The 53,992-nt window shown below is 43.1% G+C and overlaps 5 protein-coding genes across 11 annotated transcripts; 3 read left to right on the forward strand and 2 right to left on the reverse strand.

The window, feature by feature from the left end:
- Positions 1 to 3,407: 3,407 nt before the first annotated feature.
- LOC133886966 (probable staphylococcal-like nuclease CAN2) lies at positions 3,408 to 8,954 on the forward strand. Its single transcript, XM_062326879.1, has 9 exons — positions 3,408 to 3,795; positions 6,078 to 6,133; positions 6,344 to 6,455; positions 6,802 to 6,918; positions 7,036 to 7,223; positions 7,663 to 7,719; positions 7,809 to 7,968; positions 8,064 to 8,132; positions 8,609 to 8,954. Exons 1-9 carry the CDS (start codon positions 3,553 to 3,555, stop codon positions 8,738 to 8,740), a joined length of 1,134 nt encoding a protein of 377 aa, XP_062182863.1. The 5' UTR covers positions 3,408 to 3,552; the 3' UTR covers positions 8,741 to 8,954.
- A 305-nt stretch (positions 8,955 to 9,259) lies between these two features.
- On the reverse strand, positions 9,260 to 11,600 carry LOC133887231 (putative pentatricopeptide repeat-containing protein At3g08820). Its single transcript, XM_062327179.1, has 3 exons — positions 11,360 to 11,600; positions 10,462 to 10,831; positions 9,260 to 10,013 (listed from the first exon to the last, which is right to left on the reverse strand). The coding sequence occupies exons 1-3, from the start codon at positions 11,598 to 11,600 to the stop codon at positions 9,260 to 9,262; spliced, it is 1,365 nt and encodes a 454-aa protein (XP_062183163.1).
- A 14,737-nt stretch (positions 11,601 to 26,337) lies between these two features.
- LOC133887174 (ras-related protein Rab-2-A-like) lies at positions 26,338 to 27,722 on the forward strand. Its single transcript, XM_062327119.1, has 5 exons — positions 26,338 to 26,458; positions 26,588 to 26,727; positions 26,877 to 26,959; positions 27,057 to 27,261; positions 27,350 to 27,722. The coding sequence occupies exons 1-5, from the start codon at positions 26,392 to 26,394 to the stop codon at positions 27,515 to 27,517; spliced, it is 663 nt and encodes a 220-aa protein (XP_062183103.1). The 5' UTR covers positions 26,338 to 26,391; the 3' UTR covers positions 27,518 to 27,722.
- Positions 27,723 to 28,545: 823 nt separating this feature from the next.
- Positions 28,546 to 31,822, forward strand: LOC133886832 (uncharacterized). 5 transcript variants are annotated; one of them, XM_062326702.1, is made up of 4 exons: positions 28,546 to 28,954; positions 29,061 to 29,832; positions 30,159 to 30,397; positions 31,032 to 31,822. In XM_062326702.1, the coding sequence occupies exons 2-4, from the start codon at positions 29,400 to 29,402 to the stop codon at positions 31,584 to 31,586; spliced, it is 1,227 nt and encodes a 408-aa protein (XP_062182686.1). In that variant the 5' UTR covers positions 28,546 to 28,954; positions 29,061 to 29,399; the 3' UTR covers positions 31,587 to 31,822. The 5 variants fall into 5 exon arrangements, with proteins under 5 accessions (XP_062182686.1, XP_062182687.1, XP_062182685.1 ...); XM_062326703.1 differs by having other exon boundaries at positions 29,103 to 29,832; XM_062326705.1 differs by having other exon boundaries at positions 28,547 to 28,695; positions 28,772 to 29,832.
- Positions 31,823 to 32,404: 582 nt separating this feature from the next.
- Positions 32,405 to 44,558, reverse strand: LOC133886124 (regulatory-associated protein of TOR 1-like). 3 transcript variants are annotated; one of them, XM_062325859.1, is made up of 24 exons: positions 43,954 to 44,558; positions 41,394 to 41,496; positions 40,683 to 40,765; positions 40,442 to 40,600; positions 40,230 to 40,346; positions 39,937 to 40,094; positions 39,671 to 39,825; positions 39,408 to 39,552; positions 39,253 to 39,331; positions 39,034 to 39,135; positions 38,730 to 38,813; positions 38,519 to 38,629; positions 38,078 to 38,431; positions 37,820 to 38,000; positions 37,096 to 37,704; positions 36,660 to 36,986; positions 36,428 to 36,551; positions 36,216 to 36,340; positions 36,001 to 36,140; positions 35,799 to 35,900; positions 34,482 to 34,516; positions 33,670 to 33,755; positions 33,451 to 33,535; positions 33,193 to 33,335 (listed from the first exon to the last, which is right to left on the reverse strand). In XM_062325859.1, the coding sequence occupies exons 1-23, from the start codon at positions 44,254 to 44,256 to the stop codon at positions 33,480 to 33,482; spliced, it is 3,738 nt and encodes a 1,245-aa protein (XP_062181843.1). In that variant the 5' UTR covers positions 44,257 to 44,558; the 3' UTR covers positions 33,193 to 33,335; positions 33,451 to 33,479. The 3 variants fall into 3 exon arrangements, with proteins under 3 accessions (XP_062181842.1, XP_062181841.1, XP_062181843.1); XM_062325858.1 differs by lacking the exon at positions 34,482 to 34,516 and having other exon boundaries at positions 32,405 to 33,335; positions 36,428 to 36,548; XM_062325857.1 differs by lacking the exon at positions 34,482 to 34,516 and having other exon boundaries at positions 32,405 to 33,335.
- Between the last annotated feature and the right edge of the window lie 9,434 nt (positions 44,559 to 53,992).

Here is a 53,992-nt window from a genome sequence, read left to right on the forward strand (position 1 = left end):
TTAGGTTGAGATTCAATGCCCTCAAGTTTTATCTTAAGCTCTTCATACTTCTTGTTTAGCAATTCAAATTTACTTACTAAATATTTATAATTAGAAATGAAGGTAGCATGAATGTCATTAAGAGCATTGCATTTTTTAAGATATTTAGCTTGAATTGGCATTTTTAAGATCTTTAGCTTGAATTGGCATATCCTTTTGAAAGGTGTGAGCCCCGGCTCTAATACCAACTGTAGGGATCAGTGATGTTCTAAGCCGGGAGGGGGAGAATTAGGACACCTTAAACTAATCGGCTCCAAAAACTTCACAAGATAAACCTTTATCAATTTCTATCTAAATATGATCTATGTTTATCTAGTATGTCTACTCTACTGTTCAAAAGATTTGTAACTTATAGCCAATCCTATCAAACTACTCTAAGAAGGTAAACATGCAAAGGTAGATTGCAAGGATGTAAATATGAAAACGTAAATATGGTAGAGAGAGCAAACTCGGTCCGATGGATTTTTATCTCGTGGTATCGATGTCATAAACATCACCCCTAGTCCACACTGGAGCAACCACCTAGACCATTGCTCTTGGACAGCACCCGGTCACGACCTTTGAGCCACCTAGGCCTCAAGTAGGTTGAACCACCAATCCACTAAGGTAAGGCTCACCACAACCCTCTCTTCTGGTCACTTGCCGCCGTTTTCACTTCGGAGCTTGAGCCACCAAGGCAAGGGTCTCCACGTCCACGTACAAGCATCTTGTTTCCACTCCATACTAAGTCGGAGGGTCAACAAGGGTAAGCCACCAAGGCTCACAGTGCCGACGAGTCACTAAGATTCTAAGATGTTGGCGTACCACTTGGTATAATGTAAGATCACTCTTTGATCCCCTCTCTAGGCAGCAACAACTCTCTCTAGGCCTAATAGCACTAATCATTCTCTTAATCTTGTGCTTAATTACCTTGGATGATCAATTTTAGCACTTTGGTGGCTTGGATATCTTCTTAAGTGTTTTTGAGCTTCCCTGGACTTCAGCACACTCAAACGACCGAGTCGGGGGGTATTTATAGCCTCAACCCCATGAACTAGTCATTACTCCAATGACTCAAAATGATTGTGAACACCGGGTGGTCTAGCGTTAATAGCAATACAAATATTGAACCATCCGGCATGTACAACAACAACAACAACTAGCCGTTGAAACTCCACTCAAATTTATTGTGAACACTGGATGATCTGGCGTTACCTTGAACTCTATCACTGGACTATCCTGTGTATATACTTTGATCAGTGGACCATCCAATGTGTACAACCACACCAGGCTAGCCGTTGCAACATCTCCTGAAAAATGCTCTGGCGTAGCAAATCTTTATCGCTAGACCATCCGACGTGTACAACCTTGAAACCAACTTCTGAGAATGGTCCAGTGTGTACAACCCTATGAGCACCGGACCATCCAGTGTATACAAAACAGCCGAGAAGAATGCTCCAGCGTATACAAATACCTCTATGTCGGACCATCCGATGTGTACAATTTTTCTGGGACTTGTCCAATTCAATCTAATCATTGTCCTACTTCGGTAGCTTCTTCATGTATTGTATAAATAAGACCTATTAAAATATATACTTGACAAATATATTAGTCATATTAACTATTCTATTATTAATCACTAAAATCACATATATACCTTAAAAGACTCATGTTTGCTACACCTCTTATGGGCAAAACTGAGAGAATGCTCACAACTACTTCTATACAATCTCATGCTGGCAGACTGGAATTGGTAAACTCTGTTCTATCTTCACTGCTCACCTACACTATGTTTCTCTCAAAATCCCAGTTATTGTGCTCAACAATATTGATAAAGCAAGAAGACACTGTGTTTGGAGAGACTTAGATGTTAATGTAAAATGTAAACCTCTTGTTGCCTGGAAGAAAGTTTGTAGACCAAAATATAAAGAAGGGCTGGGTGTGATCAACCTTAGAAACCAAAATGTGGCCCTCCTCCTCAAACAATTGGATAAATTTTACAATCAGAAGGATCTACCCTGAGTAAATTTGATCTGAAAGACGTATTATGCTAACGGTGAACTTCCCCATATTTTCCCTGATATGGGCTCATTTTGGTGGAAAGACTTACTCAAACTGTGTGATATGTTCATGGGTAAGTTCCACAACTCTTTTCTGGACTGACATATGGAACAGACATCTTATTCACGATCTGCATCCAAGTCTCTTTACCTTTGCAAAAAACAAGAATATTTCAGTGGTTGTCTTCCTCAGAAATAACAACATTCAGGAACAATTCTACACTCCTCTATCTGAACAAGCATTTTCAGAATATTCTAGACTTCAGGAACTGTTACAAGGAATTCAGATTCAAATGGAAGAAAAGGACAGATGGCATTACATATGAGGATCTAATATTTATTCCTCAGAAATTTTAGAACCTCCCTTTTCAAAGTATTAGACAGCCTCCCCTTTTATTTGGATCTGGAAATCTGAGTGCAACAATAAGCTCAAAGTATTCATCTGGTTAGCGTTAATGGATAGGCTCAATACTAGAAACTTACTTAGGAGGAAAAACTTCAACATTGATAACAGCAATTCTAATTGTGTCCTTTGTGATCAGAGAACTAAGGAAACAACCTTTCATCTTTTCTTTGGATGCCATTTCAGTAAAAGTTGCTGGCAAGATATCAATCTTCACTGGAACTTCAATCTCCCTTTTTTTAGCATTATGGTGAAGGCTAAGCAGGATTTTTCATTCTCGTTCTTCATGGAGGTCTTCATCATTGCCTCTTGACAGATTAGGGAAATAACGAAATGTCCTCATCTTCGAGAATAGAGGGCCAAACTTTACTTCTTGGAAGCAAGGATTTCTAGATGATGTTCATACTCAGTCCCATAGATTCAAAGATGTTTCTAGATCGCTTTTCATCAGTTGTCTTGAGGCCTTCTCTTAGGCTCTTCGCCCTGTTCGTTCTGTTTGGCCTTTTTTCTCTTTGTTTTGTCTCATAACTCTGTACATATCTGCTTTCTTTTTAATATATATTGAGCAGTAGATGCCTCTCTTACTGTATGTCCCTTAAAAAAACTTGAATAGCATTTAGTATGATTGTACCGAACTTATGCCCATTCGATAGATCATTTGTATGTGCATCTAATAAGATAGAAAATAGTCCAATTACATAAAAAGTTTACTTACACTTTATACCTCCTGGATATGTGTTCCCAGCAAACATTGCGAAAGAAAAGTAAAGTTGTAAAATGAAAACACATCGAGTGGTCAATGGCTCAATGCAAGTCAATCTTTTATATACTAGATAGACATTAGTCTATACAGGGTCTGCGACTTTTTCTTTTTTCCTCCACTTGTATTAGGCCGGGTCCCACCATGCCTGTCTCTTACTCTCTTTATTCTTTCCCATCACCTCCGGGCTGCTAGCTTTAGAACTTAGAGAAGTGGAGAAGCATAAAGCAGCAGAGCAGATAGACAATAACCAAATCAAGAAGCTAGAGGTTGAAGAAGGTATAATAGCTAGCTAGGGGAAGGGATCCTCCATGGGAAACATCCTCAGGCGCTTATTCAAGGGAGATGGAGAAGACCATCATGACCATGATGGTGGTAGTGATCACTACGTAGTGATCCATGCCGGCGAATCATGGGATGATCAGCCTGCAGCAGCCAGTACCACTCGGCGGCGCCATGATCAGCAGGCTCTAGGTCCCCATGGCGCCAGGCCGGCCACCGTCGGCGTCGCCGCCCTGGCGCACGACATCCTCAACTTTGAGGCCACATCCACGGTAGGAGTAACATGCACCATGCTTTTTCTGAACAAAACATGCACCATACTCGATCACAGTGTTTCTTCCTTAATTCCTTTCCTTTTCTGTTTGCTTATTATTTCTCCCTAGTCCCTATATTATAGAGTTTCTTTTTGAACCAAAGAAAAGGGTATAGAGTTTCACATACATAGAGAGAGTTTCACTTGGAAAGCTGCATTTGTAATGAATTTTATTTTTAGCTAGTGAAACTAGTTATTAAATATTACCAATGGGAGGGATGTCGATCGACATGCACGAGCATCCTATATATAGAAAACTGTGCAGAATATCATCTGGTTATAAGATTCTTCTACTAAGGGGAGAAGGGTTCCTGCTATGTGCGTGTGTATCAGCGTATATATATTTATATTTTTATAAAATACACGAGTTGTGACATATCTAATTGATTTACACTGTTTACCCGAGTTAATCAAATAATCACTATACAAGGTTAAATCCTGTTTCTCCTTCTAAAAATACATTTAATCTTACATTATTTGCCTTCTATATCTTGATGTTCAATATTTATATTCTATACATTCACCAACGGGTTTCTGCAGAAGATGTGTCGCCTCTCGCACTTCGTATACACTATCAAATTCCTTTGAATTACTATATCTAAAATTAATTTTACGTGTGTGAAGTACTGTACAGTTACTAGTATGTGTTCATTTGGCTTGGGAGTATGAGAAATCATAGTTGTTACATCACTTCTGCAACTTTTTTTTTTCGAAAAGGACGGCAAGAGGGATGCCGCAATTATATTAGAAGGAAAAGGAAAGGGTTACAAACACAAAAAGACGGCGCCCCAACAACACTTCTGCAACTTCACTCTCAACCTTTGACCTTTCTACGAACTCTTACTCCAAAAGATTCAGATCATGAACATAAAACAAATTAAAGCTCTACACTCAGAGCAATTGTTTTAATTTCTTCGAAACATCGATCGATCATGCATACCAGTCTCTGATGTTATTTTCCACTGGATGCTTTACATATACGTTCATGATTGAGTTTACTTAACTCTGCAAACCAACTTGAATCTGATTTCACTTTCATCTTTCTCATCCCGTTTCTTTCAACGTACGGATGGATGGATGTGCCAATCAATCAATAATATTTTAACTGCGGCAGGCAGCCACATTGCAACGAATATTATGATTGACGCAATGGAGAATATTAAGATTCTAATGACACGTCATGGCAACTTTAATCATTTCGTTTGATCCAAGCTTTATACACATCTCATACGCAAAGCGTGGCCCATCCGTCAATGACCACATCCTCTGACGTTAAGATTCCGATCCCATTTCATATATATATATATATATATATATATATATATATATATATATATATATATATATATATATATATATATATATATATATATATATATATATATATATGGAGCATGTGAGTATATAAGATTGTTCAAGTGGTATGTATAGTTTTTTTTTGTTTGCACTTTTTTTTAGTGTATTATATTTTATGTACAAATACAAAGATATTATCAAAATCTAATAAAATTGATGGACTTCTTTTCTATTTTTTTTTTCATGTAGTTCACATTGGAGTATCTTAGAATGATAATATAGGTTCTTTTTACTTATTTTTATATTTAAAATATAGTTAAAACATGATTATGAAATAGAAAATAGTTTTCGTTCTTCAAACCAACTTATTTTGCAGTCACCATCGTAGGCACTTTGGATCAACATCCAACTACTTATAGGTGACTCAATGGCCTATGGTGATTATTGAAAAATAAGTTGGTTTCAAGTACTTTAAAAAATAGTCAGGTCAAATAGAAATTTCTCAAACTTTTTAGAACTATTGCGAATCCACTCCAATCCAATACTGAATAATCAAATCCTTCAATTAGTTGTTTTCAAGATCTTTTAAAAAAAAGTGGACTGATCAGATGAGGAAAGAGAGAGCCCCCCATTCTACATGTCTGTACTAAAAATAATGAACGTACTAGTAAAAGAAAATCAGTAGCCTGACTTTGCCCGTCCCCTGAATGCATATATTCTTTAACAATTCCATAACACAGTCTATTCTCTCTCCCACAACTCTAGGTTGTATATTCATACACACTTCAACCCATCTAGTTTTCAAACCAAGCGGATTATCTGGAATTATGCATATATTGGACTAAGCTATAAAAGAAAAGGACTTCAGAAAACTAGTTGCACATTTTCTTAATTTCCCTATGATAAGGCATATATAGTAAAGGAAAATTTCTTTTGTCATAATAGATTCCTAAAGGGCTCATACGGCATGGAAGATCATCCAAGAACACACAGGCTAAATGGTAAGATGAACTTTTAAAAAGCTTATGCAATTGATTGTTGTTTTTCTTATAATTAGTACATTTGGTCTATTGATATCAAAGCTGATTTCATTGTTCTCTGAGTTCAATAGAATTGAGGCTAATGATAGAAAAAAATAGGATAGTACAACTTGATTTTCAATTAAACAAAACTAATGGAATAGTTTAATATTTTAATTTGCACAAGAACAGGTACCAGAGTATTTTGGAAGCATATAAGAATACATCACCACCGAAAACATCGGCAGAGGCTGCCCAGCTAGTTGCAACAGCCCTAAGCTGGATTCAGAGAGATGATTTGGAGGTAACCTGTCGTTCTTTAGAGTCGAATACTTCATAGGGAGAGTATAGGAATTGTGCATTGATCGCTGGGTGATTTCTATGTTTTAAATGTGGCACATGTAAGTGCAAGTTGGCAGGCTTTGTTATAAATTTCAGGTTTTCACACGAAGTCAGTTTTTGTAAGCCAGAACAAAAAAAAAAGCTAAACCCTTAGAAAACTCAGGCAATTCACTGATGTTTGAATTATAATTTTTTTTACTGTCACTGATTTTCCCCCTCCTCAAGGTACTCGCTTTGCAATATTGTCATTTTTACTATGGCCATATATGTTCAACTCATTCCATCCAGAAACAATGTTTTCTTCTCAGGGTATTCTTGCATTTTACAACCTCCCGATCCCATCACTCCCTGCAGCCTCAGCATCCTCAGGCCATCATCCATCCTCACTACCAGAGGGCGTCAAGTTTGTGATGAACACTTTGCCGGTCAGAATAGATACCAGTGCCCAAAAAAACACTTAACTCGCCAGCTCACATTTTCTGACCAATGTCTTGCATCAACATTTATGAATTATGATCCCAAACTATCGCTACTGTTATCAGGTCGACAACAGGTGCATTGGAGATGGTGATGGCTTTAATCCCTATGTTAACACAACAGACCCGAGGGAGTCTGCGAATGTGCCACTGAAAGTGCATGAGATGGTGATTGCAAGGACTAAAGCACGCGCTCATAAGGATTACCAGAGGGCTGATGCTCTTTTAAGTAGCATTGAAGAAGCTGGATACAAGTACACAAACCGAACCATTACAAACCTTCTATATCATAAATCCGTCTAATATGAATTTCTAATATATTGTTTATAGTTTGGATACATTCAGTTACTTCAATAATAAATTGGATCCCAGTTGAGAAGTTGGATAAAGTACAGCTTGAATTGCTATTGTAGATTATTTTAGAATTTTGTTAGTATAGAATACTGCACGAATATAGTTTAAATAGTCAGGGAAATACTAGCAGAAAATGAGCTTATTTACTAATAATTAACAAAAACATACAATTGTAGCATATGCAGGAAAGGAAAGCCAAACAAAAAAGGGACGAACATTAGAGCATCTGTATATTCTTAAATACGGGCCTTGGTTACATCAGTTTGGCTGTGCTCATATATATACTTGATTTATATGGAATCGCCAAAAGCACAACTTACTAAGAATTTTGATGAGCAGGATACTGACCATTTCAGGTGAAGAGATACTTGCAAGGAGATACCGAATCAGAATGAGGTATGTGTTGCTCTAAATTGCACTTGTACATTCAATAATAACCAGAAGTACTGTTGTCAAGTGAATGTTAATTCTTTCATGAGTTAAAGGGGCATTGATGCACCGGAGCTTAATATGCCATATGGGAAGGAATCGAAAAATGCGTTGGTGAAACTCATTGGCGGGAGAAGCGTCAAAATTTATGTGTATGAGCAGGACAAATATGAGCGCTATGTAGGCGACGTCTACTGTGATAATGTTTTCATACAGGTGAAACTGAAACTATATATTCAGTAGCTCACATGTTTTCTGATTTTACTGGTTCAGTGCTAATGAGTGTTATTGCCTGTCTCTGAGTCCTTCAGGAGCAAATGCTGAAGTGTGGTCATGCCCACCATTACGAGGCATTCGACAAACGCCCAGAGTTTGCAAAGGTAAGAATTCCCTTGAACCTAAATGCATATTTGAAGAACCTATGCTTATCTAATGTCATGGGCGCATGTGTGACAGTAGCACTGTAGTTTATGAGAACAATTTCGAGTAAGCCTTGTATTATACTCCTTCCGTCCATTTATGTAAGGCGTATTTTTATTTGAAAAAGTCAAACTTGGTAAGGTTTGACTAATAATTAATCAAATTATATGTGTTTAGTTTACAAAAATTGTATCAATAGATTCGGATTTCAAAGTGCTTTAACAAGATGTTAATTTTGTAGCAATTGACAATATATCGAAAGAGAAATTGAAAGATTAAATATACTTTTGAAGACTTTTTTACTCTAAAATAAGTCTTACATAGATGGAGGGAGGGAATACCATCCAGCAAACTCAGAACTACGTATAGAAATGGTGTCCTATAAGTTAGATGGTTATGCCGCGAGAAGTTTTTCACTGGCACTATGATTGTGCAGTGGCAGAGAGAAGCAGAAGATGCACGCCTTGGGCTTTGGGCGTCAGGTAACCCCGAGAAGCCGTGGGATTATAAAAGAAACCAGCGCCGCGCAGCGCAGGCTGCAGGGCACGTTGCCATTCAGGTCTACTAATGGAGCTGAACTTGGAGTTTCCAGGTCTCAAATGATCCTATAGCCACGCAGTTTGGTAGTGAGATTCTCGAACAGCTTGCTGCAAATGAATGTGTATGAGTGTCGGAAACCAAGAGCCAAAATGTATGGTCTATGTTTGTGGGAAATACCTTATCAGAAGTGCTTTCAGTAGTGTGAACCTGGTAATGTACAGATGAGCTGTTGTCAGTATCAAGTGTGAAATATTTGCAACAAAAATGAGCTCTAGTACTTCATGCTTAGAAGGCAAAATCTCTCAAATACCAGCATCTGAAAGCAACAGACGCTGGGGGTAAAAGCAATCTGAAAAAGGCAAAATGGTAAAAGCAGGCAAACAGAACATTATTAATTCCTTTCAGCAGAAACAATTGGATGGAAGAAAAATAAATAAAATATCGACCTGCCTTAGTCTGCCTCTTCCGTGCTCCAATCACAACTCTAGCTGACTACAGTTTACATCAAATGGCTGCTCAAAATTACAACAGGAAGTCGTTTGTAATACTACCAATAGTCATTGCAAGAGCAATGACTGTCTCTAAAGCAGTGAAATCGATTGTTATCTCTAACAATAATTTCATGATGGGTTATCCTCGATATGAGCTTGATGGCGGTGTGGCAGCCACTGCACACTCGGAGGTTTTTGGTGACCCTAATGGTCTCTCCTGGTCCAGTTGTGAGGAGGCTGAATGCAATGGCAATCTTCTCGCTGTGATCCACAAGCGTGTGCTCCTCCTCCTCATCTTCAGTGTCAAACAACACCACCTCTGTAGTTGGTTTATAACCCATGGCCTTCATTCCCATGCCCAATTCATCGAGCTTTGCATAAATTTGATCTGACAGGGGATGTGATTTGTCTCCAACATGAAACTCGTGAACCTTACCACTAAACTCAACCCAGCTAGATGCAGGGACTTTCTCAACCCCATTCGCCTTCATTTCCAACCTGAGCTTTGCCGCATCTTCCCATCTTCCACTGTTATAGTATATGTTAGAGAGCATGGCATAGTTTCCAGAATTCCAGGGCTCCAGCCAGATTAGCTGCTTCAACACATGTTCAGCAAGGTCAGCATCCCGATGGATCTTGCAACCACCAAGGAGTGCCCCCCATACAACAGCATTTGCCTGCATTGGCATGTCTTCAATCAGCTGATGAGCTTCCTCCAGCAACCCTGCACGACTTAGTAGGTCGACCATACAACCATCGTGCTCGATCCTCGGGCTTATATGGTATGACTGAGTCATGTTAAAAAAAGAGCTATTTTACGGTGGTCCATACTACCTAGAGGTAAGAGGTAGTATAAATCTAATCCGACGATCTATATAATTGGATATTTTGGTAATTGTGGCAATTTTGTTAAAATTAACTACCATGTTTTTGCTAATAGAAAAATTGACGCCGCAAACATCGGATCGCTAACCCTAGCCGATGGGTAGCAAATGAACTCTCATGCTGAAGACAGATTAAAATGTTAAAATAACAATAAAATATTACTCTATTTAGAGACACATAACTGCAGTTAATTAGTTTTATGCAACGTATTTTTCTTCCCAAAATAACCCTAATACTACTATACTACTCACATATACTACCTATACTACTAGTAGAAAATAAGTAGTATTCTGATTAATCTGGATCGTTGGACTCTAAAAATAGATGGCTCATATTAATTTTGGACCACCGTAAAATTTCTCTAAAAAAATACCGCCGCCCGTCTTGAACTAGGCCAGTATGTGTACAGCTGCAGAGCAATCCAATGAAGGTATTGTCGTTCAGTGTCATGCCTGACTTCTCCATCTGACCGACAAGCGCGAGCGCAGTCTTACCATGGCTAGTCATGCCAAGCCCCAGGATCATTGCATTCCAAACAATAATGTCTCTCTTCCTCATCTGCTGGAACACCGTCCATGCGTCACATGTGCTCCCACACTTGGCATACATATCGATCAGTGCAGTCCCCAGGACTGGGTTGTCAAGAAACTCATCCCAGTGCAGCACCTCGACTGCCCGCCGTCCCAAATCCAATGCACCCAACCTTGTGCATGCTGAGAGCGCCCCGACCACTGTGTAACAATCTGGCCCCGTACTATATATATCGGTCGACTGAAATACCAATTTGTTTCAGTAAACCGATATTGATAGCGCGATCCAGATGCGACATCCACCGCGTCTTCTTCTACCTCTCGCCAAGCCATGGAAGCCTCCCCAAAACCCTAAAGCCCCGCTGGGATTTGAGCGTCAACTGAGAGCTTCGCTCGTTTCAGTTGATTGAAGAGGAGTAAAAGCGTAAAAAAAATTCGTCTGGCTATTAACAAGATGTCATTAAAATTTCTATCAATTATTATTTTTGGCGACTCATGCTATTGTCAATTCTCCTCCTCTTTGACGTTGTCGGGTTAGGATTAGAGTTCACTGATTGGAGGTGTGTGAGGGTGCGTCGGGGGTGAATTAAAGGGTTTTAGCTGCTTTAGATAAAGAAGAACGCAGAGTGAGTTTTTTTTTTTTTTTTTTTTTTTGAAATACACGGGCCAGCTACCCGGATACTAAGGAGTGGGGGGCTCCGAACACGGCCAGCCAGGCCTCACATGTGCCCAACTAGTTACAGCACGAGAAATCCCAGAACGTGCACGTCAGGGACAGCGCCGCCACCGTCGGGTCGTCGGCGAGGTCGTCGAACAGCCCGCCGGCCCACTCCGGCTTTGTGACCACAACTCTGCAGCTGCCGCCACTGTTGTGATGCGACGCGTTCAAAGCCACGGTGCTCGCTTCGCCGTACACGTCCGCGGCCTCCTCGTCGCTGGACGCCGGAAGCACGATTTTTCTGCCGAGCGAGCCGTAGACCATGTAGAGGGCGGCGGCGACGGGGCACCAAGGCAAGGCCGAGCGCCATGCACAGGTTGACGGTCCAGTCGGGGCGCGTGTCGCTGCTCAAGAACCAGAAGAGCGCGCAGTAGGTGTGTACTGCGCGAACCACGTGGCGTGGAGCAGGAGCAAGACGATCGCCACGTGGAGGCGCTCGCGCTGCGGGCCGGCGGCGGCGCTCTTGCAGTAGACGCCGCGGAGGAGGAGCCTGAGGTGGTGGCAGAGCCGCGGGTGCTAGCTGGTACACGCACGACGGTGAAGAGCGCGTTGAATTCCTCATTGGACACCTCCTTCCGCCGCCGTGACGCGTCGGGCACGGCGGAGTTGAGCGCCCCCCCCCCCCCGGTCATGAGAAGGAAGACAACGGCGAGCCAGACGAGCAGCGCGGCGTTGGTGGGGTGCCAGGCCCAGGCGACGTACTTGGCGCGCCAGTCCACGGTGCAGTGTGACGCCCGTTTAAAAGTCTCGGCCCAGCCCAAACCTCCGCTTGACTTCGGCCCAACCCGCGCGCGCCGCTGACCAGAGGGACCCGCCTGTCAGCGCTATCTTCCCCGCTGCGCCGCGCCCGCGCCCGTATCCGAACCAACCCCGCAGCTGCCGCGCGCCGAATCCGAGTCCGTCGCGCCGCCCGCCCTACGCGCTGCTCCTACACAACCACCCGCGCCCGCCCTCGCCTATTTAGCCGCAGCGCCGTCGTTTCGATTTCATCTGCCCCATTGCCGAGAAGAACCCGTGCAGCACTAGCCGCCGTCGTCGCCGAGCCCAATTCGCCTCACCCGAGCCGTCCCCCTCGCGTCCGAGCTCGTCGCCAGCTTCGCCAAGCCGCGGGGAACTCGTTTTGCTGCTCGCCGAAGTGCCTCCGCCGTCGGAACCGAGTCCTCTCCGCTCGCCGGTAAGCTCCGCCGCCCTCCTCCGTTGCTAGCAGCGCCCGAAGGTTGCCGCGGCCAACTAACCTTTTCTCCGGCACCGCATGCTACCCAGGAAGCTCCTGCGCCCGCCGATTTCGCCTCTCCGCCGTCGCAGCCGGGTCCCCGTCGAGTTCCGAGCCTCGCCGCCGCCCCTCTTCGTCGCCGACTGCCGCCGAGACCTCCCCGCCCGTCGAGAATCCCCTGGTGAGACTCCCCGTGTGCCCCCCTTCGTTTTCCGCCGCTCGCCGTAGAGTTTAGCAGCCAGAAGCGCGGAATTTGCGTGTCTCCGGCAATCTTCCGGCGAAGTCCGAGGTGGCGCCGCCGTTTTCCGACCGCCGCCGGCCTGTTTCCCCCCCCCCCCCCCCCCCCCAAACCATCTCAGCCGTCGGATCTATTTTGAGCGCTCCCGATTAGATCGCAGAATACCCCTTCGCTAGCCGTCCAGATTGCGCCACGTGTCCCTCTTTAACCCAGTCAGCAGCCGAGACACGTCAGCGTGCCACGTGGGCGTTCCTGTCCTGCGTGGCAGAGCCAAGTCAGCCTTGGATGCCCAGTCAGCCTGTGACGTCAGCCTTGCGCATTAATTAGAATTTTCAGTATAAAAATAATTCCACATATTCTCTGAAATTAGGGAAATTTACAGGGAAACCCCTAGGCTTCACTATTTTTGCATAAAGGCCCTTAGATAGTTTTGGAAAATTGCAATTAGGCCCCTGGACTTTAGGATAATTTCAATTAGGCCCCTGGACTTTAGGATAATTGCAATTAAGCCCCTAGAACTTTCTATTTTTACAATTTAGTCCATGCAATCTTTCAGAAAAGCCCCTGTAGAGTAGAATTAGTGTAACTTTTCCATGCGAACTCTGATTTAGGTGATTTTCGCGCTCCCGAGATCGTAGCAGCGTGTACTTTCCGTTCATAGCCTTTTTAGAGTTAGTTTCTCCTGTTTAGTGTGGTGTATTTAGCTGTTTTATTATTTCTTTCCGGTGTGTGCTTCGGCTTTAGGAGGAGAGCAGAGTGCCAGCATTCAGGACCAAGTCTTTGAGGATTCCGAGCAGCCAACTTACGAAGGCAAGTGTCCTTGATCACCTTGATTTCACCATAGATCATTATAGTTTACTTTTCCTTAGTTGCATGCTTGTCTAATTTTGAAATCCCATGAATAGGGTTTACTAGAATTTGTGTGGCCAATCCTTGTAGCCTCTTTTGGGGTTTTTGGGTCTTGTAAAAGGGTAGTCATGCTAGTGCAGTCAGGGATTAGAATTATTATGAACTTTGATTAATAACTATGAAACAAGTACTTGGGGAGAATTGATAATCTTGTAGTAACTTGAATTTAGGGATCCCAATTGGATGGCTAGTATGTGGTGGAGCTACACAGCAGGGTTTGTGTACGTTCTTGTGTGGGATCTTAAGGACCGGTTCTTGGAGCCTGTAACCTGGCAAAACAGCACAACCATGAGGCCTATATGGGTACGGCCTGGCTAAGTAATTGGTGTTCTTCACATTCTGTACGCACCAATGGTTGGTTCAGTGGCACAAGAGGGGGCCTCTGCAGTGGATGGAATCCCTGTTAGCGGTGAAACCTCAGTGGGTGCTTATAGATGTGGAGATACTTTGTAACAGCCTTGTAGTCAGACCCCGGCCATACACCCCAGAAGTGTAAGGCAAAAAGGGAATCACAACTCGTGGGTAAAGTGTGCAAACTCTGCAGAGTAAAGAAACTGATCGATCAGCCGTGCTCACGGTCAAGAGCGGCTTGGACTTCTTCAGGATTAGATGGGAACTTTAAGGGTTGGTTTTGGGTAGTCGGGTGGTGGTAGTCCCGATGAGTCGGTAGCCGGATATGGGATATCTGGTGAGTCTGGTAGTCGGATGGAATCCGATGAGTTATGTTCTTAAATTGTTGGAATAAAAATCTAGTAAATAGGTTGCTAGGTTGTTTGAGTCTGGTTTAGCTGAGCATAGTCGCAGTAATCCCCAAGTTGACTTTTCCTTATCAATAGCCTGCATGTCTTATTTTTCCTCCACTTGCTGAGTACTTTATGTACTCACGCTTGCCTTTTCCCTACCCTCGGATGCTGCTCAGAAGGTGAAGTCTTCGAGGAAGTCCCGAGCAAGGACGCTGAATTCTAGAAGGAAGAAGGCGTTGATTGAAGACCATGTCCTAGGCTGGTGTTTCCCCCGGACAACGCCTGTGGATGGATGGGTGTTCCGCTGCCATTTGAAGATTTATTAGTATTTTCTTTCAGACCTTCGGGTCCTTTTGTAAGGAATATTTACATTATTTAAGACACAGTTTATGTTATCACTAATAATGTCGCTGCATGTATGTAAAACTTGATCCTGGCATGCATGTGGAATACATCTGGTTGTTTCCTTTAAAACTGGGTGTGATATGCAGGCAAAGGCCGGCGCGCGGAGGCTAATACATGGGTGACAGAGCGCGTCCGGAGGGTGGCGACGCGTCGGAGGAAGGCGTGGTGGGAGGTGAAGCCGAAGCGGTGCAGCCATAACTGCTACCAATGCTTGAAATGGTCAGAAGAATTCAGCAGATAACTGCTAAATCTGTACGTGTTGCAAGCACTAAGCCAAGACGGTCTCCATATTAATTAAGTCTATTAGCTGAAAAATTAACCAATAAGAACATTATGTTATTTGAAATATTTATTTGTGCTCACTTCTACTGAAACCATTTGAATTCAGAAATAAGCAAATAACTAATGTAGATTGAGTATTCATTATACTGATGGTTCTGTATACCTTCTGTATACCAACATCATACTTAATTTAACTCCCTACAACTGATTGAATGAATGGATAAGAGCACCCAATTGTCAATGAACTATATATTTCTGCCTTCAAAACTTTTTGCGATAGCATTTACAATCCATTCAAAATTATAGAGCTCAGATGATAGGTTCCATGCCGCTGCCACTCTTGGTTTTGGTATGGTCCTTGGATGCCGCCCCGTAAGTCTTCACATTCTAGCCAGATGTTATTGAAGCAATATGTACGTGATCGGCTGTCACAGGGGAAGAATATGGTTATTAGATATAACAATGTATTTAAAAATCCAAAATTAACAGGGGGTGGAATAGTAGCAAGTGTTTGAAAAATTAAACTTGTGTGTGTGTAGAGAGAGAGAGAGAGAGAGAGAGAGAGAGAGAGAGAGAGAGAGAGAGAGAGAGAGATTTTATTCCGGCTATATATGTATGCTTGGAAAAAATATATGAACTAAGAGATATACATAGCTGATGTTTTATTTATTATCGTCCTGAGAAAAGTAGAATGCGCCAAATGTTTTGTTTATCATCCTCTTGAGTAACAGCTGAAAATAGACTATGAGTTATTCATAATTATTATGCTGTATAAATATTTTTTAGCAAGCAAGCTTAAAAAAATGGGAGGCATGAGTCGATGGCAGAAAAATGGCATAGGCCTAAATATATTGATGAGTAGCTGGACATTCAAGTTAAATTTTTACTTAGTTTATTTCAGCTGGTAAATGAGTAAATTAGCCGAATAAAATATATTGATGAGTAGCTGGACATTCAAGTTAAATTTTTACTTAGTTTATTTCAGCTGGTAAATGGCATAGGCCTAAATATATTGATGAGTAGCTGGTACTGCAGGACAGTACCGCAGCAAGCAGCAGTGCAGTGCATGGCGGAGGTAGAGCCTGGCGGAGGGGAGTGGCGCGTGGCGGCGGCGTTCGGCGTTGGCGCGTGGCGGCGGCGAGTAGCACGTGACATGGCGTTTGGCGTTGGCGCGTGGCGGCAGTGACTGGAGTGGCGACGGCGGCAGTGGCAACGCGTGAGCCAGCAGCCAACTAGGGATCGGGATGAGGGGGATTAGGAGTATCAGGGCATTAGGGTTCTTGACCCGAATGGCCGAGTATCACTGTGTGGGCTTTGCACGAATCAGGCATCCTTGGTTTTGTGAGTTTTTTTATTTTTTTATTCAAAATTTAAATAAATAGATTTCTCGTAAGAGAATTTGCAAAACTAGACGCCTGCAGCCCTCTTAAGGGGCTGCAGCCATCTGAGAGGGCGGCAGGCCTAACCGCCCCCTCAGAGGGCGGCAAGGGGGCTAACCGCCCTCTCTGGGCCTAACCGTCCCCTGAGAGGGCGGTTAGCCTCCCTTGCCGCCCTCTGAGGAGGAGGTTAGGGGCTTTTTTTCCCTCTAAAAATGTAATTTTTTGTGTAATTCAAGAAATAAAAAGAAAGGGCTTTAAGGAAATTAAGAAATTAAATTTGGAGTAGGTTATGTAATAGTTGGAGAGTAAAAAATTAGTAATTAGCACTCGCAGCATTTTACGTGAGTATGGGGTGCGAACAAGGACAAATATAGTATTAAATATAGGGTGAAAACATTACAATACACTGTAACCGCGACGACACGATGAGGAAATAAAGGTGGCATGTACGGTTCGCACTAAGACCTACTTATTAGTGCGTCGATCCTAATCATAACATGCCTTAGGGAGGGAAAGTATGTCGGGTTACATTAGATACTCTCTACTAAGTGCATCTAGGATACTTTCCCTTTCAGAGTGCATCGGGACCTGCCGCCTTAGCACGACGGGCTCTCTCCCGCTTCCTTTCCCTCTCAGCCTCCCAAGCCTGAGCCACGGTACGGTCGTGCGCCGCCTTCCTCATGCGCTCTTCTTCCTCCCGCTTGAGACGAAGTTCCTCTTACTGTTGCTCGTACTCCCGACGTGCGTACGCTTCCCTTCTCCACCTCATGTTCATGTCGAACCATTGAATAAAATCACAGAGCGGTAGAGGGGACTGAACAAATGGAACAAGATGAGCGGTTAGTAAAAGAGGGTGCGAAATCGGAAGAGATGAGGCGGATATCTGTTATCGTATCGGTCGATAACCAGTTGTTGCATGTTGATGCTTGTCATACTCGTAGTTGGCACACATGAAGAAGCGCAGCCCATAGGTGTATGAGATGTCCTGCGACTTGCGGAGCTTACAAAGGTCACCATAGAAGCACATTGGTGGTTCGAGACCTTCAGGTATGGTAGTCCCCTAATGTTTCTTTGGTAGGCTTGATGGAGCTGAGGAAGACATTGCACTTGAGAGATATGAGAAATGAGTGATGCTTCAACGTAAGGAGGTTCGGCTATTTATAGTTGGGGGAGGCAGGAGCATTGAATTTGCTCTCAAAGAAAGGAGTGAGGGCAGGGGCGTAGCTGGTGGCAGGAGCATCGAATTCCATCTTGAAGAATGGGAAAGTTGTGTCATTGATCATGGTCAGAGATTCCATATTTATTGGTACCCGTGTTGTCATTTATTGTTTGGAAAAAGCTGGGTAGTGTTGTCACTTCTTGTTTAAAGCCTGCGCAAGGAGGCATGTGTTGTCAAGTCATGGTTAAAGTTCAGTAGTGTGGTCACTTCTTCATTAAACGTGTTTAAATACGAAATGCAGTTACGACATGCTAAGTCGACCATACAAAGTAAATGTGTCTGAATACATAGGAGTACATCACAAAGCGAATATGTATATCTAAGTTACATAAAATGTAAAATTCTACTGCTGCCTCCCTCGTTGCCGTTGTCGGTGCGCCCCATCGTGGTCCCGATGCCGCTGGTTAACCCTCACGTGACCTCTGGAGTAGGTGAGGGGGTCGGGTGGACCGACGTGTCTGGTAGGCCTAGTAGGGAGCACCGGTGTCAAGGCCTCGTCCTGCGTGGGCTGTGTCCGAAGTGGAGCATTGGGTATCTGGGACCACTGGAGGACGTCGTAGTCAAGTGTGCCCCTGAAGAAGTCACGGACGAGGTCGTATGCGGCGTCCGGGCCAGCCTCATCCTCCTGACTAGGGTAGGAGGACTGTGAAGGCTCCGCTGGCATCCATGTGTACTGGCTGGAGGGGCCTACGAACAAATAATTACGTTAGATACGAACAATGTGGTATCGGAAGTAGTAGTAAAAATTGTATAATTGTACCTGCGTGGTATGACGGTGTAGCAGAAGAAGGCCACGCTGTCGTGCCGTAGTATGGCTCGAACGTTGCGGGCGGGGTCGGGGGTGGGGTCGCCAAAGACGGACCGGCCTCGTCACCGAAGTAACCTGAGCACAATATTAACTTAATTTGCTGAAAGTATTAAAAACTAGGATGAAGGGTACCGCCAGTACCTGAGGGTGGACGCACAGGGCTCGATCTACGAGGCTACGTCGAGACTTGTGCAGGTGGACCTAATGAAAGTTTAATAATCAATGCAGTAGTAAGTAAAGGATATTGTTCAATATTATTCAAAAGTAAAATTCGTACCAAGTTGCTCCGAGCCTCCATGACGTGGTAAAAGGGGTCGTGTGGGTGCCGACACGGATGAACGACGGTGCACGTCTGACCGCCGAGACGACTCGGCGTGGACACCACTGGACCTGGGAGGCGCCCCTGCTACATCTATGGTAGATCAGCAGGAGGTTAGCTTTAAGGCGCGCGTTGTCTTGTCAAAAACCCACTTGATGAAGCTCGTAACATCCGACGCACTTAGGTGCTGCCCTTGCCGGAGGCGGTCTATGGCACCAGCTGCATCCCTATATACATCATAAATGATATCTGCCTGCGGATACGAACAGAAGTAAACAATTACAGTATACGGTTTTGTTCGTTGAGTATGGACTACTGACTTCAAAAAACAACTTACTGCTAATGCGGCGTCCTCGTCCCAATGCACCGGGTATGCCTCCGTTGTCGACGCGATGTGGGGCCGGAGACCCTCTGAGGTGTAGGTGACACGTGTGCGTGTACGTGGAACGTACCACCGTAGGTACTCGTTGAAGTTTCGCTCAGTGTGGGGGACGAGCCTCCTCCACGATATCCTGTAGCGCTTGGGCCCATGTTGCCATGTAAGGGGCCAAGCGCTCTGCCCAGTAAAACGAAGGTTACAAAAACTGTAATTTTGCATATGTACCTGTGGACTTGCACGGGGACGGTACGGTTGTGGACGAGAGGGAATGCCTGGTGGCGGCCAAACTGCTGCATGACGCGATGCGGTGAGTACTCTTCGACGTAGATGTCGAAGACAAGCGGCGCCTTCGTGAGCCAGTACTCCTCGTCGCAGGTACACAACGGTGACAAACCCAATCCTGCATGCCCTTGCACAGCCAAGATGTTGTATGGCTCCCATACCACATCGTCCAGACGTAGCCAGTCGAACTAGGTACGAAAATGCTCGTAAGCGCTGCGAGGCTTCTCGTGCGCCCAGTGTGGCTGCGTGACAAACATCGTTACAAATCATTAAAGCGAAAAATAACATGAAGCAAAGTGTTAATGTAAAATACGTACCCAACGACGGCACCACATCGAGGCTATAGTAGGCGCGTCCTCGTCCGGCTCACTGTACCATTCCTCTGGGTACGGGGAGCGGTCCACCACCGGTCTGCCTATGGCGAAATGCTCGTATGACCATAGCTGCAGAAGAAGTGGACACCCGGCGAAAGTGGCTAGTGGCTCTTTCTTCGTGCACGCGTCGCAGAGTGCCCGATACGTCGCAGCAAGGACAGCGAATGCCCAACTGAACTGCGGTACCTCCTCCCCATCAACATCCGCTATCAACCGGGCGTACGGCACAAGCGTCCTGGCAACCAAGTGGCCTTGGCCACTAGTGAACATAACCCACCCAAACAACCAAAGCAGAAAGACATCCAAATGCCTGGAGACCGCGTATGCGTTGGCATGGGGGTGTATATACGCCGGCTGCAAATATGACTTGTGTCAAAAATGAGCATTACTACATACTATAATAGTATTTGATATGTTGTATTGTACCGTACCTAAAATTGTAGGATCCACTTCTTCGTTGGCCCTCGTGCATCGGACAAGAACTCAGGCATGTAGGGGGGTGCGTCCGCCTTCCGCTCCACCGGGCCAAAGCGCTGATGTATGTCGTTGATCCAGTCAGCCTCCATATCGATGACCCCAACCGCAGCTCCCGCGCAAGGAAGGCCTAAGAGGTAGGCTACGTCCTACAAGGTCGGGGTCATCTGGCCGCACGGGAGATGGAACGTATGTGTATTCGACCTCCATCGGTCGACCAGTGCTGCTATCAGCGACCGATCAAAGTATAAACGACGGGCCGCTGCCTTGGGGTTCTCCGTCGATCGGGCCTCGACCAATCAACAAAGCGGTAGGAGTCTGGCCGCTGCCAACCTATAAGTGTTGCAGTATATCAATAATATGGAACTACATCAGTGATATGGCAATTTCGTACAAATTATCGAAGTACCTGTGCTTTCATCGCTCGTCTATCGTGAGCAGCTCTCCAGGGCCCCGTGGTCGAAACACTCCTAGCTCCGTCTGGTGCTCGGCAGATAAGAAGCTGTGATGCTTCTTGTCCACGGTAGGGTCTAGAAGCTCGGGGATCGCAGGGTCAGCCATATCTGCATTTGAAAGACATGTACATTAATGCATTGTTAGATAAAGACAGTAACAATATACTTTGAATGCAAATTAACTATATCACTATATGCAACATTAACGAAGATTAAAATGGTACAAAACGAGCACAACACACTATAAAACTCACCTAGACAATAGGTACATCACCTGGTGCATTTTTGGGACAATACTTGTACGTGTGACCTATTTCATTGCATTGACTGCATCACTTGACCCTAGGACCAGCCTCGGATTCATCCATATCGTTGCGAATCCGACGAGTTTGTCTTCGGCCAGGTGCGTTCTTCATCTTTTCCAAGTCAGGCACATATATTCTTGCAGGCCCTGGATTACTTGTAAAAGTGTCAACAATGTCGTAACCATACAGCTCATGGTTCCAGGTGTTGAGTATTTGATCTTTCATAAAAAATACTTTGAAACATATTACCTGGGAAGCAAATGGTGCTCCACACACGTAGCTATGACGTGTGTACAAGGTTTGTGGAGTAATTGTGGCTTCTGGCAACTACAGATGCATGTCCCACTCCTTAGCACACACTCTTGAACATGCCGCTCATGTCTACCCCCTCTCCGACCCTTATCCCAACACAGGACACTGAACCTGTGCTCCGCAGTGTCCTCTTGATTTGCGCGATGCATGTGGGCCTTCTTATTAGCCTTTTCCATGTACTCACATAGCATCCGTCCATAAAGTATACGATTGTCCTCAATTACAACCTTAGCAGCTGCATACCAATCAATAAAGTACTTACAAGTCTCATGCAAAATGCCTTCTACAATTCCAATTAGTGGTAGGGACCTCATTCCTCGCATGACCTAGTTATAAACCTCTGCAAGATTTGTAGTCATTACTCCGTACCTCGCACCACCACTATCGTACAACAGAGCCCATTTTTCATTTGGCTCATTACGTATCCACTGTGAGAAGCTCCGAATAGATGAGCCTAATCTCCTTACAATCTGCGGAGTATCGGTTGGAAGAGGTCCGAGAGCTATTAGTTCATCACCGTTAGGTGCAGCCTCCGCAATTTGTTTTAGAGTCAGTTCATCAAGTCTTACCCATAGTGCATTGAACTTACGTTGCTGGTTTTGACTGCACAACTTCTTGAAAAGCTTCATTAACTCTTTGTTTTTAAACTATCTGTAGAAGTTTGCACCCATATGGCGCATGCACCACCTGCTTTTGAGGTCGGGCCATTGTGCTGCTACACCCCGTCGAACGCTACCATGTTGCATATCCAGCAAAGCCTGCAACAATCCTGTATGTCTATCATGAATGAGACACACATCTGGTCGGTCAAGAATAATTGCATGTTTAACCCGCTCTAGAAATCAATACCAGTTATCCTCGTTCTCACTCTCTACGAAAGCAAACCCCAGTGGTAGGACTTGGTTGTTACTATCGACCCCAATTGCAGACAATATCTGCCCTTTGTATTTTCCAGTCAGGAATGTTCCATCTAGGCATATGATGGGTCGGCAATATCGAAATGCTTTGATAGTTGCAGCGAATGCAAAGAAAACACGCTGCAACACTCTTTTTCCGATGTACTCCACATCAGTAGAGGGGTAATGCTTGATATCATAGTAGCTGCCTGGGTTTCTTCCACAAATTGTGGCTAATTGACGAGGTAGATTGTGATATGAATCTTCATATGTTCCGAACCTCATCTCAATAGCCTTTTGTTTCGCCCTCCATGCCTTCGCATAGTTTATTGTGTACTGGAACCTTTGCTCAATAGCACGGATTATTGATCGTGGCTCATACCTTAGGTTGTCCACAATCTCTCCGTACATAACATTTGCAATGAAAGCAGAAGATAGGTTCCGGTGGGCGAACTCTATTTCCTCAATGTGACAATTACGTTCCTTAACTATTGAGCACTGCCAGTAGTCCACCTATTTCCCTCTGAATGCGTGCACCCGCCAAGGATATTGCGGCACCAAACACTTCACATCGTACTCCCTTTTACTGGATTTAACAACCTTGAATTACCTACGAAGAGACAACGACCAGAATTTCACTGTATCAATAACTGTCTCTTTTGTAGGGTACATAGCACCCTGTGACACCTCGTTCTCATGGTACTGCCACGATGTCCGGTCAACCTCGCTAACCACCAGCTTCGAAAATTCATGATCTCTCCACTCTGCAGGAACTGGAGCATTACCCTCCTCGTCAGATGAATCCCCATCGGTAAGGCCTTCCTCCAACTCTTCATCCTCCAAATCCATATCTTCAATGATGCTAGGGATGTGCTCCCCTTCATCAGCTACACTCATTGGTTGCAGCTCTGGAATATCACCAACTTCCTCCCTAGACCCAACATTAGCCGCCTCTGATTCATCTTCCACTGCCTCACTTGGTCCTGCTACTGCTTCCGCAGAGTTCACCTCAGTTTGATCTTTCAGGTATGCCTCAGCTAACAAAACAAGCGGCAGGCCACGTTCACAACATATATCTATATACTGTCTCCAAGTTGATGTGGCTTCGATAGAAACAAGTTCACCAAAGTATCCATGACTAGCACGGCTAAGGACAGCTTTCAACTTCAGCTCATGTTGCTGCGGATCCAGTTGGAAAAACTGCATGAGCCATTTGCACACACCCACAATGGTCCTCTCATTAGCTTTACTAAGACCCTTCATGACATGACGAAATTCAGACAGATCTACACCGTTAGGATCGTACCTAATTTCACCCTCACCATAATATATCTGAAAAATTAATTTATCTGTCATCCCTGGAAACACCCGCAAACATAACCAATGTTAAGACAATAAACTATATTTCTAATTATCAGATAAAATTATTTCTAAATGCTATCCTAGGTTCGCAAATTATCATATACTGCTACCTCCTACGTCCACAGGTACAACCCCAATATAGTAAAAATAATATTCTACATTGCACTGCTATCGTACAATTTTCTAAATAAATTTGACCATTTTCTAAACCCTAGGTCATAAATGTCTAAAACCTATGTCATATACTACTACTGCACTAATTAACAACAACAAAAAGGAAAAAAAGACTTACCCGAAATTATTCTTCAAATCTGCGGCTCAAATGCAGCAGGGCTTCGCCGACCTCTCTTCCTCCCCTCTCCTCTCCTCTCCTCCCTCTTCTCAACTTTTTCTTTTTTCGGAATATAATGAAATTTTGACCTATTTTTGGGCCTTTTTATAGGAGAGGTCGGGTGGGCGGGCAGTGGAGTGCGGCGGGTAGGGAGGCCCCTACCCGCCCCCTGAGGGGGCGGTAAGGGAGCTGGCTCGGGCGGGCATGCCATACCCGCCCTCTGAGGGGGCGGTTAGGTACTCTAACCGCTCTCTCAGAGGGCTGCAGCCTCCTGAGAGGGCTGCAAGCGTCTAGTTTTGCAAATTCTACTGCGGGGAATCTATTTATTTAAATTTTTAATCAAAAAAATTAAAAAAAAACTCTTGTTTTGTTGGCTTGCTGGGCTGAAACGCTTAGTGGGTCTGTGGGTGTTTCGGACGATTCGATGGGCATCTGTGGGTGAAAACCAAAACCCCAACTCGACTAGACCCATTTTGGATGAAATCTCATATCCAAACCTGAATCCATCAGACGTGGTACCGCGGGTACCAAACTTGTGGATCCAATTGCCAACTAAGGTCCAAGGAGCATTCTCAAATCCCCTCACTTTTTAAGCCGAACCAATTATTGGATGGATCTTAAAAAAACTTCACTTTCCGCTTGCCATTAGAATCGGATGCTTTTGATTTATCTCCTTCCGATGTCCTGTTTAGGGAAGTAATGTTTCTGTTGCTTAGTGCTTTTATTGATTACAACATTGCTCATAGGCCTAGAGTGTGTAATAAAGTGTTAAATGAACCGGTTAGAATTGGATCGCTGATGGAACCGAGTGCTCACATGTTGTGGCACGATTCGGTCCCAACTGATATAATGATGATGGTGTTAAACTAGTTGTCTAACGTATCGGTTTAATGGAATATATCCCTGTTCCTTTAAAAAAAAGTCTAAGAGCAGAAATCCTCAAATCCCCTCGCTTTTTAAGCCGAACCAATTATTGGATGGATGGATCGACATACTTTCCCCAACTTCACTTTTCGCATCTAAAAAAACTTTGTTTTCCTCTTTGCATCTGGTGCGCGGCGCTTCCCAACGCCAACCGCTTGCCAGGGCGCCTCCGCTCGCTGCCAATTAGTACCAGTGCTTTCACTCCCCTAGGGTTCAAAAATTCATCGTACGTAATAACTGGGAACCTCAGTTCAGCTCGATTTCAGAAACTAAACAGTAACCAAATTTGAATTCAAAAAATTCAAAAAAAATCAAAAGACACAATTCTAAGACCTTCTATGAAAAAAAAAATTAAAAATAATATCGTTTGCAACATATTCTATAGGGAGGAAGTTTGAAAAAATGAAAAAAAGTTGAAACGTGCGGCTTAATTATTAACTCATGTTAAGGAAAAACTTAACATGCAAACACATATTTTTCTTGTGTAGAACGTATCTTAAGAGGATATTTAAAATTGATTTCACTTTATTTAGAGTTTTATTAATTTCTCTATGATTTTACAAAGTTCACAAGCATAAAATAAATATGTTAAAAAACAGCACTATAATTAACTTTTTCATGTCTACTATTATTTTTCCTACGTAAGTCATAGTATAAATAAACTAATAAAAGTGGTTTCACTAATTTTTGTGTTGTGATGGATCAGTTATGAATTAATCTAGTCGCAATATATTTACACAATCCTGCATGTTACAATAACTAATTCATGAGTTCATGTATTTTTAAAAGACATAGGATCATGTAAGAAGACTAACAAAATTAGTCTCATGATTTTTAGATTAGCAAAGAGTAAACTATGTATTTAACTTGGTTTAACAGATACATTTTCTCACAGAAAATTTTGAACTTTTTTATAAGTATAAATATTTTTATCATGTAAATCATATTGCAAGGAAAAAAATTGTTTCACTTGATTTGAAGCTCAGAATTAGTTATTCATTTTATAAGATTGAGATAATTTTTAGGTTTTTTTTGTTGAACTTTACTGAAAATCGAGAAAAACCGCTAGATAAATTGAGAAAATCGAGCAGTTACCGATAAAATCGAGCGGTTACCGACAATACGAAAAATTCGAGAAAACCGCTCGATAAATCGAGAAAATCGCTCGGTAACCAGTCGAATTGGACCGGTTACCGAGAGGTTAATTTCACGATTTTTTCTTAAATTTTAAATTTTATCAAACGAATTTTATCCGAATTTCATTCAAATTTCGAGCGGTTATCGTAAATTTTCGATTACCGCTCGACCTCAGTAACCGACCGGCAAACGGTAAGTTGAACCCCCTTTAATTGTTCTTCCTCCCCGAATTAAACCCTAGATGAAGATCATAATCTTCAATTGAGAATTCCGAATTGGCAGCCGCGCTGTGTGAAATCGCTGCTGGTGATGGGTACGCCGGGATCGAAGGTGCCGTACGAGCAGCTCTTCAAGTGCATCACCATGGGCGACGTAGGTAGGTCGGTCGGTCTGTCACTTTGGCAGCCTATGGAATCTGTTGCTCCGATCCCTCCCCCTTCTGTTCCTTCCGTATAATCAGATGAGAGAATTTCTTGGTGATTGATTGATTGATTGTTGCACGTAGGCGTGGGGAAGTCGTGCCTGCTGCTTCAGTTCACGGAGATGAGGTTTCGGCTGGAGCACGACCTCACCGTCGACGTCGATTTCGGCACGCGCATCGTTACTATCGACGACAAGCCCACCAAGCTCCAGATCTGGGACACGGTCTGTGCTAATTTTCACGCATCTTCCATCCTCCGTTCTCTGTGCTGCTTTTGTTTGGTGCAACGTAGTTGTCAATTAATCTGCAATGCAATTATGCCTTTAAGTGCTTGCAGATACTGGTATTATCTCTTAATTTTTAAATTTTACAGGCTGGCCAAGAAACATTCAGGGAGGTAACTAGAATGTACTACAGTGGTGCTGCTGCTGCCATCTTGGTCTATGACATCACCAGGTAATTAAATGATTTTCCAATGTCTCTACCTTGTGGTGTTTAACTTTCTGCAGACATACAGTGCTCAAAATATATGCTTACCAACTTAAAACACCAGGAGGGAGACTTTTGATCATGTTCCAAGGTGGCTGGAGGATGCAAGGCAGCTTGCACCAGACAATCTGACTGTAATGCTAGTAGGGAACAAATGCGACCTGTCTGATAAACGTGCTGTCAGCTATGAGGAGGGTGAAAGGTTCGCCAAGGGGCATGGTCTCATCTTTTTGGAGTCATCAGCAAAAACTTCAGAAAATGTTGAGGAGGTGATGGTTCACCTAATGGCCTTCAGTGCAATTGCACGGTCTGTTCCTATTGAAAGAAAAAAAAAACTCACATCATCTTGTGGTGCAGGCATTCACTATTGCCGCTAGAGCAGTGTCCAAGAAAATCAAAGATGGAGTCATCGATTTATCACCAAAGGTCAGTTTTCAGTTGCCTGCCTTTTCCTTTTTCAAGAGTTTCTTCAAGTTTGTGCTAACCAAATATTTCTGGATTACCAGCTGTTTCAATGATGATTGAATTCAATCTTGGTTCTGTGTTATGTACTTATGTGTCAAGTCCTTATGTGCGAAACATGTGTAATATCGTGTTTTTACAACCCAGAGAAGTGTTCGTTTTTTGTGAAAAAGCATCTTGGTGATGGCATTTCTTTTACATAATATCTTGCCTGAAGAAATATGACTAAACGCATCAGAGATCTCATGTTATGTTCTATGTGAGACCTATGGGGATTCTGAAGAAACATGGTACCGGTTGGCATTGCTCTGGCCACGATAAAAACAATTTGTTTACAGTGACCATTATCTCAAAATTCTAGTAGATGTCATTGTTTCTTTAATTTCCATATTTTCTTATATTTCACAGTATCTAAGACTGCTTCTCCCTAACTGGTGCAGCATAGTGGATGGAACCTTACCAATCCTAAGAATAGGGTCACTGCATCGAGAGGTGGCTGCTGCAGCTAAGCTAGTTGAGACGAGTGAAATCAAACCCAAGCCAATATTGCTGTTTGCCTGGTTATACAATAGATTGGATCCCGAATGTCGAATTCCAGATTCACATGTATTTATCGCTACTAGTCCCATGAACCATGTTAGCATTCTGTTTCTATGTTTCCGTTAGGCCCTGTCAACTGAATGTTTAATGGTAATCGGTTCGTTATAAGATGTGTTATTATTCATTGCAATTGAGATCACCACTTATTATTCATTACAACTGAGATCTATGTTACCTAGACACGGACATAGACTCGGGGGTGTCAGAGTCGGAGTCTGGGTGTTTGAGTCGGCAAATTCTAGAAAATAGGAATCGGGGATTCACCTAATATATATTATTATTTTTATTTTTGATCACTTTTACACATAAGTTATACAAGTAAGATATGTATAGTGTAGATCTCTACCTCTTATTTAATACGTTAAAGGGGGCAAAAATTAGAGTCCTAATTCTGTACACAGATTATCCAATAACCAATAATGGAAGGCTGAAACGGGAAAAATAAGAAAAAGAAAAAGAAACAAGGGATTAAATAGGCTGTTATTTAGTGGTCCAGATTCCACGACGAAACAGCAGCCGTCGCCGGTCTTCTTTCTTCGCTCCCTTGTTCCACGGACGCAGCTCTGCCGCCGTCGTAGATTGCTCGCCGCCGGCCAGAGACTGCGGACTGCGCTACCACAGCGTGCTCCTCTTGGGCGCCGGTCTGGTCCCCTGCCCTCCTCCATCCTCTTCTTGTCTTCAACTCTCGCTTCCCCATCGGTGACTCGCGCGTCTCAGCTACAGCATGAGACGACCTACAAGGGAGAGCTCAACAAGGGTGTGTGTGGTAGTGCGGGAATTCGATGGATGCGTGGACCACACTCGGCCTTGCCTCCCCACGGCGAGATGTGCAATGAAGCAGGTGTTCGCAGTTGCTTCCTGCCGTGCGATTCTAGCCTGGATTGCTCCATCAGATCACAGGTTCTCATGTCTTTGGCTCTTCGTAAACTTAAGTCTGCGTAAGATGTGTTAGTTCTTGAGCTCTTAACCTACCATGTTTGCTTTCTGCACTTGTTTCTGTTTCTAGTAATGTGATGATATGAGAATTCTGCTCTCTCGGGACTTGTAGCCTCTTGTTGCGATCGTGGAATGGAACACAACAGAAACGAAGGCCCAGCCAGTCCAGCAAGCAAGTCCGGCCCGCTCCGGACTCGGACTCGGACCCCGACCCTGATCCAGCCCTCTCTCTTCTTCTTCTTACTGGAAGAGAAGAGAAGAGAACGAACGGCCGGGCCGAGAAGGGCGGGCCACGGTTAAGAAGAACTCGTACCCCGACCCGCCGCCGCCTCTCTTTCTAGGGTTCCCCGCAGCAAAAGGGGAGGAAAGAAACGAGAATCCCCAAATCCGTGATCTCGGCCAGCCGGGGATGTTGACGAGCAGCGCAAGTAGAAGAGGGATAGACTGCCGGCCGGCCGGCCGGGCGCCGCAAGACAATCCTGGGATAGGCAACATGCCGAGCAGCAGCAGCAGCAGGAGTCGAGGAAGAGGAGTAGGCGAGGGGAAGCGGAACAGGCCGGATGGGCGCTCCCCCCGTCCGGACCACCCTTATGAATACATCATGCTCCCCGGGCTCGGTCGCTTCGACATCCCCGAAGGGGACGACAAGGAGGAGTGGATCCAATTCTTCGACCAAGCCACTCGAGCCACCCGGGAGGTCATCGCTCGCCACGGCGACGGCCGCCCGGCTGACGGCATCAACCGCGCCTCCATACTACCCAACAGCAGTCACCGCGACGGTTCCGTCTACAGCGGCGCCCGCGGTTGGCGTCAAGATTACCGCATCTCCGACCGCAACGAGAGTGAGTAACCAACTCTTTTTCTTTTCTTTTCTTTTTTTCCTCTTAAGAGAGTTTGGCAATGATTCTTTTGCATCCTGTCGGTAAATTATGACGAAATATAGAATTCAATGCAACTAAAAAAATTCTAAGCTACAGCCGAATGAGTCCAATATATCTTGAAATACAAAATTCACTTTGCTAGTGTATGTATAAACAAACCAAAGTTGTTTTAATTTTTCTTCACTCACTTAGTACGTATGAGCAAATGTAAGGTTTTTGTTACAATTAAATTTTATATGGATTCCCAGTAATTGTGTATTGATAGTTTTTCCTTAATTCTTTTGTAGCTCAATTGCAGCCGATGATCCTCTCAAACCCGACCAAATGCTACCCGGATCAAGAAACTTGTATCATGCATAGCGCGGAGCCAATGATGCAAATCTTTTCTCTCAAATTGGGTAAAATTTCAGTGACTAGTGGCGGCCCAGTTCAGTTATATGGATATATAGCAATTCGAGACAAACGAGACCCATTACGTAATTATGTCTTTAATCGGAGTAGGGATGATCCCATCATGTTGGACCAGGTGAGCATATATCTTGCTGTCATAATCAAAATTGTTAGTTAATAATATCTTGAAGGTAACTTATTTTCCTTTAAAACTTTACTTCCTCTGTTGTCTAATTTGTACAATTTACTTAATTATTAACTTCATTGTCATTTAGCTAAACTTCATTACGATCTTTAATGAACACATTTTACTACAATTACGTCAAGTGTGTGTTTTGTAAGAAAACATTTATCATTAATGTTATCACTCATTTCATATCATATGGAAAAACTATTTTAAACTAGTAGGAGGTTTTTGAACGAAATCAAATAAGATAATTTCCTCAATGTCAATTTTTTTTGGACTAAGCAGTTAAGTTCAATATATCATGTGATGCTCATTTTGTACACTTTGATATCCGTTGTTTCTTTGATGAATGCCAAAGATCCTGACCCTTAAATTACAAAATATCTTCCGCTAGAGAATAGCTTCATAACTCCACTAATTGATATATTTAGCCAAAGATATTTCTATTTTGCCATGAAGAGTTGGCAGCACTTTGTTGTGACTGGAGGGAATACTTTATAAGAAACATATTTAGCTCTTGATATTTTACTCTGCCAGATATTGCTACTTTGCCATGATGGGTTACTAAAAAGTAATTTTGCAGGGTTCACTTATAGAGATGACTGGGCCTAAGCGAGGTATCGGGATGCGCGGTGACGTCCTAATAGAGTATGACATGAGGATCAAGAAAGGAGAACAAGAAGATGACCTGCAATTGATTGATGGAGTGTCAGACTTCGATGAGTTAACCACACCAATATGTAAACCATTCTTGAGTCGTATTGATGGTGTTGGTGGTGCAGTTGACATAACATTAGCTATGTTTCACCAAGGTGTGGAGGCAACGATACAAGTGGACACATCACAAGTGCATGGGAATGGTTTCAGTTTACTACTTAATTCTTTTGTTAGTGGGCTAGAGAAAGAAATCCAGCTTTTTCATGGCGACGTTAGTCAGCTACCTGGAAGGTTTGTGGTTGCTGTAGTACTAGATACTTGGATGCATTTGAAGTTCAAGTTTGGTGATGAAAGAGGAAGCCTCACCCATGAATTTGAATGTTGCGTTTCCTTCAAAGCAAAAAAGCATGGATGTGCCAGTCAACTAATAAAGCTTGATGAGGACTCAATCATGGTGGAAGTGACTTGGTCGACCTTTTGAAGTCTCCTATCAACATCTATGGTGAATGTTATTACACCGGAGCTTCCAAATTGTCTCTTTAGTATAATTATTACATTGTACCAGTTTTATGTTCTGGTTGGTTACATCGAATGTAACCAACCTGCTGCCTAGATATTTTTGTGTTGGTATATTTGTTTAATTCCCATTATATCGATGCCAAAGAAGCTTTTAGTGAATATATATATATATATCAAAAATAATTCTCGATTGCAGAAGAGCTATAAAACGTCGTATCACTTTACATGCTTTGTGCCATCTGATTGTTGTAATCAAAATGTTTGGAAACTCATGTGTTTGAGCCTGCCCTGGCTTCTCTGAATGTGCAGCGCAACTGTGACGCGAAATAGCCGCTCGCCTATGAGCAACGAGTCTCCGATAGCGCCGCCTCCCTCGTACGCCGAACGCGGCCTCCGCTGCCATCCCTTGGCGCAGGAGGTCTCGAGGGCGGCACGGTGGTCCGATCTGCTCGATGGGAGCGAGGACCGCATGGTAGTGGTGCGGCGGAGGGCTCGAGAAGCAGGGACGGCGGAGGAGGTCGATGGCGCCCCTACTTCTCGAGACCAGATAGCTGACAACACTACCGTGCTTCTCGAGATGCTCATCTCCGTCTGGGATGCACATCATCCTTCTCCATCAATGCACCTCAGGAGTAGTGAGATCGTCAGAGGAAAGTAGTAGCTACATACCACAAGACCTCAAAAGCCTTTAACAGCTTCTTTCTTTCACTTCTGAAGTGATATGAAACCACTACACCGAAAGAAAGCATCCTTGCTCGAATAACATCTTGAGACCAGATAGCTGACAACTGTACAAACACAATTCATTCATTCATATATACAAGGGTACGGACAATCTGTCCAAATATTACAAGGCCATACTAATCCCATCTAGTGCTATATTAGCTGGATAAATGCTGCTATGTATTCCAGATCATCTGTGAGGATGCATGGGCGTGCATTCTACCTGGGCCCATATGCACAACCGCTTGCCCAGGCAGCCCCTGCCAAACCTGGTTTTATGATGATATGAAGCATCTGCAAACCTTTTCACACTTGGCAAAGGACAATCCCAATGAGGTGACTATTTACATTTCGGTTAACCTAGGTATGATTATTTGGGGGAGGCCTCCAAGTTAAATGGCAGGACCAGGGTAGGGTTTGACAACCTTCTGCAAGGAGGCTAATGAATCTTGTGCTGTATCTTACAAACTGCACACAATGTCCAACAGGCAATACGCACCCAAAGGCACGGTGCCATCACTGCCCTTTCGGTGACCAGGCTTCACATCGTCTTGGATCTTGTAGCTGGACCATGGCGTGGAGCCATCATTTGACCAAACATAAAGCCTACCGATTGCATTGCGGTTGCATGTCACGAGATGTAGGCCTCATCTTACTTGTAATTTTCCTCCGCATAGATAGAGACAAGAGCATTATCACCGGCACCTGCGGCTAAGAGTGATTTGTATGGGTGAAAAGAAAGGCAATTTACACTGCCTATTCTTTGGCCCATAAAAGATGGCTGGTACCGTATTATCGTCAACTGTTCTCCTTCGAGACTGAACACTTTAATCATCTGCTTGGCTGAGCCGCTTGCAACAACTGGGGCATGCCGATGAACAGCTAATGCTGTAAGCGAGCCCCTGTGTGCCTCAATAGTGAGATAGGGTTCTGCTGCCCTTCTAACATCCAGAAATTGAATGTCTCCAGCTTGAGATGCGCTTACAATCTGTGATAGCATATGAATGATAAATGGGAGTACTGTAAAGCTTAAACAAGACCACACATTTATAAAATTGCTTGGCTAGCTTCAACAACCGAAAATAAAAGGCATATTTATTTACCTTGTATGGATCAAACCCAGGCTGAAATCCTATGCCCACAACTTTTTCTGTTCTTGGGGCATGTGGCCTGGCCATATAGACGAGCCTACAGTATTGAAAAAGAATATTCAGAGTTAAAACATAAATTGGTGGAAAGAAAGAGGCGGCAGGATATTAAATTGGTGCATGGTATTCAGCAAATGGCAGAAGCCAAAAGGATATAGATACTACTCAACTTACCTATCAGGAGTGCGAACATCAAATATCCTGACAGAAGCATCAGCAAAACCAGCAGCAAAATGACCAGAGCGGACCTGAGATGCAGACTGAAACAGAAACAGCAAGCAAAGGTCATGCAGAAGAACAGAAGATGCAGACCTGATTAACAAAAAAATCGGTGCAATAGCAAGAATCATATACATAAAGCAATCAAACAGCTCATTTCACGCCTATGGAATGAAATTACTCATATTCTTGATAAACGAACCTTCAAAATATTATAGACTAGGGAAAAGGAGAATAACAAGATAAGCTCACAAAACCATTACAAGGGAATACACTAGTTATTTTTTGGTAAAGTAAAAATCATAGTTTATGATACCAATATACCATAGGAGCAAATCCTTTGGCAAATTCCTATTTACCTCCCACTCACATTGCTCAACCTACTTGTGACAAGTTGACAGTTTTCCTACAGAAAGCAACGCCAAAAGCCACATCCACTCATAAAAAGCTTAGCGAATGAATTGCGCACACTTACTAGGTGGATGCATGTGCACAATCATTCTTCAAGAAGGAATATTATGATTAAATTTCCTCTCTATTAGCAATTCATATACGGATGAACCTCAACTCTTTTCTGCCACATGTTTTTATTTTCGTCACAATTCAAATAAAAATATAAACCTTTGATTCATTGATATCCAATGATTGGCAGTGAAATACAATTAAACAGTATATGTTGTAAGCCATCGATTAATATGAAAAGGGAAGACCATGAAGTATGTAGCATGAACTGCCTAATAGAAAAGAAAGCAAAGAATCACAGATACATGGTGAGTTCCTCGGTGACAAGGTGCAAGATAGCCTAGTCAAAGAGCATAAATACATTAATTAATATTTGAGTAAAATAAACTGGCGGTCCTCAAACTTGTTCTGGTGTGTCATTTAGGTCCACAAACTCTAAAAATGCATTTCTAGGCCATTAATATTGTCAAAACGTGTCAATCAAGTCCATACCGACTCAGAGGGGGTCTTGACGCTGACATGGCATGCCACGTAGTGCCTGCATGGCAAAGGCGGTACAGACATGGCCTCTCTCCTCCCTCTCATCTATCGGCCCATCTGTCGGCCTCCCTCTCCCTCTTCCTTCAGACCGCGTGCAGAGCTCGGCGGCCTCGTGGACACCAACGACCTGCCAGCTGGAGCTCCCCCACGCAAAAAGTTGAGGATGCCCTCGTCCTCCTGTTCCTTGTCGTCCCATAAGACACTCCCTGTTGAAACCCTATCTTCTTCTCCTCCCGACCGTCATTCCCCACCACGAGCTCCACTGCCACCGTCACAATCCCGCCACCGTGCGCCCTCCTCTGCAGCCGCGCTAATGGAAGCTGGGAGAAGCTCCCTCTCCGTCCCCAACCTCGAGTTCCCGGCCGGATTCGCTTCCTCCCCGGCGGAATCGAGCTCGGTGACCGTCTTCCCCGCCTCGGACCGCCGTCCTCCGCGCCTCACCGTCGACCCGTCGCTCTAGCCCTCCTCCAAGTTGAAGAGCCCCACGGTGAGCTTTCCCTCTACTTAAGGATCCTCGTGCGTGTCCCTATTCGGCTCGGGCCCATCGTCGACTCGGCCTTCGCCGTGTTGCCGCCGGTGAAGCTCGTCTGAGCCATCAATGGCCGCCGATGCTTTCCCTCGCCGCCGGCCGTGCTCCCCTCTCTGCATGGCGCCGTCGAGACCCCAAATCGGTTCCCCATTGTGCGCTAATGCTCCTAGTACCCTTCCCTGACTGAGCCCCGCCGCCAATCGTCGTCGAGTAGCCGGTCAACGCCACCCCTCCCTCTCCTGTTTCGATTTTGACCGAAGTCAAAATGTTGAATCGGTCCAGTGGGTCTCGACCCCACAGATCCAGAGAGAGGCTACACAGATCTGGGTGTAAAATGGGTTTGCAGGCACTACGCGGCATGCCATGTCAACGTCAAGATACCCTCTGAACCGATATAGACCTGATTGACACAGTTTGACAATATTAATGGCCTAGAAATGCATTTTCAGAGTTTGTGGACCTAAATGACAAAGCAGGACAAGTTTGAGGACCGCTACTGCATTTACTTTTAATATTTCGATTACTCAAATAGCACATGGCAACAATAACTAACCATAGCAGAAATGGCGCTATCGGCAGATGCTTGAATGGTGCTGAGAAGTTGTTCCTTGTCAAGATCCCATACAAGGATGGCAGACATGTCACCAGATGCGTACTATTTTACAAAAAAAAGGAAGCAAGTCCTTGTATTAGAGCAACCCACAATGCATAAAACAAAATTACATAACCAATAGAAAATGGCACCAAAATATCACCAGATAACCAGATTGCGGCTGCCAATCGATCACAATACTGCAACCAGCAGCTCGATGACCCTGAACTGATGAGAAAGCAGTTACAAGTTTCTGTCCTCCCTTTTGAGTAAAGTTTTTCCATATACGGACATTTCCATCACCTGCAGTATGAAAATTAGATAGCACAATCATACAAGATAAGTACAAAATGAAACACGTAGATAAGAGAGGCATACTCGAGGCAGCTAAAAGCAAGCTCTCATCAAGTTCATTGATAAGCAAAAGCTTAGATAGCCCTCTGTCAGACCACTTATGGTTTTCAAAACTGTTCACCGGTAGCGCATCATCATAGTTCCACACTCTGACATGAGACAGAACTTTAGCCACTGCAGCACTGCATATGAAGCACTAGGGTTTTCAATTTTCATTTTAATAATATTGTTTTCACCTTATTTGCTCATTTTCATCAGCTGCAACGACGATCGGAGAAAATGGCATTAATAATGCTGCTTTTGTACCCAACTCGAACCTCGTATCCCAGCTAGCAATTTGGCTGGTCATCTTGCAAGCTGCTATTCCCACCAACCACCAAAAAACAGGGAACAAAAATAGAACATATAAATAAGTAAAGAATACCAACAACAATAATGTACTTCAGAATAATGCATTTGTCCACATACAGGAATGCTGGCATTTAGCAATGCAATCCAGTGCAAGTCGTTCTCTCTCTTCTCTTCTAGCTTTTGCATCCTCGTTATCATCAGAACCAGTTAACAGTGGCCTAGAGAAGTGACCACAACTCCAGTTGTAAATTGTTGATTGGGGAAGTATACTTAGTTCAGCATTACTGGGAGCTGCAGCAGAGCTTAAAAGGGGATCAGCTAAGCCCTCAGGTGAATTCATAAGATGTGGTCTGAACTCCATAGAACACACTCGGCGTAATCCTGTAAGATAATCATGCTGAGGAGGGCTAACAGGAGGGGTCCTAAATGCCATTGAGAAGTTTCCTGCAAAATATTGGTAGATTCAATTCAAAAATTCTTTTCTTCCCCTGAACACCTAGTGCACAGAAGAAAGTGAGGTGTTCCAAGCACACAGCAAGTGACTATAACATACCAGAATTCATATCAAACCAGGAAGAAGAGCGTGCCATTCCAAAGTTTGATGGAGGTGCAGATGTCTCTCCTTGATGTGCACCTCCACTGTTAAATCTAGTATGTTTCATGACCACTTGTTCAACACCTATGAGGGATAGTGCTCTCCGACCAATAGTTGCTATTCTTGGGTAAGGATCTTTAGCAACAGAGCACATAGTCGATATAAATTGAGAATAAATTCCACTAACAGGCTTTGACCTGGTGGAGCTAAGACCACCATTACTTGCATTCTCTCTCAGTAATATTCCTGAATCAGAGTGCTGGGAAGAATCATCTGACTGGGGAGAGCCATGCATGATGCTCGTTGTCGCAATTGGGCTGCTTGTAGAAATTCTTCCATCACGGCCAGTGGCACTGCTATCACTGCCGACCCTTAGCACAGGACCAATATGCGAAGTAAGGCCACTGCTGCCTTGTAGAATGCTGTTGGAACTATAAACATTGCTTGGATTGCTTATATTAGCCAATGATGGTAGTGACTTCAGCAATGAATTGGTTTGAGGTTTCCAATACTCAGCAGCAATAGATTTGAGATGTTTGTTGTGGCCCAACGCAAAGCGGGTAAGCGCTGGAAAAACATCAGTTCAACTCAAAATGATTCCCAAAAAGCTAAAAAGAATCTTCTATGTTCAACACATTAAAAAGAGTGTCGTAGGAAGAACATGTTTTTCTAATGCACATACCTATAGCAACCTCAGATCTAACAAGGGGGCTACCATCTGAAGAGACCTGCAGAAGGCTTCGAACAACATTTATTTCACCTTTCACCTTTTCATCATCATCAGAATCGTCATCAGCTCCATTTAATGACGAAGATCCCATATCTAGGAGATTACCAAGTGCAAAAACAGCAGAAGCCCTGACCTGGCAAGACCAAGTATTTAATATGTATCTTGTGAAGTAGGCTGAACAAAGAACTGACAATATGAAGGCCATCATACCTCAGGTTGAGGCTCTGACAATAGATAGATAACAATTTCTGGCGCATTTGATTGCAGACCAAGTAACTGAGCCTCAGGGAAATCTTCCCAGAGTTTGCCGAGGCATAAACAAAGCCACTGCAAAAGCAAAGGCTCTGACTGTGCATCATGAGGATTCTCAGGTTGAAGATGTCTCAGGCAAACATCTATAAGACCTGCATTGATACAAGCCTCTTGACCCTTTCTATGCCCATCAACAATAACTGCTAAGACGAAAGCGGCCATTGCACGCTGCTCTGGGTAGGCATCCAAACTGTCCAGAAACCTGATAAAATATGCATGCCCTCCATCTTTAACCAAGTCAACCTGGCACGACTGTCATTTGGGGGAAAAGATACAGGGTAAACACCTGAACCTAGAAGGACAAAAGGAACTTCAAAGATTCCAAAATAGAATGTATACCTTATCAAGAGAGAGAATTTTTGTCCATATGAACACAAGAATTTGACGCAACTCCATTGCACTTGTTTGAAGCAGTTTGAGTACATAAGGGAAGATTCCGACAGACAAGGCCTACAACAATGAAGTGCCAGAGGTTGAAAAATTATATAGAGAATAAATAACAAGCATTTCATAAAGAAAAATATACATGCAGAAGAGGTCAGCTACATACCAAATCAACTGCCCATGGTCCCATGTCAAGAAATCTTCCAAGCAGAACAAGTGCTCTGAATCTGTGTGATTGACTAAGCAGGACCTACACAAAACAAAAGAAGTAAGAGGAAAGAAAAACAAGAAAAAGAAATATATTGGGTAAGATAACTAAGGGAATGCATATAAAACATTTCCCAAATTAAAACTGTAGTAGAGAAGAGATGGGCAATGAGGTACTTGAAAAATAGCTCACAAAGTAAGTTAAAACTGGAATTTACAAATCATATTAACTTACATGTAACTCTACCAGAAAAATGTCTTACCTGAAGAACTATAGGTAACTGTTCAGGGGGTTTCTTCTCCTCAGAGCCATGATCAAGCCATACTTCAAAAGCCGTCAATTGTTCCGTAAAAAATGGGCTTGGCTGGTTCGAATAAGGAGACAAAAAAATAGGCAATACCAAAACGATTACATTAAAATGGCACAACAATATCAACAAAGTGTTGATATTTCTTGAAGTGCTAAATAACGAGTAGAAAACCTGAAACTCTGCATTTGGATCAGCAATTAATTGAGGAAGCTTGGAAAGGCAGATCTCAGCAGCCATGTCCCATGCATCCCTGACATTTACCAAGTTACGGAAAATGAACGAAAAGTAGTTAACGCAGAAAGAGAAGGACTAGTCAGGATAGTTACCACATATGGTGTTGATGTGTTGGTGGTAACAACGGGAAAGAAATTGGAGAACAATTTGCAGATCGCATGATTCTCTCAGCAAGTAAGAAGTTGCGAAAAAGACTAGCAACCAGAAGATCTTGCCTGAAAAGCCTTTGGAATAGATCTGCACAAAGAATCTTGCATCACAAACACAATACAACCAGGCATATTCATTTTGAACTCAAATGACCTTCTTTGATCTTTCTTGTTCCTGAAAATATTCTATCTCCTAGACGCCGTACCATGAGGAAGAACATTCCATGCAATAGTATCTGTAATAGCAGTGAAAATCCAATTCAGCTCCCCAAGAAGAGTTTTACGGTCATTTTGCCTTCCAGGAATTTGGACAATAAGAGAATGATCCAGAGAACCACGAAGTAATGATCGCTTACAAAACCTGCGTAGTTTGTAGACATGCCCACAAGCAAGGGCAACAGGTTAAATAGAAAAGGAGAGTGTACGAGATAAAAGACAGTATACAGGTAAAGCAAGAGAAAGTACCCCATACCAGTGCAATGCCATTTTGATGGGTGTTGTAAGGCAAGCTGTAAACACATCAGCCGGAAATTCTGCACTCTGGGGAAGAGTTTGATGTGCCTCACAGGCAGCAAGAAGAATACAATCCTTCAGTGAAGATGCAGAGCTGCTAGAACTCCAGTCTAGGCGCTGAATTAAATGAAAGTCACAATGAATACTAGACAATCCAGGAATGATGAAAGCAGACACAAAATACATAGATCATGATGACCTCCAAGTTCAATCATAAGAGAAACATACACTAATTAGAAGCTTCTAACATACCTCTAGAAAAGCTTTAACAATAATTCCAGCCGCTGAGCAGTCAAAGACATAGATTGAAGGTGTTTTTAGCCATGAATCAAGATCAGTAATAGGAAGTGGAATATACTGGGTGTAACTCTGCAACAAAATGTGAAGGAAAAAAAGACCACTTCATCAAAGGCATATATGATAAGTACATGCAGCAACCAATGCAGTGTATTGATAAAATTTACCTTGTTAAACACCCAAATCTCACCATTAGCTGTAGGTTTTGGTACACCATGACCATTATAATGGAAAAGGACTCTCTCTGATCTGGCATATTTGCGGCAAGTATTACAAAGCTTCTTAACTTCCTCCACTGTTGGATCCAGCTGAAGCTTGTAACGAGCCTGCAGGCGCCATTGGACATGGAGATGTAAATAATGATTACCAAGATATCACATAGGTTAAACAGGAAAGCAAGTTCCTCACCTTAGGTTGCCATCGTTCGTACTGTGAGTGCAATGTTTTTCCAATGCTTTCGAGGGCTTTTGTAGGTGCCATAGAAAATGGATCTGAAAACAAAGGAATGGAAAGCTATGAAAACAGATATCAAGGCAACTGCGTGAAGTGCAATAACAGTTTTAAGATACAATCCTATCAACAAACATGAATCATCATGTTGTCTAATAATCATCAGTCATCACAAAGACAAAAATATTAATAAAATAACTTTATATCTTCCACAACCAAGACATGCAGTATCTGAACCTAGAAAATTATAATCCCGAATAATCGAATGCCAGTTATTAACTTAAAATTCAAAAGTGGACACATGCATAAAATCATCTAAAAAATTATAGAATAAACATAATCTCGTTTTGGGAAGATAAATTTCAACAGTTGCCTTTTAAAACAGTAGGGGCCAGACAGTTTCTTTGTTGCAATTACTTCTGATTAACAATGTCCTCATTTGGCACTCAGAAATACAAAAGGTGAAAAAAAAAAAAAAGAAACAGTTTCACTGAAATGTCAAAAAGCTGCTCGTTTTCAGTGTATCATAACTTCCAAGACATTTTCATGTGTGATGAGCTGAATTCCACAGACATTAAAGATGAAACAGAACTATCAACTGCAGGTAACTTATTTTTTTCTCAGCAGAATGTAAATTTGGAAAAGATATATGCACGTCAAAACATTTACCTATCCAGCACTCCATTCTTGCACAAGGGGAAATTTTAATTACATCTGGTGGATCAACACTAATATTTAAACATACTACAAGAGCAACACATCCGGTCTTCATCTGCACCACCAAATCCATTATTAGTAAATATCATGTAAAAATGAGAACAACTGGAAATACCATCCAATGGCCAGGCAATAGAAAACAATAAAATAGCTAAAATATCAAAAAGAAGTATCAGTAACATATGATAAAGAACAATATTCCAACCAAAGCAGACTGGCAATTAGATTAATAAATAGAAGAATTAACAAAACTGTTCAATTGCGGCATCATTTATACAGTATGTAGGCCTCAGTAGATTTATGCAATGTATAGATTGTATAAGAGTGAATTGCACAAAACTACAAGTATTGTGCCATTTGTAACACAAAACTACAAGTATTATGCACTAATTTCACACAAAACCCGATTTTAATTAGATTCACCCAAAAAATAGTCTTATATTTCTCCAAAAATCCTAAAACTTTTTGCACATGTTCCATAATCCATGTGCAACCTATTTTAATTGGATTCACCCAAAAAGCCTGTGTAAAATTTAAACTAAAATTCTCTAAAAATGCTACTTTTATAACTCCTAACAATTGTTAGGGCCTCAAATAAAATCCCAAAAATATGGGAAAATTCACTAATATTCTTCTTATATGATGGACTAATTTCTAAAATTATTTCTAGCCCTAAGTTACATGGTGAAATATGAGTTCCTTTGTAATGCTCCATTTATATGCTCTATTTATATACTTACAAAGGAACTCACTTTTTCACCATATAACCTAGAGCTGGAAATAATTTTAGAAATTAATCCATCATATAAGAAGAATATTAATGAATTTTTCCAGATTTTTGGGATTTTATTTGAGGCCCTAACAATTGTTATGTGTTATAAAAGTAGTCTTTTTTGGAGAATTTTAGTTTAAATTCTACAGTCTTTTTGGGTGAATCCAATTAAAATGGGTTGCACATGAATTATGGAACACGCACAAAAAGTTCTAGGATTTTTGGAGAAATATAATACCACTTTTTGGGTGAATTCAATTAAAATCGGGTTTTGTATGAAATTAGTGCACAATACTTGTAGTTTTGTGCAAGTCACCCATTGTACAATTCTGCATGCATGTTTTTACAAAGCTCAACAGTGGGTTGCTAAAATTCAACATGTTGCTCAGACAAGCAAACATAAGCAGCAAACATCCAAGGGACTATGTTTGAAGTGTGAAAGGACGGCGTGTACATGATATTTTGTTAAACCAAGTGCTTCTACAATAGGAAAACATAACATCTGTATATACAGAAGTGTACTTTTCTTCGCCCAAAAGTATCGACATCCATAAAATTATCCCAAAGATTTCAAGGCTCATAATGTTCAATTGATTCCCTCTCCAAGTCCGTCAACCTCATCTTTGTCATCAAAACCTACTAATCCCATCAATCATGCATGTCTGTTGCCATGAACTAAAACACCCTATTTCCCATCCGGTGGTTCATGTCGTTGCAAAATGCACGATGTGGCATCCCCGAAACCACTGTGTGCTTGTATGCCAGCTTCGTCACAGTGGAATCTCTTAAGCCTGCAGTGGCACCAATACCTTGGGTAGCGAACTTTACACTGGCCAATGGCTACTAACCAGCTTGATCCAGGTTTTGTCCATGTTTGAACTTATAGCTCCACCAACAGCAACCCGCGACACGAAGTTCCTTTTATATCAACATGATGCCAGTCAATAACTGATAAGTAGTCACTTGTAAGGGGGAGCATCCATCCCTCCCGAATGCAATAGCGACTACTGGAGTATTGGATCCCAAAAACTTACAAGAATTGCACAATTTCAAAAAAAAAATTAAAAAAATGTATTTTGCATCCACAGAACTTTGCATATGTAGGCATACAGAGGCCACCATGATTATCACAATACTGAAGACTTGTTAGGAAACTCCAGAGAAATACATACTACATTTAATTGGCCAGTGAATTAAGAATTTGCATGACTGCGATATCATAGCAACACTGTTGACTACCCTGTTTCCCTTTTGTATCAGTTATAAGCGAAGGCCAGTATGATACAATAAAGTAAAATGACATGTTATTTGATCCCTGCTCTTCAGTCCCCCAAAACTTATTGAAACACTTAAGCAGAAGATACCAACTAGTGGGAAGCAATAGCAGTTTAATTGCACTTTGGATACCCATTTCATATCACGGTTCTCCTACTTGTAAGACTAGATCATAATGTTACTCCATGACTTTCGAAACCTCATTACATCTGAAAGCACCGAAATCAAATCATATCCCGTAAATAAAAATGATAAATGATGCTGAGGCGCCAGGTAACCACTTAAATCAAACAGTAATAGCCCGAATTTCCCCCTTTTTCATCTCAATCAGCTAAACACGCTGCTAATTGCAAACCTATGAATCTCCAGGAGCCCAAACGCACTTAATAAAGCGAACAATTAAGCAACAGCAGAAGAAGCAGGAGCAATAGAAACAGCATCTACATACTGCGGTACATCCATTACCCGGTCCTTTGGCCGCCACTTGGAGACGAGCCCGCTGGTGGAGGGCCCGGCCGCCGCAGCCGCAGCCTCGTTGAGCGCCTCGTGGCGCTGCTCGCACAGCACCACCACCTGGGGCAGGTACGCCACCGGCGCCGGCTTCTCCTCATCGGCCTCTAGCCCATTTCTGTGCTCTGGTCCATTCACGGCAGGGGGGCCATCCGTGACGTGGCTGTGGTGGTGATTCGGCAGCGGCGCCGAGGGCGCGGCCGGCGACTGCGACGGCGAGTGCACGAGCCTGGACGCCATGAGATCTCCCAATGCCATCTACGCTAGCTCTCTCTCCTCTTCCCCCCCTCCTCCACGTCAACCCGCAGCCATGATGAGGTCAGGGAGCTTGTTCACCTACATCGATCGAATCCGCCCAGCGTCGCGAATCCGAAGGGGGAAGCCAGGTCACTGCGGGTGGAAAGATTGGGCGGAGGTTGGTGGGGAGGGGTTTAGGGTTAGGGTTTGGATGCGGGTGGGAGGAGAGAGAAAGGGGGAGGGGAGAGATGAGAAGCACCGGAGAGGGGAGGAGAGAGAGGAAGCAGGCGAGGAGAGAGATTGACCGGGAAAATTACTATAAAAACTGGAAATTGGATTCTCTCTTTTCCAATTCTTTTATGGCTTGTTTGGCAAATGGAAATATAAACAAAATTCAATCTTAGCCATCCATCTCTTACACCTTTCTATCTTAACCCTCCATTTATTTTCCTTTCACTATACCATCTTTTTTTCCAGTTGAGTTTTGGGTAGTGGTGATCCGACCGTATGAGATACGTACCTCGTGGCCGCGCTTTTGTTTTTTTCTCTATTTTTTCTGTAATTTTGCATTTGTTCTCGTGATGCTTAGCACTTGTCAAACCAAACTTTGCAACCAAGAACAGCTACATAGATCTAGTACCGTTTCAAGTCCACAGTAAGAAGATATTCTTACGACTTTTTTTACATTGTGGTGGCTTTGTAAAGTAGATTTTCTAAGTTTTCATAAAGCAATTAGTTTAATTTTTTTTTCAACAAAAGCAAAATATTGCAACATTAGTAAAAAAACATATAACTAACTCAATTCTGCCGTAAGCAACCATAGTTTGGAGAGTAATTCTACGAGAATACAATATGAGAGTCAAAGGGATAAGACATAATATCGATACTACAACTATATATGGCATAATTATGACTATTGTCGTTAACATGATAAATCCAACGGGTCTTGAACATAAACTCTTTACAAGAGTGTCTCAGTCTGCATTCGCATGGCAACGTTGTAACACTAATCCATATTGGAAAAGTGTATTATCAAAAGTAAACCTACTTATTAGATATAAATATACATGTATGTAATAAAAACAAATGATGTTACTAATATGCAACATGTTGTATATTTTTATATTTGAATCAGCCTATCAAATACAAATGTACATGTGTGTGTTAAACATACGATGTTATTGATATGCATAGGCGCATGGATGCACTTGTGTTTTTCCTCTAACTTATTTTTGTTTCACTGCATTTGTTCCCATGATGCTTAGCATTTGCCAAACCAAAGTTTTGCAATCAAGAATAGCTACATAGATCTAGAACTGTTCCAAGTCAATATTACGGATATATTCTTAGGACATTTTTTGCATTATGGTGACATTCTAAAGTAGTTTTCTAAGTTTCGACGGAGCAATTAGTTTAGCATTATTCTTTTAGGTCAGCAAAAGCAAAATATTGCAACGCTAGCAAAACAATTCTATAACTAACTCAGTTCCATAGTAAGCAACTACAGACCGCGCTTTAGTTATGTGAGACGCATTATGAGGGGTGAAGGGGATAAGGCACAATATTGATGCTGCAATTATGAATGGCATGATAACCACCGTCATCACTAATGAACAGGGTTATCTTGAACATATACTACTTACAAGAGTGTCTGTTTGCATTTCTAATGTTATAACACTAATCTTTACAGGAAAAGTGTGTTATCAAAATTAAACTTGCTTAATATAAATATACATGTATGAAATAAAAGAATGATGTTACTGATGTGCAACGTGTTGCATATTTTTTTTACTTGGACTATGCTTATCGAATATAAATGTACATTTGTGCAATAAAAAACAAACGATGTTGCTAATAAGAAATATATGTATTGTATATTTTTGCTATGGAATTATGCTCGGCAAAAGCCAATTACATATAGCATTTTTGCACATAGTGTCACTTGCCGAGAGAGTTCTCACACAGACATTAGAGTGGATTCAGTCCATGTATCACTCACTCTATATATTCAAAAATTTCAAAGAAGCAAAGAAATGATGGGGAAAAAAGGAGATCGATGAAAAGTATGGATGGCTGTATATTCACGCGTGCACCAACGGCCTCATTGATTGATTAGCTTGGCAGTAGTGCACACATTTGGTTACTTGATACACTATAATAATGCAAGTTGGTAGTATATATGTTCAGTGGTCGTCTTCGATCAATCTCCATATCACTAAAAAGAGGCGCGGAATCTGCTAGCTTTGTAATCCGTAATCATTTCTTTCTGTAAATTATTTGGAGAGCATGAGATCTCAGGCTACGCCACATCTCCCTCTTTTATCCTCCCTGCGTTCGCAATCCAACGGCTACACGACTGCAATAGATTTTGCAAGGAATTCAGGTCACTCAAGAGAGTTGCATAGAAACAAATCGACGATAAGAGCTTTATTGTTGCACCAAAAGAGAACTGTGCAATCATGCACAATATTACAGTAATAACAAAGAAGCATGAAGAACATATAAGATCAATGGCTGTTACAAATTGATGATAGGACCAAATAGCATATGAGATTGATGACACTAACAAGTGTCAAGTAGATCCCCAGGAAGGAAAGAGAGCAATTGATGCTGCCAAGCTGTCATCTACCACTCAGACAAGATGGCAGAGTAGTTGGCACACACCCTGGCTGTCGGACACATTGAGACCTTTGCAGGCCATGCCCAGATTTGGTGTGCTCCAACGTGGGAGTGTACCTAGCTTGAAGGGGATCGGTATCCCTTTACTTCTAAGTTATCGTGATTTTATGGGACTAATCTCACACGTCAGTGACGACCGGTAAAGTTATAGGATCCTTATACATTTAAAGGGAGTGATTAATAGTAGAAGCATGCCACGTCGTGACTTGGAGTGACCATTATCAACTCATTGAGCACCATGGCATGATATGATTCTGGTAGACATGCACCTCCATCTCCATTCTGATGCACAAAATTAACCACTGCCGACCAATATCGGGTCAGTTTGACAAAAACCCACTCACTCTGAAATGACTTTACCCAAAAGACTTTGCATCATATATTATCCCACGAATACACTCGTAACCTCTCTTCTCCACCTACAAGTAACTGTTTGCTAGCTAGCTACCACAATCTGTTCTATTGGGCACAAGAATTTGTCTTCTCCTCGACAAAGCACTAGTATTTATTTGCCGAGCACGATCGATCAACCCAAAGAGTATAACTCTGCATTCATTTATCCCCTAATAAGCTATGAAATGCTGCTCTAGTGTATCATCAGGTACAGTACAGCACTTTAGCTCCAAAAACTGTGCATTCCTATTGCATATTACTTTGTACGCTTGATAACTCTGCTTCTGGGAAAAGAGCAACATCAGTCATCTGGAAGTTCTTATCCAGGAAATTGCATTCTTTTTCTTTTTAAAGAACAACAGCAAGAGGATTGCTGTGTTTTATTAAAAGAAGAAAGAGTCTAAAACAACACAGCCCCGCCGACTGGTAGGGGCGCTTAAGAAAGCAACAACAGGGAAAGAAAAAGAGCCGCTATAAAGACTCGTACAACACCTAGTAAACAACAAGGACCACTACCAATGTAGGGGCGCTTAAGAAAGCAACAACCGGGAAAGGAAAAGAGCCGCTACAAAGACTCGTACAACACCTGGTAAACAACAAGGACCACTACCAAAGCAAAACCTTTACATATGCGGCGACAGACCCCAAGCTCTTTTCCTTTGATCAATGTCAGATCTTGCCAACATGGCCACCGCCTCCGGGTGAAGCGATTGTCCCTGGAAAATCCGACGATTTCTTTCCTTCCAAACATTCCACCAGAAATAAAGGACGTCTCCATTGAACTCCCTCCTGCCCTCTTTTGGAATTTTGATACGTGCATGTCGCCACCACGACCAGGCACTGTTGTAGTCAAAGAGGGTCGGGAGATGGTTCCAACTGATCCAAAGAGATAGCATGCATCAAACCTGATTCGTGTAGAGGCAATTCTTCGCTAGGTGCGTGACATCCTCACTTGCCGAGTGGCAGAGGGGACAAAGTTGTGTGTGTGGCCATCCCTTTCTTTCTAAGTTCTCTGCCATCAAAATCTTCCCCTGCACAAGAAGCCAAGCAAACGTTTTGTATTTTGGCTCAGCATAAGCCGTCCAGACAGGCTTCATGTTGTAGCGCTTAGAAGCACCAGCAAATTGAATGTTGTAGGCGCTCCGCGAATCTGAAAATGAACCTAGTCCTTATATGTGGTTTTGATAATTAATGACAATACCTATGGACTAACAATGGTGTTGAGTTTGTTAGTAGGTTGTTTCATAGGTAATGCATGGAGAAGACATATGCATCAAGATGAATGAGCTCTTAATAATGCTAGGTAAGTTAATGATAAAACCTATAGACTAATAATTATATTGAGAATTGTTATTAGGTTATTTCATAGGATATGTATAAGTGATGAAGCATGGACTCATTGAGGAATACCATGAGTTCAAAGAATTGCATCAAAATCATTGAGCACTTAGTGATGCTCATGAGATGAAATAGAAGCTCAAGAAGATTGACAATAAATATGAAAACTAAGTTACTTGTGGAAATTGAGTAACTAAAGGTATGCTATTGTCAATAGAATTATACGGACTAACCCATGTGCTTTTGTGTTCAAGAGTGTGATGGAGTTAGGTTCCATAAGAAGGCATGAGTTGAATTTACATATTCAATATGCCAAGTTGGAAGAGTAAGATCAAGACAAGCTTAGTGAACAACTTGTATGCTTGATGCTTGCGGTTCATGTCTTGGTGGTGAACCAAATGAAAATGATGTGAAAAGAGAAGTCTTCCATGCTTGGTGCATTGGAAGAAATCAAGTGAACTTCATCAAGCTTTCAGAAGATCAAGAGAAGATCAAGAAGGGAAGCGAGGACGATCATCGTCATCGAGAGAAGAGGAGTTCATGACAAGCCTTGAAGAGCTATGAGAAGCGTCGGGGCTTGGATGATGTGTTCGTCAAGTCCGATGGGATTGCTCAAGGCAAAGGTATAACTAGAATAGGTTTTCTAGCTTTATCAGTTTAAGGAGTTTGGTGGGAGACCGAGTTATAGGATTGATAGCCGTACTATCAAGATGGACTGCCGAAAGTGTTGCTCGATTGTTGTGTCAAGTGCTCAAATCATGTGCTTATTGCGGGATGGGTTTGTGTTGAGAGTTCACTTTAGGAGTCTGGTGCTGAAAGTGTTGAAGTGTCCGAATCGGGTTTCAAAGTGTTCCTAGTTTGATCCAATGTATTTGAGATCACGAATTTAGTATGGATGTGTAGCCCTTTGAATAAGCTTTCCGTAGAGTCCAAAATCGTCGAAATTTGTCATCGTTTTCAGAGGGTCTGCTGTGCTGAAATCGGAAGTTCCGATGTCAGTTGAAATGTCCGGTGTCCTAAAATTTCTAGCTCTCGGGAAATTCTTTTTTGGATCAAAAGTTTCGATGTGTGGTTTTTCCTAGATCTAGGTTGGTATGTGTAGTTCAAAATAATGAACTGGTCGGAAGTTCCGATGTTGAGATCGGAACATCCGATGTGTGCTTGAAAAAAAAAAGCTGTAACGGCTAGTTTATGATCGTTGGGATTCTTGAGATCGGAAGTTCCGATCTAGGGATCAGAAGTTCCAATCTGTGCAGTTTGAGTCCAACGGCTAGTTTTTTAGAGTGGGGTATACATACCCCTTGGCCTCATTTCGTGGGGGCTGGTTGCTTGAAGGGCTTTTGTGCTGCTCTTGTGAGGTGTTTTCAACTTGGTATTTCACCTTGAGTGCTCCCCTTCCCTCTCTAATAAGATTTGGTGAAAATCAAGCCTTTGTAGTTTAGTGAATAGAGAGAGGTGTGTGAGGGGTGTGGTGCTTTGGTAGCCCATGGATTTCCTCATAGGTTGCGTGTGTTTCAGCACTCGGTGTTGATCGTGCGTGAGTTCGGGACTTTGTTACTCTTGGAGACCACCGTCTCCTAGACGGCTTGGTGGTGTGATTACCGGCGATCTCCTCAAGTGAAGATTGTGAGGAGACTCGAAAGTAGTTGCGGAACTCACCATCTCCGAAGTGGAGGAAGAGTTGGCCATAGTGGAGGTTAGGAGTGCATGTGTGCAACCTCGTGAGGAAAAAGGTTGAAAGAGATCTGGCTCAAGTGTGATCGAGCCCCTCAACTTATTTATTACTATTGTACTTTACTTTGATATCCATGCTTGTATGCTTGTTTGTATGTGCATAGAGTTAATTTTGTAATTCTGAAATATGCTATTTTGAACTGATCGGAACTTCCGATTTGAATTTCTGATGAACAGTACCGGAACTTTTGATGAACAGTAATTTTAGAATTTCATATTAGAGTTATCTTGCTCTATTTGAATAATCTTTGTCTCACCCTAAGATTGTAAGCTTCATATTGGTTTATGGTATTTGTGTACTAGTTGAGTGTAGCATATTTATGTTTTTCACTTGTAAAAAATCCGTTAGTTTATTTCCGATGCAAGTTTAGGCCAAATAGTAAAAGGGGCGAAGTTTTGTTAAAACGTCTATTCACCCCCCTCTAGACGACATCATTGTCCTTTCAGAATCGTAACTCCCTCCCGGTGTCCACCTCCAGCGGATTTGATCCTCTACCTCCGGGTTGAGGTGCACATGTTGAAGTTCAGTCCACAACTCTATAAACTGCACGAGCAAATCCCGCGTCGTAAGGGGACGCAGGTTGGGGATCCAGTTATCATTTTGTAGCTATTTGTTTACTGTCCATAGCTTACGCTTCACCAAATTAAAGAGCTCGGGGGCAAATACCCTAGGTGCCACGCTGTTCAGCCAACTATCATGCCAGAAGGAAGTCTTTCTCCCATTGCCAACTGAAACTTCAGTGGATACCATGAAGAGGTCTCGGACCATCATGTCACACTGAATACGTAGCTTGTTCCATGGTCTTTCCTCATCAATCCAACGGAACCAAAGCCACCGGAGTCTCAGAGCTCTAGCAAAGCGAAATCGAGAATACCAAGTCCTTCGAGCTCTTATGGCCTTGTTACCACCCTCCAGTTTTACCAGAGAGTGAGAACCATCTACCTTGTTTGGTTCCTCTCCTTTCCATAGGGAAGCTCGCCGAATGCGATCAATTTGTCCAAGGAGTCTCACCATTCAATTTGTTGGTTTGCCTTGACTCTCGCGTCGCTCCACAGGGGCGACTCGGGGGGCGAACACGTCGCGCCGTCCGAGCCCGTGCTACCGCTCCCCGCTCGGTCGCGGCTGCCATGGCCGCCCGGCGGCGGCGGCCGGTTCTCCCTGCACCGTCCGTGCTTCCCTCCCCTCCCTTCTCCCTCTTCCTCTCTCTCCCCCCCCCCTCCGACGTTTTTTTGGCTCTGTGCCCGGATCTGGTGGTGGCAGGTCATTGCGGACCGCCCCCCCTCCTGGCAGTGTTCTAGCGTGCTGCCCGCACCGCCATTGCCCAGGTGGTGGACACCGCGACCGTGTGCGCCTGCTGGTGCAGCGTGGTGGGCTGGTGGTACTTCACTAGGGCCTGCCCCGAGCACAGCTCCACGGGCAGCAGCGTGGCCAACCCCAAGGCCGCGAGTGTGCCGTTCTGCCGCGAGCTGTGCGCGGTGATGTCGTGCTCGACAGGCGCGCCGATTGCCGACCGGGCCTCCTGCAGCTGCACGGATGGAAATTGCATTCTGAATACATGTACTCTTTGCATTTCTTCTTTCCTTTGGAATTTGATGGCCTGAGCTGAAACTTCAATTCTCTATGATCATTACGGGCATGTTTGGTTTGGGCCCTACCACGCCCAGCCAAAGCATCGGCACGTTCAGGATTTCGCTGCCACCAACTTGTCCGCGCGTGGGCGAGAAAATGAACTAGGGTGGGCTACGCACGGGCGCGGGCATATGGGTGAGCCAAATCATTGGCCGAACGCATGCCTATTCCGGCTAGGCGTGCCAATGATTGGCGGGGCACACGTTGGTGTCGAACCAAACGCGCCCTAAATGCATCTCACTCTTTTTCCATAATTTGAAATACGTCTAAGGTAAACCAGGTCAGCTTTAACTAGCAGCTCAAATGTAGCAGCGGTACCTGCAAGATGTAGTGTACTTTGATTGTCAGATAGTGCCAAAGTTATATTTTCTGTTTCCAGTTCCAAGAACAGATCCCATGGCAGCAAGATAATATATAGCCCTGGCCTGCTGTGTTGTTCCTGCAACAATGGTGTCTTTAACTTTTCTTTGGGCCACACCCTTACAGGAGTCACTATGAAGGGGGGCACAGCGCCACAGCGCAGCAATAAGAGAGGAAAAACCGGCAAAGAACAAGCTAGCTGTTCACAGGTAGGCAAACTCAGAAAGTCAGGATACACATGGATGATGGAGTGGTGAGATGTGGTCATAGGACTAACTGACGGCGTACCTTTTGCTGCATGTGCTGCTGCTCTTCTTCTTGGTCACAAGTCACAACTCAACCGTGTTGATCTGTGTGCCAGCATACCGGCAAACTCTGGAAGAAACTGCCCTTTGTGAGAGACAACTGGAGCTGAACCTCGTCAGTGAACCGGAAAAATCTGTTAACCAGAAAATGGGTAACTATTCTCACAGTAAAAGAAATCTGCATGCATTTTCAGTTGAAAATTGGGCCTAGTTGCTGCAGGGTTCGAAAAATCTGTTAACCAGAGGCACTGGCTAAGGCATATAATGACAATGCCTCACAAAGTCAGAAGCAACCCTTCTTATAGATGAGGTCATTTATAGCATTTCCAAATTTCCTCAATAAACGTTCATGTCACATGCATTTTATAGCATGAAGGAAGCAACTGAAGTTAGAGACTATCATGGTTCATTTTGTTCATATCAGTACAACTATCCTCGAGATTAGGACAAAACCATGGTTGATGTTGTTGTAGCAAAGGAGCAGCAAGCTCTGTTAGGTAATTCAGTCTACTGCTAGTGCTAACTACCCATGTACACAAATATGTAAAATATATAGGTGCTGCTACTGTATAAAAAATTAGAGATTACCAGTAGACATATCAAACGATGATATGATGAGGAGGAATGAGCCAATCTGATGGATTTTGATAAGATGGTGAAGCAAATCCCTTCCCTTTTTGTGTATCACAGCACCAAACTAAGTACATTCTCTTTGGACGTGCCCTTTCACAAATACTAGATATTTGTTCAAAAGAATATGTATCAACTGGAATAACAAGTCTCAATACAACATGTCTTCCAGCCATCAGTAATCTCTCATATATCAATTTGTCTAATTCAAGAATAAGTTCAAACGGACCTAGAAGGTAAAGAATCTGATTGGGAACACCAAATAAGCGCTGAAGCAAATCATAAAATAACAGGAACTTCAAGGGGGCAACGGCTTCTAACGTTGCCTTTTCCACCTTTAAAATTCACATGATACACAAGAGCATTCATAAGCTTCTGTAAACCAAAGAAAAACAGGTCCAGAAGCACTTTGAACATAGGTTTGGACACAACTCTGTACAGCCAGCATACAATGAAAGTCTAAATTACAGAGATATCTCAGGGAACACTTAACACTTTCACTCATCTTTCATGGCCATCTCATGCCTCCTTTTCTGAGCAATCTCGACAAGTAGAGTCAATAGGGCTTCACATACCTGCGAGGTGTCTGCCTGATCCCCAGGCTCATCTTTCAGCGAGGAATACACCATCCACGCATGGTCTAGCTTTCGCTCTGGCCGGACCACCACTTATTTTGAGGGGAATACAG

Source organism: Phragmites australis, chromosome 12, assembly GCF_958298935.1.
Source record: "Phragmites australis chromosome 12, lpPhrAust1.1, whole genome shotgun sequence".
Taxonomy (NCBI): domain Eukaryota; kingdom Viridiplantae; phylum Streptophyta; class Magnoliopsida; order Poales; family Poaceae; genus Phragmites; species Phragmites australis.

What these genes read in the sequence shown, in the direction of transcription:
- LOC133887231 (XM_062327179.1), bottom strand. Translation starts at nt 11,600, where the DNA reads ATGGTCTACGGCTCGCTCGGCAGAAAAATCGTGCTTCCGGCGTCCAGC. An exon ending in GTTCTGGGATTTCTCGTGCT is followed by an intron (nt 10,832 to 11,359) that starts GTAACTAGTTGG and finishes GTACGGGGCCAG; the next exon opens with ATTGTTACACAGTGGTCGGG. An exon ending in CTAGTTCAAGACGGGCGGCG is followed by an intron (nt 10,014 to 10,461) that starts GTATTTTTTTAG and finishes ACCGTAAAATAG; the next exon opens with CTCTTTTTTTAACATGACTC.
- LOC133886124 (XM_062325857.1), bottom strand. Translation starts at nt 44,256, where the DNA reads ATGGCATTGGGAGATCTCATGGCGTCCAGGCTCGTGCACTCGCCGTCG. An exon ending in AAGAATGGAGTGCTGGATAG is followed by an intron (nt 40,766 to 41,393) that starts GTAAATGTTTTG and finishes CTTTGTTTTCAG; the next exon opens with ATCCATTTTCTATGGCACCT. An exon ending in AGTTACCTATAGTTCTTCAG is followed by an intron (nt 38,814 to 39,033) that starts GTAAGACATTTT and finishes TGTTTTGTGTAG; the next exon opens with GTCCTGCTTAGTCAATCACA.
- LOC133887174 (XM_062327119.1), top strand. Translation starts at nt 26,392, where the DNA reads ATGGGTACGCCGGGATCGAAGGTGCCGTACGAGCAGCTCTTCAAGTGC. An exon ending in AGCTCCAGATCTGGGACACG is followed by an intron (nt 26,728 to 26,876) that starts GTCTGTGCTAAT and finishes TAAATTTTACAG; the next exon opens with GCTGGCCAAGAAACATTCAG. An exon ending in CTTCAGAAAATGTTGAGGAG is followed by an intron (nt 27,262 to 27,349) that starts GTGATGGTTCAC and finishes CTTGTGGTGCAG; the next exon opens with GCATTCACTATTGCCGCTAG.
- LOC133886966 (XM_062326879.1), top strand. Translation starts at nt 3,553, where the DNA reads ATGGGAAACATCCTCAGGCGCTTATTCAAGGGAGATGGAGAAGACCAT. An exon ending in AAGAACACACAGGCTAAATG is followed by an intron (nt 6,134 to 6,343) that starts GTAAGATGAACT and finishes GCACAAGAACAG; the next exon opens with GTACCAGAGTATTTTGGAAG. An exon ending in AACGCCCAGAGTTTGCAAAG is followed by an intron (nt 8,133 to 8,608) that starts GTAAGAATTCCC and finishes ATGATTGTGCAG; the next exon opens with TGGCAGAGAGAAGCAGAAGA.
- LOC133886832 (XM_062326701.1), top strand. Translation starts at nt 29,400, where the DNA reads ATGTTGACGAGCAGCGCAAGTAGAAGAGGGATAGACTGCCGGCCGGCC. An exon ending in CATCTCCGACCGCAACGAGA is followed by an intron (nt 29,833 to 30,158) that starts GTGAGTAACCAA and finishes ATTCTTTTGTAG; the next exon opens with CTCAATTGCAGCCGATGATC. An exon ending in ATCCCATCATGTTGGACCAG is followed by an intron (nt 30,398 to 31,031) that starts GTGAGCATATAT and finishes GTAATTTTGCAG; the next exon opens with GGTTCACTTATAGAGATGAC.